We start from the raw sequence: 60,948 nt of genomic DNA, 5'->3' as shown, positions 1-60,948 counted from the left end.
TTCTTGAAACTCTGCAAAACTGGCATCAGAAATACCAGAGGATGAGTCTGAATGGCACAGACTAGCAGTACTAGTACTAGCAGTAGACATGCTGGTCTGTCATGCTTTTTGCATAATAAGTGCCGAAAATCTGACGTTATCCAATGAAAAGTGTCGTTATCAACTGAATGTGAACTGTGTTTGTCGCTCATTATTCTCAGAGTGAGCGTCACTCTCGTTCACATTCATTAATTCAAAACTGATCTGTTCAGTTTGTCATTCACTAAAATGAATATGAATGTATTCAGTGAACGCTGTTAATTGAGTGCTTTCATGCACAACACTGCTGGTCAACCCGTACATTATGTGATACCATTGAGCAAAACATATGGATGTCACCGCACCAGTCGCATTTGATCTAACAAGCCAAAACAACTCAAAAAACATGGTGCAGCACTGGTAAGAGGGATTTGGAGGGACAAAAAAACAAAATAAAACACTATGTGTGCCCTGGCTACCTTCCATTTTGCTCTCCATTGTTTACCTCCCTGATTTCTGTCTTACTGGTGGCATCAATCCAATTCAATTCAGTTTATTTCTATAGCGCCAATTCACAACACATGTCATCTCAAGGCACTTTACAGTTCACCAGATCATACCGTCAGTTGATTGCATCGACTCATTGACTCAAAGGCAATCCCTCACACTAAGCATGCTTGTAGCGAGAGTGAAGAGCAAAAACTCCCTTTTAACAGGAAGAAACCTCCAGCAGAACCAGGCTCAGTGTGAGCGGCCATCTGCTGAGGCCAACTGGGGTTCAAGGAGACAGAAGCAGAGATACAAGGAGCAGCTGTAAAAGGCGTCCCATCCAGGAAACACACAGCCAGGAAGACGAGCTCCGAGCCAGCTCCCATGTCAGAGGATGAAGAGAGCACATCAGCATCAACAACACTAACCCAGGGAAATGGCGTCACCAGACATGCAGCCGTGGGGGGACAGATGCCACGCAGCTTGCCAGTGGGGGGTTCGACACACCTTTTTTTTGTCAACGGGAAGGGAGTTAAACGTGAATTGTCAGCGGGTCGACCCGTGTTTAAAAAAACTGTATTGTTAACTCGCTAATTTCAGTAGGAAAGAGCATTCTTAGTCATTCAACCTAACATGCTCTATGACTGACTGTCGACCTGCCTGGTGTTAAATAATAGGGACGGAGCTACAGGGAGGGCCATTGTCACCCAAGGTAATCATTGGCCACCCCTGTGGCCGCCCTAGTCAGTGGATGTGTTGTTCCCAACCCCTCTGGAACAAGCAGATCCCTTTTAAACCAGAAGGTGACAGCAATGATACTACCATGTGGAATTTCCTATTTTGACATTAGTATGCTTCTTTTGCATATTACCCAAAAATTGCTAACAAATAAATTATTCACAATTATTTCTTTTATAGCGGTATGGATGTTGTACGAGCTACTTTTAATGTTGTTTTTTTTTCTGATTAATATATCTTGACCCTGAACTAGTTTCTGTGTCTATAACAAACCATGCATCTGCAAGGCTTAGGCAGGCAAAATTAGATGTCGCTTGACTTTAAATCCTGTTATGTTTTTGTTTTTCTAATAGCAGTCACAAATGCCATATGGAGCAGCCAAGATTTTACTAGTTTTACTATTAAGGAAGTTTCATACTCCCTCGATGCTCTTAATGCCAAATTAATGAGGGGGAACTCTTTTGGCACAGTAAGTTCTTGCCTTATTGCTGGAACTTAGGGGGTACCACCAATTGTAATAAAAATCTAGAGTTGTGGTGGCTGCATACAAATGGAACCCCAGTGTTTAGCTCCCTCCATCTGCCCCTGTTTACCCCAGACTGTGAACCTGTATGTTAGGGGACACCGAAGATCCACACAGGCAGAAGGCAAAGTGCAAGCTATCGGGTTGGAACCTTTTGCACCTGCCAAGAGAAGTAAGTCTTCCTTTTATGAGCCTATTGAAATTCAGCTCACAGCCCATTCATTCTGTCAATGACAAGAGGAGCCAGAACAACCTTGCAACCCCCACCACCACCACCAACACTAATAGCACTGTAATGGTCAGAGATAGATCAAGCTGAGAACCGATGGTTAGAGTAGCTCTTCTGTCTTTCATAAGTGTTTATTGCAGGCAATTTTTGGATTCATTTGTTTTGAGCAGATGCATGCCCGGGTACACCTGCAGTCGATTGTAATAGTTTTCATTCTGGCAAGCGGACTGACAAATTACCTGCCGTTTTCTGCTGTTTCTTCAAGGAGCAACCACCTGCACTTAATGCCTGCCGCTGCTTATGCAATAAACCCAATATGTAGGAAAGAAAATGATTTTTTTCTTTTTTTTGCAGCTTTGTATGTCCAGGGCAGCACTAACCTCTGACCCCGTGTGCCTCACCGACCAAGAGAGCAGGTTCATTATATGTGCCTGAGTGGAAGAAATCAATCCTTGAAATACTTCCTCTAGTTATTCTTCTCTCAAAGCGTTTCACTCAGAGGTAAGCATTTTTTAATCAATACAGTGAGAGAAGAGGAAAATGGATAAGGTTAAGAAAAAAGCTGCCTCTGCTCAAGAAACCTGCAGTTGCATCCTTTATTTGTCATGCTCACTGAAGGCCACTAAGGGGCAGTAGCGAGCCTCAATCAAAAGTGCTACAGTCTATTTGTAGCCTGTTATCTGGAGTTAAATTCACTAATTAATGATATGTTTGTCATCCTCTGACTTTATGCATCTCACACCTCTTCAATATTATGGGAAAAGTTCAACAGCAACACATACAGTTCATTGAATATGAAAATTGACCATTAATACCATGAAAAAAAAAAATGGTTACAGTTATTGCTACTAATTGCTAGACATCAAAATGATCAAATACCGAATAAAATTCTTTATGTTTGATGTATATTACTAATGTGTTTTATGAAGCTTTTTATAAAGAAAATATATTCAAAGTGTCACATAAAGGGGAAAAAGAATGAATAAACCTTTATTCTTATCTTTAAAAGCAAATTCTCATAGTCAATAAAGCATATAAATTATCTTAAATTATAATGATGTAGGACTGATTGGTCAACTTTATTAATTTTTTGTCCTTCTCTTTCAGCCTGTTTATGCTGCACTGTATTAAATTCATACTTTGAATATTGTGAATAAGAAGGGAAACATCTGAGAAGTAGCAAAAATTATTTGTTTACTTTTTGTAATTTTTAAGGGTCCTTTAAAACCTCAGCAACTTTAATATCTATCATGAACTCAGATAAGAGAGGTCTGCAACATTTCTCATCACCTCTATATGTCACGGTTTGGTTGTGGTAGAGGACCCAAATGCAGAGGCAGAGAGGCTGAGGAGATTTCTGGGAGTTTTAATGGGGCAAAACAGTAAACAAAGGCAGGAATCCAAAAATCCAACTAATAATGAAAGGCAAACCAGAACTGAGAAGACATCTGGGGAAAACCAAACACGAGGAGCCAGGGAGAGACAAGGAACGTGGACAACAGCATGGGAGGACAGCAAAGACAAGGAACCAACCAAGAGTGAGAGCAGAGGGAGAGCATATATAGGAGAGAGAGACAAAGGGAGGGCTAACGAGCAGACAAGGAACAGGTGTGAGAGGAGACAACGAGGGAGCCAAGGGGAAAGGAACATACACACACACAAGAGGGCAAAAGAGGACAACAGAAAAACTTGAGAATATAAATCTAGAAACACAACAAAACTGGAATTAGGCTAATAAATCTAGAAAACAAGGAGCAAAGAAAACAGCAGAACCAAGACCATGACACTATACAGATACACAACTTCTTATATAAGCATATAAGTTATACCAGCTGCTGAATGGGACTTTTTCCTATCTTCTTTAATGTTTCTGTGAAGAATTTGAAATTACCTCTATGTTTATCTGTTGTGTTACACATATAATTTTCCCTGGCCAATCTTAGTTGGGTTATAATTGGGCCACCTCTTCAAAACTATCTGGAGGCGCCTCTGTTGGCTACTGCTAAAGGGTGAAATATTGCAAAATGTTAAAGTATTTGTTTATTTCTAAATCAAATAGGAAAATGATATGTATGGAGTGAAGTTTGTTTAATTTTTTTTTTTGCAAGCAAAGAATATGTTTTTGTAAACTCAAATTTGAGAAAAATGCAATCAAGAAATGACATTTAGAAAGATAAATAATGAAAAAGAGTAAGTTTCATCAGATAGATTTTTTTAAAGAACACAAATCACATTTATTTTTCATATTTTATTATATATATATATATATATATATATATATATATATATTTATTTATTTTTTTTTATCAAAGTTAACATTTTTTTCCACATTGAGTTTTAACAATTCGATTACATGCTCACTCTTGATGTGCACATATACCAAAACAATGTTGCTTCAACAGAATCTAAAGTTTAAATAAGAGTTTTTCAAACATGGTCCAAGTAGACCAATGGAAATGTGTCTTTGCTCCTCCCTCCAAAAGAAAGCTCAGTCCAAAAAGTAAAGAGAATGTGATCTGAAAACTGCTCTTTCAAAAGAATGCAATTCGTAAAACTCAACCTAAAAATGATAGATTTAAAAAAAGTGGGAAAAAATTTTTTGTAAGAAAAAGACAATTTAATTGAGAAAAAAAAATCCAAAAATTAAATTGGACAATTGAACAATGTAAAAAAAAAAAAAAATCCAAAATGATTATACAACATCCAAAAAACAGCAAAATTATTATTTTTTCAAATTAAACATTTCTGGATGTAATTTTTATGTTATTTTTTATATCAGTTTACAAAATGTGTTCTTTGCTTGCAACTATAACGGAACAAAATTCACTCCAGTCACACCACTCTTCTTCTTCTTCTTATGAGATTTTATGGCGGTTGGCAAACTTGGAGTCACACCACTCCTCGAAGTTCAGCTACTTTATATTCCAGCGGACAAACGGTAGGCGGGGCCAAACATGATAGCCACGCCCATCTTAGCTCACTTCCGTCCGTCGGAGCTCCATCCCCTCCCCTGGCTGCTTTTGTTCTCTCATTCCCAGCCAGTCCGCGCTGCCTTCAGGAGGAGCGGAGCAGTCCGACGGTAAAGCCACATGCGAAGCCCCGTCCAACATTGGGATACTCGGCACTACATAGAAACATAAAAGGACTACTTTATTGTTTTTTTTATTGGAGTTGTGTACCTTCTTCTACCGTAATACCGACTGTAAACTGAACAAGATGGAGAACGACGATAAATATCTCCCCGAACTGCAGGCGGAGAAGGACAGCCTGGACTCGTCTTTCACTCACGCCATGAAACTTTTAAGCGCAGGTAGAGAACTGTTAAAATATTTGTTGTTTCATTGTTGTTGTTATCTCTTTGTTTTTTATTTCTTTTTTTAAATTTTACATAGTTGTTTCCTTGTAGAGCGCCGTGATTGTTGTACATCTAAAAACCCGAATAACCGCAGTTCCAATGCGGGGTTTCCTGTTCCAATAAAGAAATATATCATTTAAATCAACTGTCCCACTGTGGGTTAGCTGAATGGTCGCAGCTGCTGCTGGGTCTCGTTAGTAATGTGAGTCACACACATCCCAGGCTCATGCCGCCTTTCTACTCGCCAACTTTAACGGCTCCCAGACCAGCAGTTGGTGTTCCGGTTTCTGCTGGTTTTCACGGAGCTTCTGCAGGCCTGGTTGAGCTGCAGATGTTAGGAACGTCTAAACTCCGGGACACGGCCCCCTATTTACGCTGTGAAGGAGCTGGAGGTTCATGGTGTTTCTACCACGGAGGATCTGGGACTGCTGTGGTGGGAAACCCCACGGAGGACCCTCAATCCGGCTCAATAATCTCTCTTAAATTCTTCCCTTGTTTAAAAAAACAAGCTATAAACTTTGATGTTTAGGGCCACTGGGAAAAAAAGTTAACTGATTTATTTTTTTTATTTTTTTTACATATTTCAGTTTAATATGGGGAAAAAGGTCAGAGTTCTGACCTTAAACTCAGAAGAATTCTGACTTTAATCTCAGAGTAATTCTGATTTTAATCTCAGAGTAATTCCGACTTTAATCTCAGAAGAATTATGACTTTAATCGCAGAAGAATTCTGACTTTAATCTCAGAAGAATTCTGACTTTAATCCCAGAAGAATTCTGACTTTAATCCCAGAAGAATTGTGGATCTTAATGTAGATGGGCAACATGAAGGAAGAGATTTGGGAGCACTCAGCTTCGCTGACAAAGTTATGGCTTGTTTGAGAGGAACAGTAACACATTGGTGGAAAATTACGGAATTAGGTGGCTTTTTATGTACCAGAGGGGTCCCCAGTGATGCTATTTCATTAATAGAGGAGCATAAGGTGATTCAAACAAGAGAGCTAGTTTAGTCTCTAAAATGGAAATGGTTACGGCTTGATGCTAACATGTTATGAGCTGTTTGAATTCAGTCAGAATTCTGAGATTAAAGTCAGAATTCAGACGTTTTTTTCTCATATTATACTGAAACAAAGTTTAAAATTTTAATTAAGTTTATTTATATAGCGCCAATTCACAACACATGTCAACTCAATGAACTTTACAGTTCAACAGATCATACAGTCAAATGGTTTCTATCTAAGCAAAAATCAGTTAACCTTTTTTATTTCTTCAGTGGCCCTAATCCTCTTCGTAATTGGGCAGCGGATTTTAGAAAATCCGGGACCCGGGCCCCTCTTCACGGTGTGAACGAGCTGGAGGTTCATGGTATTTCTTCCGTGGAGGATCTGGGACTGCTGTGGTGGGAAACCTCACGGTAGTCCCTCACTCTGATATTGTTACCTTTGAAAAAAAAAAAAAAAACTCCCGATAATGCCATTAAAAGTATATTCAAGCTATGTACTATGATGTCTTCTATGTTTTGATAAAAGATTCAATTCTTACCAAGTGAGCCACTTTCCATCTTTATAGAATATACAACTTTGATTTTGAAATTCAAAAGGTAGACAGAGGCAATAATTGTTAATCTCGTTCCTTTGTCCTTAATGGACCTTTAGTGCACAATTAAGACATTTTGTAAATAGAAATTTTTAGAAAAAAAAGTAGTCTAGAAATCAAACTTTTTTGGGGGCGTGCAGGTGGTGCAGGGGCTAGTGCGCACGACCCATGCTGCGTTCAGACTGCAAGCAGCAGGAGCAGCAAAAACACGCGTGCTGCTTTATTTTGATGCTTGTACAAGTTTAGTTCTGACACGTGTCTGAAGCATCTTTGCTGCTCTAGCTGCGAGGTGGAAAAGTAGGTCTGATGTGCGTTGGTTGGAGCTACCCTATCCATTCTTTTCCTGGAACAATAGCAGCTATATTTGCTGTGATTGGTGGGTAAAAAGTAGTTTTAATATCTTTTTAAATGAGAAAGTCCACTTGGAAAAACCAATCTGTGCAGTCAGTTCATCCAGATTACCATCCTGCCTTCAAATATTATTTCTGTCCGAGCCGTTCAAACCCCCTGATACCGGTGGAGAGTTGTCATTAGGATTCCCGTTTAACAGCAGTCTCTGGCCCGGTTGCCTCTTCTCGCTTTTCCTGTAGTGTTAGCAGCAGCTGGAAGGCGTTTATCACGTGTAATCTAAACTGCAGGCACTAGAATAATAAAATCAAACATATTTTACTGGCAGGTTTCTACATTTTAAGTTGATTTGACTGTTTCAGAGGAGTGATCTGCATCAGTGGTGCTGCCTGCCAGCATCAGATCAGCTCCCCTGATTGGCTGATGTGGCGCCTCAAGCAGCAAAAGTAAAAAATTTCCAGCTCCAGCAACTTCTGCTTCTGAAGCTCACGACGCGCTGCTTCAGCTGCTCAAAATACGCTGCTGGATGTTTTGCCGCGGCAAAATGCGCATCAACCGTTGACTTTGCATGTAAACTAGCTGCTTCTGCTGCTAGTACTCGACGCCGACCGCCCCGGTTCGAATCCTCCTCTCTCCCCTTTCCCCTTTCCTGTCAGCCCACTGTTGAAAAAAAAAAAAAGGTGCCAGTACAGCCGTAAAAACCCAGAAAGAACTTTTTTGAGAGTAAGGGAACAGAATTCTCTCCATAGTAATTTAGTTTAAAATGAATTCCCACAAAGCTAAAACTGAGAAATTAGAAATGTAAAATTTGAAGAGTATAAAATAGCAAATAATTTGTATTAAAGTCTGAGAACAGCAAAGTTATTTTTGAAAACTTTGTTTCATGAAGGTTTTTAAACTTTACTTTCTGATTGGATTTTTTCCCCTCCAAACTTACATTTATAAAGCTTCTTTCATTGCAACAATAATGAAACACAATTTACTCCATAGATGGCAGATAACATATTGGGCATCAACTGAAAACATCCTGACATATGACAATGCTTTGAGCTTTAAACTCTGAAAATGAGGAATAATGCCCTCTTTCGGTATAAATCTGGTCTTTTAACTTTGAGTAGACCATTGTTTCAGTTCAATGGGACACGTATGTTCTATGAGATCTAAGAAAATCCAGTGTACTTGTCTGTACTTAGTGTCAGAGTGATATAGATGCTTTCCTGGCCTCATCCCCAGTAGCTTTCCCTGGATTTGCAGCTGTTAGACTGATGTGTTTGCACATTACATGTGCCCAAGTTGTCACGGCTGGATGTGAACTGGTGGTTTGAGGTGCTGTTGCTGTTGCAATTGTTGCACACTGCTGGGCCACATGGAGGCGGGGACAAAAATAACAAGTGGTTAGATTCCTTTGGTTTACCTGGAAGGTTGGCTTTCATTTCAAACTGAAAGGATTTCTTCTCGAGAACACCTTTTTAGCCAGAAATATGTTGTTTGAGATTATTATTCCATCCAAATCAGCAGATCAAACATATTATTTTTTTTTCACATTAAATAATCTTTAATATATATATATATATATATATATATATATATATATAATTTTTTTTATTTTTTTTTTATTGATATTTGACTGACACAAATTCAAAAGGAAGATGGCGGCAGTAATTGTGAATCTTGTTCCTTGTCCTTAATGTACATGCAGTGTACATTAAGGACAAGTATGGTGTAGTATGGAGTGAAGTTTATTCCACTATTGTTGCAAATAAAAAAACACATACTGTAATAGAAATTTTGGAGAGAAAAAATGTCATCCAGAATTCTCGCAAATTCAGGCAAAAATCTGTTGTTTGAAATCATCAAAAAATCAGCAGATCAAACAATTTTTTTTCGTATTAAAGAATCTGTAATTTTTTTTATTAATTATTTAAATTTTGTAACTTTGGTGTTTCATCAGATTTATTATTATTTTTAAAAGAACACTAATGACATTTATTTTTTATATTTTATTTTTCATTTTTCACAATATTTGACTTTTCATTTTCCAATGTATCGATTATTTGAAATTCCTTTATTTTTATTTATATATATTTTTTATTTTATTATTAATTTTTATTTATTTTTTTTTTAAACAAATTTTACATTTTCACTTTTTTTACATCGAGTTTGAGCAATTCCATTCCATGCTCACTCTAGAAGTGCACATATACTGAAACAATATTGCTTCAGACACGGATGTTATTTTAAAGCGTACAAATCAGCTAAATGGCTGAGAATGGGAGAAAGCTTGTAATACCATGGCTGTTGACCCTGGTATCTAAATCAGATCAGAGGTGATCTGTTAAAACATGATTTAAAGGAGGAGACAGAATCTGTGCTCCCAATGCAGGGGAAACGTCTTCTAATGGGGACGCCTGCTTTAGAGAAACACCCAGACGAGGCTCTCTGCATTTGCTGACACAGATGTCGGTGTTGCACTCAGTCGACTGGTTGTTTCTTAATCTAAAGCTGTGCTGCACTTAAAACGCTGCTGCTCACCCACTTCCTGTAGACTCTTCTTCGTTGGTACTTAGTTGCTGCTTCTTCTGATTTGTGAAAGAATGTAAACTAAAAGATTTGAGGTACTCCAGGATGGTCGGAGCGTCTGTACCGGTTCTGATCAGTTCTACAGATCATTCAGAGCAGCTTTGGTGTTTCTGCATATTTAGGTCATTACAGTCTATCTAAATGCATCAATGGTTTTCCTCTGCTTTGTAGAAATCGACAGAGTGCAGAAAGGAGATTCTAAGAAGGAGACGGAGACCTACCTGGACCTCTTCACAGTAAAGAACATCAAACTGAAGGAGCGAGTGCTCATCCCTGTCAAACAGTACCCTAAGGTCAGTTCGTTTCCCTGCTACTGAACCTTTGAACAGTGAACCCTGTAGGACTGGTGTTTTTCTACACATTTAGCTTACTCTGAGCCAAGCTTCCATTGTAACCTCAAATTTTAGTGCTGAACTGGTCAGCAAACTTTCCCCTTGAGGAGTTCTGCATAGAGCCCATTGACAGATGAATTTTTTATTTATTTTTTATCTCGAATGTAATATGTTGATATATTATATTTAACATTTTGGTATAAGTGCTGCTCTAAGTGTACCAGTCTGTCAGCTAGAGGCTTGTTTTAGAGTCTCTATACAACAGTTAACGATTAATCGATTACTAAATTAGTCGATGATTATTTCAATAATCAATTAATCCGATTCATTGTTTCAGCTCTACAACTATCAGTGAATCAAATGTTTTTATTTTGTTCCCTCAATTATTGGGACTCTTTAGGCACTTGGGAATAACAAAAAAAAAAAAATATATATATATATATATATATATGTGAGAGAGAGAGAGATATCAATCACTAGTATTTTTTGGGAGTGTCATCCGTTAGATCCACGGCTTCACTTTCGCTGTATAACGTAGCAGCGCTGAGGTTGATGGAGCTCATTTTTGTTTCATGCTGATGAAGATTCAGTCATCCAGGTCATAGTCATTCTGTAAAAGTAAAAAAAAAAATCAAAAAACAATCCACTAGACTTGGTTTCCAAGGTTTGAAGACGTTTCACTTCCCCTCCAGGAAGCTTTCTCAATTCAAATTCAGACATTTGAATTGAGAAAGCTTCCTGGATGGAAAGCGAAACGTCTTCAAACCTTGGAAACCAAGTCTAGTGGATTGTTTTTTTTTTTACTTTTACAGAATAACATTTGTTTCAGTGTAAAAAAAATTGTTGCTTCTCTTTCCTCAAAGCCTGGTTGGCAGTGGCAGATAATTGTAATACACGCTGCAGACTTTGTTCAGGGATGGAGGAGACAAAGATTGCAGGGTCTGGCTCAGTGCAGGGATGATGGCAGCTGACAGCGCTGCCGCCCTCAGGGGCTCGTATCGACTGTCTGGTAAATGTTAAGGCTCTGCAGTGTGTGTTAGCAGAGAACCTCTGACAGTGATTGCTCCCTCAATCTCTTGGTATTTAACTTTGATTGTCAGGCTAATTTTGCTCTGCTTTGTTGCTCTGTTAGTTTAATTTCGTGGGGAAGATTCTGGGACCTCAGGGCAACACGATCAAACGTCTGCAGGAGGAGACTGGAGCCAAGATCTCTGTGCTGGGCAAAGGATCCATGAGGGACAAAGCCAAGGTACGTGTAGAGAGGCAGGGAATGGACCAGATGTTAGCAACCTGCAGGAAATCTGCACGTAATGCTAAGGCCATTTGAGTGCCACACATCGGTTTCCCTTTCTGTCTGATTATTGGGCTTCATTGAGGCTCCCCCCACCCTCTGAGGTGGATAAAATGTTATAACAGTTTGCATAGTTCATATAACTGCCTCCCCATGCTCTCTCACAATTACCTAATGTTGCTCCGTCTCAGGAGGAGAACCTGAGGAAAGGCGGCGAGCCGAAATACGCCCACCTTTCCATGGAGCTGCACGTGTTTATCGAAGTGTATGCCCCCGTGCCAGATGCCTACCTGCGCATGGGGCACGCCATGGAGGAGGTCAAAAAGTTCCTGTTCCCTGTAAGTTTGCTGCTCTGCTGTCGGCTTTCCATGAAATCTATTAGTTGGACAGGGCTAACATCAGCATTTGTTTTAATACTTTAAAATTTTATTTCATTTAGTAAAAAAAAAAAATTATAATTTTTGGGGGAAAAAATGTGAAAAAATAACAGTCTAGACGGTGGAAGGATTCTGTATCTGATCAGAATAAAAAGGGTGATTATATTGGGCAATGACTATACTATCAAAGACTAATATGTAGTTGGACTGCTGTGATTAACCCATATTTCCTCCTTTTTGGTAGTTTAAAGTAGATGAAATGTTCCTAAAGTACCAATCTTGACAAGTTTCAGCATCTGAACTTTTAAACTCTAGAGAAGGTTTGGCTGAACGAATGGAGAGCAAATATCTCAAAGAATTTTAATCACTTAGTAAATCGGAGGTCTTCAACAGGGGGTCCGTGACCCCTAGGGGGTCCATGGGGGTGGCAAAAGTTTTGGATGATTAGGCTTTTTTTATATTCCCACCTGCATTTTTTCCACTAATTGTAATGTCTTTAAATCCACATTAACATGAATTCAACAGACTGTAGTAAACAGATAAATGGAGGCAGAAGATGTCTTTAAGTCATCAATGCACACATTCAACGACACACAGGAGCTCTTTCAAGCTGGGCACCGTTTCATTCACAACACCTGTCCCATCAACCAGGAATCAGAATCAGAAATCCTTTAATAATCCCAGGGAGAAATTACTTTCGTTACATGACACAATCTTTACTAGAGTGACTATAGAACCAGTTTGATAGAACACAATTTTATATATATAATATATATAATTAGGGGATCCCTGCTCAAATCTCGCCATCCGTTTGGGGGTCCTTGGCCTGCAAAACGTTGAAGACCTCTAAAGCAAATGATCCTTAGCTGTTTTGCTTTTGGATGTATTGATATTTCAAATAGTTAAATTTGGATTTAATACAGTTTCTAAGGTTTATTTTAAAAGTAAGATAGAAAAGTCTGGAGTGATGAGTGCTGCCCCTCCCCCAGCTGCTGCTAAAGGGGCAAGCAGTGAGTCCACAGTTCTCTTCTGTTGAGTTATAAAGACATTGGAGGCTAACAGAACCCAGACTAAAGTGGAACTAAGGCTGGGAGATATGGCTTAATTCTCTTTCTTTTTTCCCACTGAATTGATTTGATTTCCCTGCTTAAGTTTCATTATAAAAATGTTTTACTTAAAAAAAACAAAAAAACAAACAAACAAAAAAAATAGCTTTTATTGCAGTCTGAGAGGAGACAAGAACTTGGAGGGCAACGAAAATGAATCCGTGAAACAAGCTTGTAAAACAATCATGTTTCATAACCAGCGACCAAAAAGAAAAAAAAACAGAACATTTGTAGAGTCAAACGGAGAGGAGCAAACACTTTACTATTTATTTATTTTGTCTTTTTTTGCCAGATGGGGGAAACATTTTATACAAGTTATTATATTTCTAAGGAGAGCTGAATGTTTCTATGCTTCTAGGTTCTGCTCTGAAATTAAAGAAATTAAACATTTATTTTAACATATTAATTTTTTCTTATTGTTCTTCCCAAGAAGGAGCCCCCCCCCCCTCAGCGGCTTGGGTTATGGAACATCACTTTCATGATAGACGGCTGATTAATCACTTAGCAGCCTTATTGTTTTTATACATCTTTTTATCTGACTCAATATAAGGCTTTAGAAATGTAAAATATTAATGTATAATTGTTTTTAATAAAGTCCATATGACAAACACATTAGTTAATAGTTTATTAAAGTTTGTTCCATCAGATAAATCAACATCCACTTCATAGGATTTTCTTTTCATTGTTGTAATGTTACCACCATCCACTAGAGGGATCCAGTTTTAGGAGGAGCCTTATCAGTATTTTCAAGAGAAGCAATGCCAAAGTGGAGGCTTTCTAGAGCAGAAACATGAATCAATCCAGAGTCCAGTACAGATTGTTTCCATTGTTCAATGGCTACCAGGATGAAGGATGAACTTTATGGGGTTCTGTTTGTTATTAACACCGAGTAAACTCGAATTAATTTCCCAAATGGCGCCCATTCAACCACCTGTTTGTAAAGGTGCCGCTAGCAGCACAAAGTCTCTAAGTACTGAAGGTTGGCTTAGGCTAAAATCGTAGAGAAAAGGAGATTAATCTTTACAGGATGATTTAAAGAAGAGCTTGTAAATTCAATTCCGTTTATGTATACAGCGCCAATTCACAACACATATTATCTCAAGGCACTTTAAAGTTCACCGGATCATACAGTCAAATTGATTTAAAGTTTTCTACTTAAGGAAAACCAGTTGATTGCATTGACTCGAAGACAATCCCTCACACTAAGCATGTGATCCGATCAGTCGGGAGAAAAATCAAACGTGTTTGATTTTCAGTCGGCCGTCATGTGCAAATTGCTCGGTGCGCAAACAAGGATTCTTCTTCTTCCTCTCAGATGAAAACACTGAAGCATGGCGGAGGTGCGAGTGAAATGGAGTTCTTTCTGTAAAGCCACGTCTTTGTCCAAATGCGTCGTCGCCTTTTCTTTTTAGGGCTTTCAGCACAAAATTGCACAAATTGCCAAGGCAGCGCGTTTCTCTCTAGGGAGTTTCATTTTCCTCTTCTACTTGTTTGGCTTCCGGATAGATGAGTCAGAGTAGCGCCATCTCACTGCGGAGCTGAGTCCCACATGGTTTTTAGATGTACAGTGTGAGCAGGTAGATCGCATCAGAGTGTCGGGTCGCACAGTGTGAGAACGGCTTTACCTTGAGCAAACAGTCTGTAGCACAGAAGGAAGCAGGGCTGCGTTCACCATCGTTCGGCCTTCCTGGGTCCATCACTGCTCCTTTAACGAGGTCTGAGCCCAGAGATGTACCGCTCCACCGCTAAGGATTTACTGCTCCAACAGAGAGTCGGGCTAACAGGCCCCTCAGCAGCTACTGAATGACTGAGCTGCATTAGTATTGCTGTCATGGAGAGCGCTGTCCACCTGTCCCAACAATTAAAGCTTGTAATCTGCAGGCCTGTCATTTGGAACAGAGCTGCAGTTTGTTCCTAGAAAATAAGAGGCTGTGTTGGGGACATTTCTCTACACTTGAAGTATCGGTGCTCAGGTATTCAGAGGATTTGTTCTCCCACATACTTTTTGTGTTTACAGCTGTGAATGCCAAAGCGGATCACAGCCGTCCTGTGAAACATATCCACAGATCTAATTTCTAACGGCGGCCACGGATTCAGTCAGCGGAAAGTTTTCCCTCCGTTCTGCTGCAGCAGAATCAGAGGCTATTATCTACAGGATGGACGAGCCAGAACTGATTGGGCCACAGTGCAGCTTCAAACGGCAGATCTCGTCTGCTCAGACATGTCGCTCGACTGATCCAGCCTGACTCGTTGTTTTGTAGATAAAATAAGGTTACTGCTGATGCAGTCACACCAGGCGTGTCAGGGCATATCTAGAGATGAGATGAATGTTTTCTGCATGATGGGAAAGAACAGAGTGGATGAAGGTGTTGAAGCCTCCCAGTCCTTAACAGCCCGACTCACTCACACTGAGGCTTTTCCCCTACTTCCCGAGCTTTAGATGGAGGATACTCTCCCCCACCCCTTCATATTTTTGCACAGTCACTCTCCAGTCTATTAAACCATTTCTCCCTGTTTCTGCTCTGCTTCTGTTCCTGCAGGACATGATGGACGACATCTGCCAGGAGCAGTTCATGGAGATGGGCTACCTGAACGGAGGCCAGGAGCATGGAGTCAGAGGCCGAGGGGGCATGCCTATCAGGGGCCGGGGTGGCCCCCCTGCAGGAGCACAAAGGTAAAGAGACAGGGGCATGAAGAGAGCGGGGAACTAAGGATTATCTGTTTTTCTTTTCTCTCTTTCCTTTAGCCATTCAGACCGTTTTATTCCCACCCTGCTGTGTAAAGCCGGGCATACAATGTACAATTTTTTTCTTTTTATTCAATCGTTGCACGTCTTTACAGCTACAGAAACCGCAGGGTTTCCTCGTACAGTGTGAGTTCACAGCTCACAATGCATGTTCTTACTCTGTGCGACCTGATGCGATCTACCTGCTCAAACTGTACGTCTAAAAACCACGTCGGACTCAGCTCCGCAGTAAGATGGCGCTACTCTGACTCGTCTATCCAGAAGCCAAACCAGTAGAAGAGGAAAATGAAGCTAACTAGAGTGAAACACTGCCTTGACAATTTGTGCAATTTTGTGCTGAAAGCCCTAAAAAGAAAAGGCAACGATGTATTTGGACAAAGACATGGCTGAGCAAACATGGCTGCTACAGTCTGTCAATGTTACAGACAGAACTCCATTTCGCTGGCACCCCCGCCATGCTTTTGTTTTTTTATCTGAGAGAAAGAAGAGTCCTTGTTTGCACACTGAACAATTTGCCCACAACGGCCGACTGAAAAAATCAAACATGTTTGATTTTCTCCCGACCTCACGATTTCTGATCAGGAGATGGTCGTGAGAAGCTGATCGCCCCTCGTTACCCCCGAACAATACACGACGCACAATCAGGCTGAAAGTCGGCCCAATTGAAAAATTCTCTCACCACTGGAAAGTTGGCCCGAAAAGGGCAAAAAATCGTACCGCGTAAGCCCAGCATAACACTTCTACAGATTTTCTAAGCCAAAACAAGGCTTTGCTTTTGGTCTACCCTATAAAACCTCGAACTCAACACCATTCCTGATATTTTAAGTTCGAAAACTTTCCTGGACGGGAAGCAAAACGTCTTTAAGCTTGGAAACAAAGACCAGTGGATTGTTTTTTGGAACTTCTACCTTTTGAAACCTGTAAAATGTTGCCATTTAATTTTGTTTCTAACTAGTTATTTTCTACAAAAATGTATTTTTACAGGTTCTAAAGATCCTATAAACAGTATTCTCTAAATGTCAAACTTTTTTTTAAATCTTAAAATGGTTTTAGACGCCTGTGGAACTCAAATTATCATTTTTTTAATCACTTTTGAATTAATACTTCTGGTTTTGCAGGCTGACATGAATGTTAGGCTTTATTTTTATTTACTAACCAAACCCCAATAGAAGCAAAGAGTTGATCATAAAAGGTCACCTGTGCTTAACTGTAGAGGCAAGAGTAAAGGCTGCTCCCTTTACTAATAGCCCAGGGCTTAATGTGGCCTCCAGGGGGCTGTGAACACCATGGAGGAGTATTTTTAGTGAACAGGAATCAGAATATTAGATGCTTCTCTCCTTTAACTTCATTCTGTCCTCCAGGGGGCGGGGGATGCCTCCTCACGCTGCTGCAGCCAGAGGAGGGGTGAGCAGAGGAGGCCCAGCCAGAGGTGGAGCTGTGAGGGGTGCCCCCGCTGGCAGAGGGGGACCTCCTGCTGCCCCAGCCAGAGGGGCGGTGGCACCGCGCGCCAGACCCCCAGCGGGCGGACCGCCTCAGAGGATGGCACCACCCCCTGCTCACCAGCACACCACTGGGACAGCAGCAGAGAGCTACGACGAATACGTATGTTTGTGTTCAGGATGTTCGTTGTTTTCTAAAACCTTTAAAACAGATTCAGACGTTTTGACGCTCTTGATTCCTGAACATCCGCCCCTTTACCGTCTACTCTCCAGGGCTACGATGAGAGCTACACAGACGCCGCCTACGAGTCGTACGACAGCTATTACAATCAGCCGCAGGCGTAAGTGAATCATAAATCTCTGAACCCACATCGTCTATTTTCACTTCAAATCACTGGAAAATACCCCAAGTGTGGCTCAGTTTCTGTACTTTGAGCTTGGATCTTATCTGTAAAAGCCAAATTACCTCGGACGTTAAACTCTGCTGCTTTGGACATTAAATATAAATATTTAAACCTGTTTATGTCTTCTAGGGAACCAGAATATTATGACTACGGACACGGAGAAACAACGGAGTCATATGAGTCGTATGGTAAGAGTTAACTTTATTGATTTATTTTTTTCACCCAGAACATCTGTGCTATCAAAGCAGGCATTTTTTTCTTTTGGTTTAATGATTTTTTTAAGAAGTCTTTAAAGTTTGGGTAAAAAAATTAGTTTACATTTTCAATGGTTTTGTGTCTCTTTCTTGCTGTACTTCCCTCCTCCCCTTTTCTTCCATCCTTTAGCTATCATATTGAAAGTCTCTCCATTATTTATCTTCCAGAATTTCCTTCAGGCTGCAAAAAAATGTTCTTTGAATCTGCCCTCGGCATTGCTTATTTTTAAATCGGTGGTTTTTAACCTCATAGTTTCTCCGTGTCTTGTCCAGCCCAAGACGACTGGAACGGCACCCAGCGAACAACTCCAGGGAAAGCCCCTCCCCCCTCCAGAGGTGGCAGCACGGCGTTCCGGGAGCACCCGTACCGACAGTACTGAAGCAGACCCTCCACCCTTAGTGTTGCCCCGACAACCGCCTGTCTGCCACGGCAGCTCTCGCTTTAAGAAGCCTGACAAAAGTAATTGTCCGTTTTGTCTTTGGTTCGGTCTTTTCCCCTCACTGGACTTCTACCCGACAGAGCAAATTGGGAACTGGAAATTGGACCAGTTTTTTTTTTTTTCTCCTTTTTTTTTTAAATGTTTGATTTGATCACAAAGCCCCTCACCCCCCCAATCATACCCCCTGTCCAGCAGACCAAAATGGATCCGTGGGCACCCCTACAAGATTTCATTTAAATTTTTTTTTTCTTTTATCCTGCTGTATATTCTCCTCCCCCCTCCCTCCCGTCTTGGCTTTTTTGCATTGTTCACTTTTGTAATGTTCGAGAAATAGTCTTTTAAGTAGAATTAGAGGCTCGAGAATTAATTGTCTAAAGAATCAATTTTAATTGTTTTTAAATATAAAGAAACCTGTTAAGGGTCAGTTGCAGATTCCCATTTAGGCTACATTTCAAAATTCTGTTAATATAGCTTATTAAAATACCCTTTTTGTTATTAACCTTTTAATCATGTAACATCTAAAACCAAAAAAACAAAAAAAATGCTAAATTAAGAAAAGGCTAAAGCAAAGTTAATGGAATCAGTGCAATTCAATCTCTAATGGTTTGTTTTTAAATAGTTCTAAATTAGCATCAGGCAGCGATTATCATTTGTTTTTATTATTATTGTGCGTAGAGTTTTGAAATATAGCCCTAATAGACACTGTTGAGATGGATTGTCCTTATATCCTCCATTTTTTTATTTTAAAGCTAAAGCTAAAAATGAATCCAAATAATGAATAAATCTGGCCACTAAACGGCTTCTTTAAATCCGGTTCAGGTCTTGATTTGATGCTATATAAACTGCATGCAAAAAAGTCCAGAAAAAAAAGAAGGATTGGGACAAAAATCTCCACATGGGTCTTCTCTTGCTGTAGAGAAGGGATCCTGCAGCTCAATCCAAAACTCTTGTACATATTTTAAAATATCCTAATTGTACTTACTCTGCCACTAGTGTCTGTACCCTCTCCATTAAAATGCATTATACTCCTTGTGTAAGCTTGGCTAAATAGGTTACTAAATCTGTCCAAAAGATGTTTTGCAGCAATTTGTCAATAAAGCTTAGTCTGTTTTTTATGAAATCTAACTGGCTTTATTTGTTTCCTGTCCTGTTAAAATTCTTTTTTTTTTCCAGTCAGATGTAGGTGTTTTTTATTTATTTTTTTTATTTTTTCCTCCTTTCTTTGTTTCTTATTTAAAAGCGCTTTTTAAATCTAAATGAATGTATTGCCGTCTGGAGACTTCAGCCGTACTAAATGATGTCTTGAATGATTATCAAAAGAGCACAACTTATTCTCTCTCTCTCTTTCTATACTTTTTAAAAAGGAGCCAGAGGTAAGACCTCTAAAATAACCTGGATAGCTTCCTAATGTGTATAGAGTTCTAAAGCATTGAATGCCTGGGTATGTATAAGACTTTTTCAATCCTTATACCTGTGGTCGTAATCGTCGGTGAGAATTTGCTTTCATAGCAGCTGAAAATTAACCCCCATTCAGGTCTAGGCCTCATTGTCACGAATGAAGCTGGCGCAATGGCTACTTTAGTACAGAGTAATGGCAGTGCAATGGAGAGGATGCTTATAACCTAGACAACTCCACTGTAAAAGGTAACCTTAACCCTAAATGTTTAATTGCTTTAATGTTTAACCTGCTGGTAAATCCAAACCCTTTCTTTTAAAATATATTCTTACAATCATGAGAACAAAAAAGGTTCGGTTTAAAAGTAAAAGGAAGGGGAAGGGGAGAAAAAAAAGCAACATAATATTATAGTGGATTTTATGTGCAAAAATAATAAGTTGTTTGGTATTAAAATATGTTAGGGTAGTGTTAATGTAACGCCTGCTAAAATGAACAGAGCCAAATGTGTGTCCATATCTTCTGCCGTTACGTTTTGATTTGCTGTCTAAAGGATTTCAAATGTTCCACCTGTAAAGTTAGATTAAAGTTGCATGATTTATTTTGGTTTATCTGGTAGACATTGCATGTGGTGTTTCAAGTGTCTCCCAGTGTTTTCTTGACACGGTGCTGATTAGTGCTTTGTCCCTCCTGCAGGCACAGCTACTGGTCACCAAACGTCAGGAGCGTGAAGGAGTCGGAGACTAAAGAGTGCTCAGGTTGGTCTGCTGCCAAGAAACCCACTGCTTTTATGTTGGGGTTCAAATCCCTTAAGCTTTATTTTTTTTTCACATTACAGCCCAATCTATAAGGAATATGTAACGGCGCCGCCATTAGAATGTCCTTGAAATGCCACATTGTAACCATACCTCATGAAATGATAAACAATTTTTTTAACCTTGCCTGAATCAAGTGATTCAAACTGTGTGGAAGTCGGTTAGTTCTCATTTTAGTGAAACGAAGATGAACAGACTAGTTAAAAAAAACAAAACAGTTTGAGAATTATATTCTATGCTTGTGTCCTGCTTTTTAGTCCAGGGCTTTAGCTTTAGCTGACTTCATGGACGCGGCAGCTGCCTGTGAGACAGCACTGAGGGACGTAGAGAAAAATCATTAGATTTATCTAAAAAAAAAAAAATAAGTAGGCAAACTGGACCATTGTTGTTTTTTTAACCAGTTGGTGCCATATGCTGACCAGCTTCACAGAAAGACTTAAAGGTGCAGCAGGAGATCTTTTCTGATTCATTTTTTACCATGTAGCTTAAAGATCTCCCCATAGCCTCTTAGAAAGCGGTGAAATAGAAGGTCTGGAAGTGAAATTAAACTAAATGGTCCCCGCTACAGTGAGAAATTCAATTCAATTCAGTTTATTTCTATAGCACAACACAAGTCATCTCAAGGCACTTTACAGTTCACTAGATCATACAGTCAAATTGATTCAAAGTTTTCTATCTAAGGAAAACCAGCTGATTGGATTGACTCATTGACTAGAAGGCAATCCCTCACACTAAGCATGCTTGTAGCGACAGTGAAGAGGAAAAACTCCCTTTGAACAGGAAGAAACCTCCAGCAGAACCAGGCTCAGTGTGAGCGGCCATCTGCTGAGGCCGACTGGGGTTCAAGGAGACAGAAGCAGAGATACAAAAAGCAGCTGTAGAAGGAAACACACAGCCAGGCAGACGAGCTCCGAGCCAGCTCCCATGTCAGAGGATGAAGTGATGTTCCCACAGCGTGCTGATCAGAGCTGAGGGGATTTAAACGCTTGCCGAGTCGTTTGACCCGGGTAGACGCGTGTCAGTGAGCCGTTCCCACTATCGCTAAAAGCTGATTGTTGCCGGGTTTAAACGGGTTTTTTGGGTATTTGTGATCACGGGTCAGGTTGCACTTTATTACTTACAGCTCCGTGCGGTCCCAGCGGGTTTTGAAATGGGGATCATTGCGGGTGACTTTGTCGGATCTCGGTGCTGAACTCTACGGTTGTTGGTGGATATAGTTTTGAAAAATCCGACCCCTGCAGGTCTCTGTAGTATGCGATCCTATATGTTTGACATTGTGTTGACAGTTTTTTTTTTTTTTTTTTATTCTGAAGGCAGAGCAGCTTTTCTTTAGTTGTAGCAGTGCATCATGATCAGTTGCATTTAGCTGAAACTCTGCAATATAACTGTCAGCTTTAGTTTTTATGGGGAATAAAACTTTAAGGAGACAAATTTTCAGAGTTTGAAAAACAGAGGGTTTTACAGGCTATGCGTTCACAGCAAATGCATTTTAAGTGTCAACAAACCTAATGTTCCAAGATGATGCTGTTAATTTTAAAGTCAGACTCTCTGGATGCTTTATTTGTTGAGCAGTTCTGTTCCTCGTTTTGCTGTCGAGGGCATCCTGGCTTTATTTGCTTTGAGTTGGAGGGGAAAAAAAGTTCTTTTAACATGTTTTTAAGCAAGAAAGTCAACCTTAAAATATCCCCTGTGCAGTCAGTTCACAAAAATCCATTCTGTCTGTAACTCTTTGTGTTCAATCCTGAGGTTTTTTTTTGTGTGAAATCAAATTGTTTTGTGCTGTAGTTCACATTTCCAAATGTATGTGATCTACATTCAGGCATCTCAAGCGTCCCCAATAGAGGATGCCATGATGTCAAAGTAGTGAGCTTGATGTTTGCTGACGTAAATGTGAGATCACAGCTTGAATCTAGTGTCAGCTTCCAAGGCAGCTCCTGGATCTGCTTCTGATTGGTTATTAGTCAGAGTCCATCTCCAAAGTTGTAGCCTGATGAACCAGACTAAATGTGAGATTAAATGTGTAATTTAATCTGGCCCCAATGAATGAGACATCGGAAGATCGTTGATGAAAACAACACGTTGTTTTTTTTAAACCATGTCTGTGCCTATTGGCCAACGCTCTGATCAATGAGCGCGACTGACTGTGATGTAATAAGCATGACAGAAAGCTGTTAGTGTAAACAAACAGCCTGTCTGTAAAACGGCGAATACGCCCTTCTTAAAAATGAATGAGCGTAGAGCCTCTTCCTGTTCAGATTTCAATGAAAACCCGAAGTCTAATCCTTCCAAAACTGATTCCAAAGCTGAGTCAAACGAGAACTGATCAATAGTTGTTGCCATCTTCCTTGTTGTGTTTTCTCCAGCGTTGCGCAGCTTTGTCATGATGCCCTCAAAACCCCACCCGCTTTGCATCCAAAAATTCAAAACGCATCTCTGCGTTGTGATTGGCCCGCCAGTTCTAGGGCCTGGGGCATTGATCGAGGCTAGACCACTCGCAGGAAAAAATTATTTTGGCTTCTGGTGGGTGGGGCTAGTTTACTAGGCTAGCTAAGGTTCAGATTTCCCAAACCCAATGTTAGCCGCTATGAATGCTTAAACGTCACTCAAGACGCTGATGAAGGTTCTCAGTCATCCAGGTCATAGTCATTCCGTAAAAATTCAAAAAATATCCACTGGACTTGGTTTTCAAGATTTGAAGACGTTTCGCCACCTCTCCAGGAAGCTTTCTCAATTCAAATGTCTGGATCCGCAGTGAGTTTGAGTCTTATATAGACACGCCTTGTATCGCTTGGAAACATGCAATGGTAACCGATGAATGGGTCGTTAGTTCCATCGTTAGCCTGTAATATCTGAACCTGTCTATGATTCTAGGGGTCGGTCGTTAAAGGGGGGATTGCCATTAACGGGGGGGATTGTCTCCTGTAATACCTGAAACCTGTCTATGATTGTTAAGGGTTGGTCGTTAAGGAGGTATTGTTCACCCACAATACCTAACAATACCTGAACAATACCTCCTTAACGACCAACCCTTAACAATCATAGACAGGTTTCAGGTATTACAGGAGACAATCCCCCCCGTTAATGGCAATCCCCCCTTTAACGACCGACCCCTAGAATCATAGACAGGTTCAGATATTACAGGCTAACGATGGAACTAACGACCCATTCATCGGTTACCATTGCATGTTTCCAAGCGATACAAGGCGTGTCTATATAAGACTCAAACTCACTGCGGATCCAGACATTTGAATTGAGAAAGCTTCCTGGAGAGGTGGCGAAACGTCTTCAAATCTTGAAAACCAAGTCCAGTGGATATTTTTTGAATTTTTACGGAGTCACTCAAGACTATGGAAACCCTACAAGACGCTCGAAATGCGTCTGTTATGAACGCACCTTAAACAGGGTGACTGCTTTGGAAGTTTTGCTTCCAGGTGCGATAAGAAAATGGGTCAAAGTTAAGATGGATTTTGCACCAAGTACAAACATGTCAATGTTTTACTCCCAGGTTAAATTGTTTTTATAACCTTTATATAATCTTGCTTGAAGCAGGACTTTACAGTTTGTGTCAAAGTGCTTCCTTCTACTTGGATTGCATGGATTAGACTCCAACTCTGTTCACTTCTGTGGTGACAAACCCACATTGATTGAATTACTGCCCCATAGAGGGCTGGAGGTAGGAATGTCGTTGTCCTACTTAGGTGGACTAAAATTGGGTGCCTGTGCTGTTTTTGAAAATGTGTTTTGTTAAATTGAGATTTGCAAATGCAACTAACTGCCCAGCTCTAATCTGGAAACTAGATGCATAAATTCAGGCCAATTCTGGAAGAAAACCTGTTAGAGGCTTCATATGTGGGAGATTTTAATCTTTTTATGACTGTTGAGATTTAGAGTTAGAATATCATTCTAAATCCGGACTCTTTAAGCCATGCGTTTAAACTATTTTACAAAGAATGGTGTGAAACATGCATCCAGAATGATATTTTCTCTTAAAAGGATTGAAAAAGAGATGCATACTTTTCCTTTCTACTTAACGATTTAGCTTATTTTATTGATGCTGATTTATCAGACTTGTTAATGTGACTAAATGTGAAAAAGTCATCCTTTTATATAGGTTTATATGAGTTATATAAAAAGATTTGTCCAGATCAGCATTTATTCTATTTATTGTAATTGTTGACCTGAATTTTATAGTGATTTGTTTTAACAGGGGATCCCAAAGCCAGGGTTTTAATGTTAAAATATTTGCAATTTGGGAGTTTTAATTATAAAAGACTTCTAGAAGAGTCATTTTATTCCATCTTCTCTTAATACTTATGAAGAAGAGTGTGTTCCCAACGCCTGGGGGCCTTTCAGCCACCCAAACATTATTCCACATCTCTGATATTCACAGCATTTCAAAGGTTGGCTGATTCTCATGATTGCCCAGATTTCTGGAAATGGCCTTCCTTTTGACAGTGCCTTTGAGTCTGAGGGAGGGGGGGGCAAGGTGCCAGCACTGCTGTGGTTTGAGGGGATGTGACTAATGAGGGGAAGGGGAGCTGGAGGGAAAACTGAAAGAAAGGGGGCTCTGAATCCAAAAATGGACTAATAGGGGAGGGATTTATTCCTCATCAACCTTGTGGGAAGCTGCTTTGAGAATAAATGCCTACTTTTAGGGTTACTGGCCCTCCTTTTTAACAGAGTTTATTGTTGCCTGCGTTTGTGTCAGAAATAGTAAATTGTAATAATTATTGAACTTTATAGATCTAACATTGGAGAAATTTACCTCTGCATTTAACCTATTCGCTTGCAGAGCAGTGGGGCGCCTGGGGAGCAATTGGGGGTTAAGGGTCTTGCTCAGAGCCAGAGTGGCAGTCTGTGGGAGTGGGTGTCGAACTTACAACCTCAGGATTCGGTTAAGCTGCCACTCCCACCTTTATAACCAGCTAAAGGCTGATTTATACTCAGAAACCAGGTCGTCTGCGTGTGTCGCAGTGAATGCAGATATGCCCCCGCCCCTTCTGCAGACACTCTGCTGCACCTTTCCATAATTCTAGAGAGGAGGCCTCTGATTGGTCAAAACTACATCTGCTCTACACTATGCGTATTTCCTGTCTGTACAGGGGCTGGGGCTGCGATCATCCCGCAGACCTTCCCGCTATCATCACAGCCCCTGTACAGGAGAGCAGAAGACTTCGTCTTTCAGCCAGGCCAATAATTCCCTTTCAGAGACTTAGACAGGTATGCAGTATTGCAGGCTAACAAAAGAAGCCAAAGGACCCCCATTCCAAAGGGGTGGACCCCTTCGTCCGTTTCAATTTGCATGTTTTCAAAACAAAAACAAGTCTTTGTTGGGCTACTGTTTAAACCTCAAACTCAACCCTATTCCTGACATTTTGAATTGAAAAAGCTCCCTGGATGGGAAGCAAATTAGCCTGACGTAGTCCTACTCAATTCTAGTCAGAATATGAGTCTGATACTGCTCCATAGAGCTGTGATTATGGGGCATGTTTTGAACGAACCAGGAAAAAAATGCCTCTGCACTCAGTTGGATAGACCTACAACCAATAAGAGCAGGTGACGTATGTTAAGCCAGGCACAGTTGTTGTCAACAAAAATCAAAGCGTGCAGTTGCACGCCTAGAATAAGAAGATGAGCCTTGATCGCGTTTCTCTGTTCCTCTTTTAAAATTAATTTGCTGTCGATATCTTCTAGAACAGACCTAATAGCAGAATCTACTCACCTAAACTCTCCAGCGGCAGCCATTGTTGTTGTCACCCAAGCGCGCATTGGTGACGTAGTTGATTACGTTACTGTTGATCATCTGTCCTTTATCGTATAAAGCCCGCCCTGACAATTTGATTGGCTCGCCAGATATTGTGCGAGCATACTCGCGCTACTACTGAGCAATGCCAGACCGAACTTCCCGACCTCAAACGTTGTGGGCGGGACTAAGTTCAGAATGGCACCCAGGCTAAAGCGAAACGTCTTCAAACTTGGAATCGAAGTCCGGTGGATTGTTTTTAATTTCCTTGTTACAGAAACTAACTTCTATGCCCTAAATACCTTCACATTTACAGTGTTTCTGTGATTTCTATCTATCAAGAGGAAACTCCTCTTTCCTGTTATTGAATCACATCAGGCGTCTCCTGCTCCGTATATCCAGACTTGGTTGACCTTGGTTAATAAAAGATGTCTGGCGGTTTCCTCTCACTCATCCTCCTGCTGCTTAGAAGCCAGAAATAATGAACACCTCCGATAGTAATTGAAATTGTGATGAAGTTATTCAGATTAACCAAAGCTGCCTGTAATCACAGAAAATGTTGCTTAGCTACTGTTGAAAAGCTCTGCAGCTTGGCAGGAGAAAGACCTTTTAATCAAAGCAGCTTATAAAGAAGTTTTTATTCCCTCTTCTTCTCGTTGGCAGCTTTTACCTTCTATCTCTAAATCTCTGGTGTTTATTTTTTTTCCGTCTGCAGAGAAACTGGAGCAGCTCGCCTGGAAGAAGGTGGTCAGATGAAGCTCTCAGGGGCATCCCAATGGACGGGGGGGAGAAACAAAAAAAGAATGGAGTTACTGGTTCTGTTGTTTTTAAAGCTGAGGGAGTTTGTCCTCGCCATGCGCAGACGGCAGCCGATTCAGGCTCAAACAGGACTTGAAGCTGTTTGGGAGAGAGATGACGACTCCTCACCTTATGAAATCTAATGCTGGCCGATCACCATGGATTAATGTTTTGTAATTACTGTAACTTTTGAACACGTTTTCCCTCCACCTCCTCTACCAGCAGCTAGAAAGCTAGCGGGCTAATCTACCGGAAAATGAGCGCTCCTTTTTATAGAACGCTGTGAAATTGTTTTTTAATTTTCCTCCACCCCTCAATCCGACCTAAGTAATTTTTTCTTCTTAAAATACGTGACGACGGATTTTTAAGAGGTTTGCAGTGTTTTCAAATTCACGCCTGATTGCAGGGGATTACAGTCGGCGGTTAAAAGGGGCGAGGATCAGAATGGTCGGGTTCATCGACGCTGCAGTCCAGCGCTAATTCAAAAGCATTTGCCCGCCTGCAAACATTAAAGGCTTTATGTTCTCAGCAGCTTCACATCCAAGTATAATTCAGCAGGAGGGAAAAGGACAGAGGGTGAAGACAGACATTACTGACACCCCTTCCTTTCATTCATCCGTTCATCCATCCATCATGCTTCTGTTGATTCGATTCCCCCCCTCTGCCACTTTCAGCCATTATCACTGATGACATTACAGCAGCCTGTGGTGCCGAGTTACATCCAGAGGTCAAAATCCTACTTTCCTGTATTAAAAACAAATTTCGCGGTGCCGATCCAGTGGTCAGAAGCAGCATTAGCTCCGTTTGCCTTATTGGAAAAGCCTGCTTCTTATGGGATGGAGCATTAGATACCAGGACTGAAACCATCAGCGGAGATGAAATGTCAACGACCATATCCAAAACAGACCATTTTTCAGTATTTATGCGCTATTATGTCTGAAGTAATGATTCCTGCGTCTCCTATAATCTAATGGTGGATAAGTGATGGTGTGGAAGCAGTCTGGTTGTGAATCGATGAACTGTCAGGAAGCATAAGGGTGGAGAGGAAAGTAAACGTTGCTGCGCTGTGATCAATAAAGGTAGACTAGAGTCTGAGAGAGACTGGAATCCGTCACCGCCGGTGTTTCTGCCCACGTCTACAGGAGCCTGCCGCCGCGCGTTCATCTAATGCTGGGGGGGGGGGGGGGGGGGGGGGGGGTGTTAAAACGCAGAGTGTTGAAGCAGTGGACAGCTGGATTGCTTCCTTCGGCCTTGACGGATTCACACCATCAGAGGAACATCTCATGCTGCTGCTGCTGGTTTTAAAAAAAAAAAAAGAAAAAAGGTGATTTTTGAACCTTTTTTTTTTTACAGACTTAATGTAAGCTCGCCTCATGCCTGGTGTCCTTGACGATCCAGGGGGAAATGCTCTGAAGATTTATCTTTCTATGGCTTCTATTAATACTGTGTGTAACAGTTCATGTAAAACAAAACAAGCTCCTAACTTGTATCAAAGGTCGGATTTTAATACAATAAAAATGGCAAAGAATGAGGCTGCTTTGTTTCTTTTGTATTGATGCTTTACACATATCTGAACCTACAGTATGTTCAGCATCTTATCACTGCAAATGTTTTTTATTTAAAAATAGTTGATACAGTGTATAACCAAGGAGGAAAATAAATTTTATCAGTTTTATTAAAGTTCTCATTGGTGTTGGTAATCTGATTAGACACGCTACTCTGACCTAAAGTGCTCTAAGTACCTTTCTGAAGTAGGAGTGATTTATGTTTCATTATTGTTGCAATTAACCTTTTAGAGGCACTCAGTGAAATCCTTTGAAAACCTTAATTTCAAGCCGATAGTGTTAGTGGAATCCAGGACAAGACCTGATTAACTATGTAACATTGAAAAAATATGGATATTTTTATGGCAAAACTTTGTCAATGCAACAAGAAACACCAACTTGCCCGAATACAGGTGCTGGTCATAAAATTAGAATATCATGAAAAAGTAGATTGATTTCAGTAATTCCATTTAAAAAGTGAAACTTGTATATTATATTCATACATTACATACAAACTCATATATTTCAGATGTTTATTTTGTTTAATTTTGATGATTACAAATGACAACAAATGAAAATCTCAAATTCATCATATCAGAAAATTAGAATATTACTGAAGACCAATAAAAACAAAGGATTTATAGAAATGTTGGCCAACTGAAAAGTATGAACATGAAAAGTATGAGCATGTACAGCACTCAGTATTTAGTTGGGCCTCCTTTGGCCTGTATTACTGCAGCAATGCGGCGTGGCATGGAGTCGATCAGTCTGTGGCACTGCTCAGGTGTTATGATAGCCCAGGTTGCTCTAATAGTGGCTTTTAGCTCTTCTGAATTGTTGGGTCTGGTGTATTGCATCTTCTTCTTCACAATACCCCATAGATTTTCTATGGGGTTAAGGTCAGGAGAGTTTGCTGGCCAATTAAGAACAGGGATACCATGGTCCTTCAACCAGGTACTGGTAGCTTTGGCACTGTGTGCAGGTGCCAAGTCCTGTTGGAAAATGAAATCTGCATCTCCAAAAAGTTGGTCAGCTGCAGGAAGCATGAAGTGCTCTAAAACTTCCTGGTATGTGGCTGCGTTGACCCTGGACCTCAGAAAACACAATGGACCAACACCAGCAGATGACATGGCACCCCAAACCATCACTGACTGTGGAAACTTTACACTGGACTTCAAGCAACGTGGATGAAGTGCCTCTCTTATTTTCCTCCAGACTCTGGGACCTTGATTTCCAAAGGAAATGCAAAATTTACTTTCATCAGAGAACATGACTTTGGACCACTCACCAGCAGTCCAGTCCTGTTTCTCTTTAGCCCAGGCAAGACGCTTCTGACGCTGTCTGTGGTTCAAGAGTGGCTTGACACAAGGAATGCGACAGCAGAAACCCATGTCTTTCATACGTCTGTGTGTGGTGGTTCTTGAAGCACTCACTCCAGCTGCAGTCCACTCTTTGTGAATCTCCCCCACATTTTTGAATGGGTTTTGTTTCACAATCCTCTCCAGGGTGCGGTTATCTCTCTTGCTTGTACACTTTTTTCGACCACATCTTTTCCTTCCCTTCGCCTCTCTATTAATGTGCTTGGACACTGAGCTCTGTGAACAGCCAGCCTCTTTAGCGATGACCTTTTGTGTCTTACCCTCCTTCTCAAGGTGTCGATGGTCGTCTTTTGGACAACTGTCAAGTCAGCAGTCTTCCCCATGATTGTGTAGCCTATAGAACTAGACTGAAAGACCATTTAAAGGCTTTTGCAGGTGGTTTGAGTTAATTAGCTGATTAGAGTGTGGCACCAGGGGCCATCAATTTTGAACCTTTTCACAATATTCTAATTTTCTGATATGATGAATTTGAGATTTTCATTTGTTGTCATTTGTAATCATCAAAATTAAACAAAATAAACATCTGAAATATATGAGTTTGTATGTAATGTATGAATATAATATACAAGTTTCACTTTTTAAATGGAATTACTGAAATCAATCTACTTTTTCATGATATTCTAATTTTATGACCAGCACCTGTATATTAGGAAAAAGAACCAAAGTGCTTCTATAAGACACTTGGAACATCACCTTAGAGGCATTAATGCTGATACTGGCACTGGTATTTTTTAGTTTATAAAGCTAAATATAATTAAATAGGTTTAACTTTTAAATTACCATTTTTTCTTGACTTCATTTTTTTCCCCAACTCAATTTAAAGTAGGTAATTTATCATTCAAGGGCTCATATAATTGGTCAAATGCCATAAGATGCGCCCCACGATGGAGCCCACTGCTCCCCAAGGGGTTTGGTTAAATGCAGAGGTAGATTTCTCCCATTGATAAATAAACTTCAATTATTAATTTAGTTTATATTCAATTCAGTTTATAAAGCACCAATTCACAGCACATGTCCTCTCATGGCACTTTACAGAGACAGATTGGTTAAAATTTTCTACCAGGGAAAAACAGTTAATTGCGTCAAGTCATTGAATTATAAGAAACTCTTCCTCGATGAGCTTGCAGAGATCATTTTTGCTTGAATTTGTCGTTTTTACAGCAATCCCTCACACCAAGCATGCATGCAGCGACAATAGAGAGAAAACAAAACTCCCTATTAACAGGATGAAACCTCCAGAAGAACCTGGCTCTGTGTCAGTGGCCTTCTACTGAGGAGATAGAGGAAGACACGCTAAAAGCAACAAATATACAAAAGGTTAACTGCTAACTAGCTCTACAGGTGGAGCGGTCCAGGAAGGACAGTCAGGCAGACGAGCTCCGAGCCGGTTCTCATTTCAGAGGATGAAAGAGAGCACATATAATAATAAAAGAAACAGGACCACTGAAAAAGCAGGCCAAGCTCCAACCAGATAAAGATGTTGATTCAATCCAATAAAAAAATTCTTTATGAATCCCAAAAGGATATTAAACAATGATGATGTTGATGGCAGCAGCCAGGCTGATATGTCAATCCAAGGTGGTGTCACAGTCAATCAGGAAGAGACCAGATGAAGCTACTATTATGAGAAAAAAGATAGAGGGCATAATGTTAGAGGTTGAACTGGCAAATATTGCGGAATGGAATAATATAGCTAGAATAAGCAGAATGATGAAAAGTGGCCCCTATGTCATCCAGCAGCCTAAAGTTATAGTAGCATGATATATAGAAAATAGCTCAGGAAAACCGTACTATTTTGGATGAGGTACGAGAAAATTAGAGCCACGGACTTAAGTCTGGACTGACCGATTTTTCCCCCCTGCTGGATCGGGTTTTCACTCTACCTCCTCCTACTTCTCTCTTTACCCAGGTACTAAGCAACAACTTTAAAGAAATGTTTTTAAATCTTGATATAAATGAATTGAGGGTTACAGAATTTTTAGTTTTCTGGGAGTTTCACGTTAAAGCTGCTTCCCTATGTTTGGTTCTGGGAATGCAAAGTAGACTAGATCCAGCAGACCTGGGAGGTCTGAGTGGTTGATCCACTGGCAGCAAGTCTAATTTATTTTGGAGGTAAGCCATTCAGTGATTTATAGACTAACCTGTTTTTTAAAGTCTATTCTCTGAGATAGGGGATCCAGGGCAAAGACTTTAGAACTGGGCTGATGTTCGCTACTTTCTTATAGTGAGGACACAGGTAGCAGCCTTTTGTATCGGCTGCAGCTGTTTTCTTCCACTTTTTAGGCAAACATGTGAAGACACTGATGCAATAATCAATTCTACTAAAGATGACCACATTATTATGTTTTTCAGGATCCTGCTGAGACATTAGTCCGTTAATCCTGGAGACATTCTTTAGGTGATAAACAACTAACTTTGTTGCTGTCTTTATGAGCCTCTGAAGGTTCAGGTCTCAGTGTCAAGTGCAGGTTTTGACAGGACTCAAATGCAGACACAAAAGCTGAAGTGGTTTCTTGCAGATTTAATAACAAAGAAGGTTAACGGAAACAAAAACCCCAAAATACTGAAAACCAGGAATACCGAAAACAAGGGGGCAAAGAAATGACGACAAACAAGCAAAGATTGACTGAACAGGAGGAGAATATATGGGACAGAGAAACAAAGACCAGGCTAATTAGCAGATTGGGAGCAGGTGTGAACAGAGGAGGCAAGAAGGGAGCTAGGGAAAGGAGACTGACACAAAAGGGCAAACAAGAAATATATAAGTACTCATATACAATCAAAAATAACTAGATCACAAAAATGTAAATAAGACCAATGAAAACTCAAGAGATAAAACCATGACACTGACTCCGTCACTACACCCAGTTTAGGAGCCTGATTTGTGGTTTCTTGGTGAACCCATGTTCTAACTTTAATGAGCCCTTTTTTTGGTCCAAAAACTATTTTTTCAATTTTGTTTTTATTCAGCTGAAGAAAGTTTTGCTCCATCCATGCATAGAGTACTCTGCATTTACCCAAAGCTGGAATGGGTTCATAGTCATCTGGTGACTTCATAATGTACAGCTGTGTGTCATCTGCATAGTTATGGAAATGTATGTAGTTTATGAAGATCTGAATTTGGGAAAGCATGTAGACATTGAATATGAGGGGCCCTATGATGGAGCTTTGGGGAACACCACATCTCTCTGATGTTAAGTTACGCTCTGACACTAAAAAGGTCATGTCCCTTAAGAAGGATTTAAAACAGCCATTGTGGTATGAGAAAGACTGACCCAGTTTTCCAGACCCTTGAGTAAAATTAAGTGATTTACAGTGTCTAAAGCCGCACAAAGTTATAATACCAGCACCTTGGTTCTTCGGTAGTCTGTCAATGAAAACTCTAACAACAGCAGTCTCCAGGCTCGGACTGGTTATCTGTGATACCAGTCCTAATTTCAGCGTGTAACACTTACTCTCCGGCCAAAGCACCTAGCCGTGACAGTAAATAACTCAAGGAGCTCAAGAAGTAATACAATGTTAACTACCTAAATGATGCATGCAGTATATATAGCCCTTTCATGTCATGTTCATCCTTGTGACAGTCGGTATATGGTGTCATTTTCTATTTCTTCAAACTGTAAAATTCTTGCAACAAACTAAATTATGATTAAACTAAATGCTTTCTTTAAATCAAACTATGATGTTCCTCCTATATTTGCTGCATTTATGTTAGAATATTTAGCAAAAAGATGTTCCGGTGCATGATGGGGTTTTGCATCTATTACATTACTCTATCTATCTACAGGTGCTGGTCATAAAATTAGAATATCATGAAAAAGTAGATTGATTTCAGTAATTCCATTTAAAAAGTGAAACTTGTATATTATATTCATACATTACATACAAACTCATATATTTCAGATGTTTATTTTGTTTAATTTTGATGATTACAAATGACAACAAATGAAAATCTCAAATTCATCATATCAGAAAATTAGAATATTACTGAAGACCAATAAAAACAAAGGATTTATAGAAATGTTGGCCAACTGAAAAGTATGAACATGAAAAGTATGAGCATGTACAGCACTCAGTATTTAGTTGGGCCTCCTTTGGCCTGTATCACTGCAGCAATGCGGCGTGGCATGGAGTCGATCAGTCTGTGGCACTGCTCAGGTGTTATGATAGCCCAGGTTGCTCTAATAGTGGCTTTTAGCTCTTCTGAATTGTTGGGTCTGGTGTATTGCATCTTCTTCTTCACAATACCCCATAGATTTTCTATGGGGTTAAGGTCAGGAGAGTTTGCTGGCCAATTAAGAACAGGGATACCATGGTCCTTCAACCAGGTACTGGTAGCTTTGGCACTGTGTGCAGGTGCCAAGTCCTGTTGGAAAATGAAATCTGCATCTCCAAAAAGTTGGTCAGCTGCAGGAAGCATGAAGTGCTCTAAAACTTCCTGGTATGTGGCTGCGTTGACCCTGGACCTCAGAAAACACAATGGACCAACACCAGCAGATGACATGGCACCCCAAACCATCACTGAATGTGGAAACTTTACACTGGACTTCAAGCAACGTGGATGAAGTGCCTCTCTTCTTTTCCTCCAGACTCTGGGACCTTGATTTCCAAAGGAAATGCAAAATTTACTTTCATCAGAGAACATGACTTTGGACCACTCACCAGCAGTCCAGTCCTGTTTCTCTTTAGACGCTTCTGACGCTGTCTGTGGTTCAAGAGTGGCTTGACACAAGGAATGCGACAGCAGAAACCCATGTCTTTCATACGTCTGTGTGTGGTGGTTCTTGAAGCACTCACTCCAGCTGCAGTCCACTCTTTGTGAATCTCCCCCACATTTTTGAATGGGTTTTGTTTCACAATCCTCTCCAGGGTGCGGTTATCTCTCTTGCTTGTACACTTTTTTCGACCACATCTTTTCCTTCCCTTCGCCTCTCTATTAATGTGCTTGGACACTGAGCTCTGTGAACAGCCAGCCTCTTTAGCGATGACCTTTTGTGTCTTGCCCTCCTTGTGCAAGGTGTCGATGGTCGTCTTTTGGACAACTGTCAAGTCAGCAGTCTTCCCCATGATTGTGTAGCCTATAGAACTAGACTGAAAGACCATTTAAAGGCTTTTGCAGGTGGTTTGAGTTAATTAGCTGATTAGAGTGTGGCACCAGGGGCCATCAATTTTGAACCTTTTCACAATATTCTAATTTTCTGATATGATGAATTTGAGATTTTCATTTGTTGTCATTTGTAATCATCAAAATTAAACAAAATAAACATCTGAAATATATGAGTTTGTATGTAATGTATGAATATAATATACAAGTTTCACTTTTTAAATGGAATTACTGAAATCAATCTACTTTTTCATGATATTCTAATTTTATGACCAGCACCTGTATCTATCTATCTATCTATCTATCTATCTATCTATCTATCTATCTATCTATCTATCTATCTATCTATCTATCTATCTATCTATCTATCTATCTATCTATCTATCTATCTGTCTGTCTGTCTGTCTGTCTGTCTGTCTGTCTGTCTGTCTGTCTGTCTGTCTGTCTGTCTGTCTGTCTGTCTGTCTGTCTGTCTGTCTGTCTGTCTGTCTGTATATGTTTTCCCTTATTAGGTTTTTCCAAACTCAGTTTTTATTTTCTTTACACATTTAAAATTTTGTTATTTTTTAAAATTTATATATGAATTGCCTTTTTTTCAAATTGCATTTTACATATCACGTTCTTCTAATAAAAATAAATACTCTGCACCAATAAAACATTCATGAAAACCAATAGAAAAGCATTGTCCCCCCTAACTTCTCCTTACAGAGAAAAGCCCGCCCCCCCAAAGTGAATAAAATATAAAAAATAGCATTTCACAAAAGACAATATGTATAAAAAATTGTTGTGTTTTTATTTTAAATATCCATTTACAAGTGTGTAAATAATAATAACGTTCCAAGCACACTGGAACGTTCAAACAGTAACGTTCACTCCATTACTATCCTTAGTCTGAACAACATTTCTTCACCAGAAGGTGAGAAGCAGCAGGCTGCTGAGGCGCTACCAGGATCTAAAGCTTGGCTGTAATCAAACAGAAGATTTTACAGCGGCCTAGTCAAAGTCCAGACTTGAATGATTTACACCCTTCTTTCACAGCAAAGTTTTAGGGCTGGTTATCTTCCCGCAGCAGTGTGTCGCATAGTGCTTGGCGCAGATATTTTTGATTTATACCCAATTTTGAAGCGTGGTCTGTGCTATGTTATTCTACGCCACAACGCAAGAGGGACAATCATGAAGTAGCTGTGGGTCTAGATCCAGCCGAGGCGGTTAGCAAATGGGGGCAAGTTTGTGTGACAACGGAGGGACACCGTGCACCTGGCTCTTCTAGCTGGTCCAACTTTACGAGTAATTTTCCACATTAGCGTTCATACGAACAAAACAAGCCAGTAAGGTACCAAACAGGAAATACGCATAGTGTAGAGCGGATGTAGATTTGACCAATCAGAGGCCTCCTGTCTGTGATCACCTACAAATTTGGGAGTGGAGCAGCAGAGTGTCTGCTGAAGGGGCGGGTGCACATCTGCGTTCACTGCGACACAAACGCAGACGAACTGTTTTTTGAGTATAAATCAGCCTTTACCATTTAGTCACGGCTAAAGTCACCCAGAATTTCAGGTTTATTTACATTTCTATGTAACGATAAAGGTGTTTCTTACAAAAAATCTCCCTAAAGAGCGGAGGAAATCTATAGGTATTTAATTCTGTACCGAAGGCCTGCTGGTTTACATTAGACTCCTTTCATATGAATAAAGCATTGTTTCAGTCATGTTTATCCCACATCTTTTCCTGCCGTTTCGCTGGAGTAATTTAGCACCTTGTTGCACTGTTGCAGTCGCTGCAGCTCCTGCTACAGCAAAAAAAAAAAAAAAAGATGCTTTTAATGTGGGTCTCTTGGATGTTTTTTTTAAAGTAAAATACATAACTTTGGCATTTGCATCCCTACCCCCCTCCCCAACACAATCTCTGCTATGTAGTTAGCAAAGGGCCCAGTCATCATCCTGGATGGCAGTGCTCAGCGGGGGCTGCAGTACACTAACTAGGCCAGCTATATAAAGTAGATGAATCTTACTTTTGAAATGGTTGCCATGGAGTACGTACAAGACGCTGCAGTGGAAGACTGGAAATGTGTATGTCTGTGACCATCTTGGGTGAGTTACAAGTGAAGGATGCAGCCAAAGAACGATCCGAATGTGAGAACATTTCAAGTTCTGCTTAAAGATGCAGAGTGAATGAGGAGAGGCTTTCTGTTCATGAAGAAATCTAACCCCAAAATGCCATACCTGTCGTGTTTTCCTAAGTAACATTTATCAAAATGTGAGATTACTTCTAAAGAGCAACACGGCCGTCTTTAGCGCAGGTTCCAGCCTGAACGCTCCTGACAGCCAGACCTTTCACTAATCCTGTTGATATTCAAAAACACATCTTTCACGCACGTACAGAGGAGGAGAGTTTGGCATGTCGGATTCTCACGTCCTTCAGTGGAAAGCAGGAGTCAGTATAACGCATGCTTTCCTATAGTCCACCTGCTCTTTAATGTACAGGCAGAGTGAAGGGGAAGGAAAGGTTCTCCAATCCGGCCCCCGCTCGTCCTCGGGCCCCTGCAGTATCTCGGCTGTCAAACAACACTGACAGCACTGACTCTTCTGTCAGCTCTGGCTGTGCTGTGTGTGCAAATAAATTGGTTTAAAAAAAAAAAAGAAGGAAAGAGTTAGGATGCTTCGAACCACAGGATAGTTTTGTATTTATATTCACCTCAGCTTTTACCTTCTCTAAACTGCTCTATTCTCACAGCTATTTCAGATCCTTCTACTAACTAAAGAGGTAAATTAAACCTTTTTAGTATCGTTGGTGGTTTTTTTTTAGTGATTGTAATTTAGCCACAATAATTAAGAGTAAACGGATAAGATAATTGAACTTTCACTCCCACTCGCCACATAAACAGATGCTTTAAAACCAGAAAAAAAAATGATTCAATGGTACGATCGAGTATTAGGGCCAGGCTAGAGACTTTTTATTTTGAGAATAAAGTCTTAACATTACAAGAAAAAAGTTGCAGTATTATGAGAATGAAGTCATCAAACAACAACCCGTTTTAGAAAGAAAGCTTCGAGCTCCTACCAGCAGATGATGGCTGACCAGCTCCACCAATCAGCAACCTGATTCCACTTTGACATTCTGCCCAATTTGATGCTGCTGCTAAAAGATTTCCTTATTTGTCAAACCAGAGCCAAAGAATAACTTCACACGATGCTCAACATTCCTCATTTTAGGGAAGAAAGTGCTTCTTGTAAGAATTGTCATGAAATACAACTTGTTTCTCGTAATTTTAGGACTTTATTCTCCTAATATCTTATAATTTCACTACTTTATTCTCGTAATTTTACAACTTTATTAATTGTATGACTTTTTTCTGTAATTTCATGGCTTGATTTTCGTAATTTTATTACTTTATTTTCATACTGTTTTGACTTTATTCTCCAAATAGAAGTAAAATAAAATCTCTAGCCTGGCCCTAATACTCCGTCATACAATGGAGCTTTTAAAGGTGATATAAAATTTATACCGGTATTTACATAATTTATGTATAAATTTAAGTATTCGTAGCTCTTGATATTTTTTTCATGTTAGAACTACAAACCAACATGTATTTATTTTAATGAGTCTCAGTGGCACTTAATTAAAGTCATTTTACATCTATTTTTTATTTACACACCAGTGCCTCACTCTGGTTGTATAGGTCAGTTTTCTAAAAGATTACTGCATCCTGTTGGAGAATTATTTGTTATTTTTGTTTTATTTTTTTATTTTTACTTTTTTTTTTTAAGTATTAATTTATGTGTATGTTATAATATTTTTGTCTGTTTTACTCTTCCTTTATATTTTTCTTACCCTATTTATTTCTTCCATGCTATTTATTTTTGCCTGTCTTATTTACATTTCTGTCTGCATTTCTGCCTCATCATGTAAATGAGGAAGGGCTGTGTCTTAGAGGGTCAACTTCTGTCCATTGGTTGGTTAGCATTTACTGCATCGGTCAAATCTACAGCAGGAGAGGAGAGTCTGAAGTCGGGTTTGAAGTGGCAATTTCTCAATTCATAAGAACGCAACTACGGACTGTGTCCTCGCCAAGTATGTTCTTGAGAAGAACATAGGAAAATCTGGACTCGGGGAGAACGGAGCATGCAGCATAAATATGGGTCAATTAGAACAGAAGCGTACTTGTGACATCACCACGTGCTCAGCTCGTCTAGAGCTGCATTTCACCTCCTGTTATTAATAGTCTCTAGATAATAATAAATTCAGATTTTTTCATTTAGTGGGGGAATAATAATGAACACAGTCAGATAAACACAAATCAAACGAACATTTTGCCAAACACGGCTATGCAGAGAGGGCTGCTGCAGATGGGCTAGGATTAGACCTGGCTGCCATTAGCCTCGGAGGTCGCCTGGTTGCTGCGGTCCTCTCAGCTATAGAAAAAATAAACAACTTACGCATTAAATTGTTAGATGGGCCATATAGTGACGCTTACATGTATAATGCTCTCGCCTCAAATGATCTTAAAACGTACTTTTGTAGAACAACATCAACAGAAAAGAAAACTTTTCTGTTGATGTTCTAAGTTCTGAGTGTTAAGAAGATGGGAAACTTCCTCCAGATTCTGAAAAACTACATTGTCGACATTTGTGTCCATGTGTGCCGCTAACTAGCATCCAAACAAAACATAATAAAGTCAATACTTATAATGTTAGCATTGTTTTCGGAACAGTTGCTAAATGCCACAGCTCATTGACAACTTCATTGTGGGTAGCCATCTTAAAAAGTAAAAAGTCTGCCTTTTTCAATTAATAAATACATTTGTGCAATGTATTTTTTTTCTTTTCTGAAAGGAAACATGTTTTTCTTCCAGCATTTTCCTGTGTTTAGCTCCCTCTATCAGTTCGCTAATTCTGAACAGCCCCTCTCCTGAGTCTCCAAGAAACAAACGTCTTCCCACAGCATGATGCTGCTACTGCCGTGTTTCACAGCGGGGATGATTCTACCTCATACAGGGTTCTAGGAGCGATCCAGTGGAACATTTTGAGCTCCTCATCGAATGTTTCTATCGTTTCCTCAGATGGCTGATGGCAAATGCTTTCTTTCAAAAATGATTTCCTTTTTCCCACATAGTGTACAACTGCTATTTCTTATATTTGCGGGTACAAATCCCAGTATATGTTTAACAAAGGTCCTAGTACACTGAAGGGTAAAGGCTGATTTATACTTAGAAACCAGGTCGTCTGCGTAGGTGTCACGGTGAACGCAGAGACTTCCCCGCCCCTTCCATAGACACTCTGCTGCACCTCTCCAAAATTACAGCTGACCGCAGACAGTGCCGCAGATAGGAGGCCTCTGATTGGTCAAATCTACATCCACTCTACTCTATGCATATTTCCTGTTTGGTACTTTACCGGCTTGTTTTGTTTGTATGACCGCCATTGTGGAAAACGACTCGTGAAGATGGACCAGCTAGAAGAGCTTGCTCTTTTTCGCCCTCATGTCCCTCCATTGTCGCACAAACTTACCCCGACTTCCTCACCGCCTCGGCCGTTTCTAGACCCTTAGCTAGCTCCTGATTGTCCCTCTTGCGTTGTGGCGTGGAATAACATAGCGCAGACCACGCTTCAATATTGGGTATAAATCAAAAATGTCTGCGACAAGCTCACTGCGACACACTGCTGAGGGAGGATAACCAGCCCTTTAGTGGTGATACTGCAAACCGTTGCCTACTGGCCCACAACCACTGGATTGAAACAGTTCACAACAAAAGTCAGTTAGTGAAAAAAAATTGGATGTGAACCATTACAGGTTCATTATACTTGCAGGATAATTTCTTAATGTAAGGTGAAGAAGGGGTGTGAGCTTTAAACACGTGTCTCTGATTATGCAGATGGTCCCCAGCCTGAGGGGCTCTTAATGCAACATCTGAGTGAAACTTTGTGATCATCTTGTCAGATATTAGAGGAAGCCTCTCCTCAGACTGACCCACAGGCTGCGGCGCCACACCTACACAGACTCACAGCACTCTCATTTTATTGCCACCTTAATTATTTATTTATTTATTCCTCCTCTTGCAGCCCTACTTCTGCCCTAAACTCCTGCTGCCCCGTCTCATTGTTCCCTCCTCTGTTCGTTTTAGCTCTGCTCAGTTCGCTCACCTCTCATTAGCTTCTCCTCTGTTGACTGGAAGCACCTGTCCTCAGGTCCCACTGTGGCTATCTCTCCCTCTGTTTAAATCAATTTCCATGTTAAATAGCTGCTGGAGGGACGGGGGGAGAGTTGCTTTGGTTGGGAGGCTGAGGCGCTACACCAAACCACAAATCTTTCACACCTCTGACCCTCCGGGGTGATCCACGACTCCTGTCGGCTTTTCTCCGGCTGCCACCCCTCCCCTATTCCCCTCTGCTGGTTCAGCCTTTTATCACTCTGCGTTCTCCCCTTTGGCTTTTCTCTTTCATTTCATTCCCCTTTCCATCTTTCCCCGCTTTTCTTTTTTTTTGTATTTTGACTTCCATTCCCCCAGTGTGACCCAGGGCATGTTCTCATTTCAGATTAGAGCTCTAAAAAGGTTTGTGACAAGGTAGTGTGTGTGCATGTATTTGTGTGCATACATGCATTTGGCCCTTTAGCTAGAAGCTGATGTGTTGCTTCAAATGCAGTACAAGTCTCTAACTTATAAGAACCTGGTTTTGCAAAAACTTTGTGTTCTTAAGAGAGGCCTTTTGTTCAAGAAAAACATTAACAAGATATATGCACAGTATAAAAATCTGCTGTCGTCAGAAAACCTTAAGGCATCATGTTTGTAGAATTAGGTCTAAACAAGGCAAGGCAAGGCAAGGCAAGGCAAATTTATTTGTATAGCACAATTCAGTACAAAGACAATGCAAAGTGCTTTACATGATTAAAATGTATGAAAATAAAACAGAATCAAAGCAAGTAGGAACAAATATATTTAAAAAAAAATGCAGAAACAAAAAAGAACATTAAGAACAGTTGGACTAAAGATAATAAAAAAGTTAGAGCATAAATGTAAACAATATTTTATTGTCCTGTTGACAAGAAGGGAGTTGGAAATCATTAGAATCAACCTTCAGTATATAATCCGGTTAAGGTGTCTCAGGGGTTTTAATGAAGTTTAATATTTCTTGTTTAGCAGTAGCTCAGCCATTCATAAGGACTGGTTATACTCAGCAGTGTGTCGCAGTGAGCTTGTCGCAAATATTTTTGATTTATGCCCAATATTGAAGCGTGGTCTGAGCTATGTTATTCCACGCTACAACACAAGAGGGACAATCAGGAACTAGCTGTGAGTGTAAATACGGCGAGGTGGTGAGGAAATGGGGGCAAGTTTGTGCGACAACGGAGGGACGTGAGGGCGAAAAAGAGCGGAGATCTAGGTTGGAAAAGGGTCCCAGTGTTCTCATGCACGTCACTCTTCTAGCTTGTCCATCTTCACAAGTCGTTTTTCACAGTGGAGGTCATAGAAAAAAACAAGCCAGTAAAGTACCAAACAGGAAATACGTATAGTGTAGAGCGGATGTAGATTTGACCAATCAGAGGCCTTCTGTCTGCGGTCACCTACGATTTTGGCGAGGTGCAGCAGAGTGTCTGTGGAAGGGGTGGGGCCACATTTGCGTTTACTGCAAAACACATGCAGACTAGAGACTGACATTTTTTCGGGAATCCCGCGGGTCACGGGATTCCCGTGGGATTCCCGTGGGATGGGAGTCAGTATTAGTAACGATCACGGGATTGGGACGGTACAGGATTAAACAATAACGGGAGCAGACGGGAGCGGGAGCAAACCAATAGTAACTTCCGCTCTGAGTTTTTCACCCGCGCTCAAAAACAACAAGAATGGGAGTGGTGCGGGAGCGGGAGTCATTCTGAATGGGAGCGGGATGGGAGTGGGAGTAATTTCACCAGGAGTGGGACGGGACAGGATTTAGATTTCTACTCTGGCCCGGGATCGGGACGGGACACAATTTTTTTCTGTGGGAGTGAGACAGGACAGGAGTGAAAATCCACTGCCGTGTCAGTCTCTAATGCAGACGACCTGGTTTCTGAGTATAAATCAGCCTTTAGCTTTAATATTCAATTCCCATCCAGGTTGGATGCCACATTTATGTTGTGAATAACGTTTATATTCAACTCCCAGCCAACTTCTGTTCAAAATTTCAGAGTTTATTAACAAAAATCATTCAGGTCCGAGTCAAACATATTTCAGTTTAAAACTCTTCACTAAAACTAGTGAAACTCACCTAGTTAATCTGGAAGAATTTGGGATATGATTAAATTAGCTTTTCACTAATTTAGAGTATTGGAATATTTTCAGATCAATCAGGTGAATAAAAACATTATTTGGCCAAATAATGTTTTATTAAATGATGAATCAGGAACCAATAACCTTTAGTCAAATTATTCTTTACCCTCTTTGAAATAACTAGCAGTGAATAGAAACTCAGTATTCCAGTAAATTACTCTTGGTCATACTTGGTCAGAGATGGGAAGTAACGAAGTACAAATACTTCGTTACTGTACTCAAGTAGATTTTTCTGATATTTTTACTTTACTTTACTACTTATTTTTATGGTGACGTTTTACTTCTACTCCTTACATTTTTACACAAATATCTGTACTTTCTACTCCTTACATTTTAAAAAATTGGCTCGTTACTTTAATTTTGAATCATTTCAATGGAGTTACCGTTATTATTTTTCACGTCATCAATACCAAATTCAATCTAATTGGATGGGAATCTACGTTGCATTTGACGCACCACTACAAGATGAATCGACAGATTCGGCGGTATTCATTCGCTGCAAATCATTGCAGCTTGGTGGCAGTGGCGTTAGCATAGTAGACGACGAGATGATTGAAAATGAACACAACGGAGATCTAGTCCTATTGGCAGACATCCATTTAAAATGTAGGCAACAGCATGAAAAAAGTGGTTTCTACTTTTACTTTTATACTTTAAGTAAATTTACAAGCCTGTACTTTGTTACTTTTACTTGAGTAAAGAAGTTTAATCAGTACTTCCACTTTTACCAGAGTATTTTTTAACACAAGTATCTGTACTTTTACTCAAGTACGGAAAGTGAGTACTTTTGCCATCTCTGTACTTGGTAATGGAAATGTCATGAGCATCTGAGGAACACTAATGTTATTTCAGTGTTTAAACCCTTAGTGAAGTAAGGCTTAGGAGGAGGAGGTGGTTTCAGTGTTTTGAGCGGTGGCATGGTGTTGTAGTGAGAGAGGTCAGCAGTTCCTTCAGGTATTGGGGGGTGGGGTGGGGGTGGGGGGGAGTCATTTCCATAGATGCACTGGTGGGTGAGAATTGCGACCTTGTATTCAATCCTTGCAGAAACAGGAAGCCAGTGAAGGTAGTGGAGAATGGGTGCGATGTGGCTTTACTTTCAGACTCTCATCAGGATCCTTGCAGCAGAAATAGTGTTGAGTTTGAGGTTTTATACAGTAGTCCAACAAAGCCTTGTTTTTGATTTAAAACCATGCAAACTAAAACAGATGAAGGGGTCCACCCCTTTGGAATGAGGGTCATTTGGCTGCTTTTGTTAGCCTGCAATGCCCCAATCCCATCTAAGTGTCTGATTTGGTAGAAAGGGATCCTTTTAAATGAATAATAACAACCTTTACTCAAAGTTCCTGGTTCTAATTAGTAGACAGGAATAAAATAAGCAGCTATAACTCACATATTGCTATAGAAACTTCTGGGCCAATAGGAGACCTCCCTCAACCTTATTGAAATTTTAAGTTTGCGATTAAATTTATAAAAAATGAGCAAACCCTTTAAATCACTTTAATAATTTATAAACATGGATATACAATTGTTTATTTACAGTTTATGGAATTTCATAGATAAACTGGATTTTTTTCTCCATTTGATTACAGTATAGAGGAAATAGATGTAGTGGTAGAAAGATAATATTCATAGTTTAACATGGTAAAACACTCATATTTGCTCCTTTTTTGTGTTGCAGTCATATTTAATTCATGCAATCTAAAAATGAACCCCCCCCCACCTCTGTTAAGTTTGTATAAAAAATCTGAATGCCAGATATTTCCAGAAATAGAGAGGCGCTAATTTATTTACAGCTACTTACTAAAGCACTAATGTGAATCAAATAATTTGAGAGTAAAGCAAACCACATTCTTTGATTAACCAACTTTAATTGATGGCTTAGCAGTAAAGCATTACATTTGTGGTGCTAAGTGCACAACACAGTCAAAATTGGAGGATTTAAAAGACTTGTTATTGATGTTGCTGTGTTTGTTGTGTAATAGGCTTAAAGAAAAGCAGCTTTCCAAGTCAAAACTCTGTTCATGGGGTCCTATACAATCTTGGGTTGGTTTTAGGCTGAAAATATCAAAGCCTTTTAAAAACGCTAAAGAAATCTATAATTTTCTTTTTCTTAGAGACATCGACAGCCACTCAGACTGTTTCTTGTAATTACTAGTCTAACAACTGCGCCGATCCATTGCAACTTGATGTAATTATAGCCTTGTTGCAAATTAGCACATTCACAATGCAAATGACTCATTAATCGGCCAACTATACGTATGTGTGTCAGTGTCCGTGTGCATGCATGGTATTGTGGATTATGACTGCATCTTCAGTATGGTGTTAGATTCCCGTAGGAGCGTCCACAGCTGATAAGATAAGAGATTAATCACTTTGCCTTAATCTCCATATAAAGGAAATGAGCCTGCTTGCAGATAAGACCATCGCCTAAAGATTAATGAAACGGTGAGTAAACGCTGCTATAAAACACACACATAATACAGTATGGTGCCAAAACTTGATGTATGATGACGGTAGATCTCCTCACTTGATCATTTAGCATTTACATGTACATTGTGTTTATTGGCCGTCATGCCTGGAGGGGGGTGAATTCATTATAAACCACTGTAGCTCAGCTAAACCCGTGCCCTCACACTGCGTCTTCCTCAGGGTTCGAATTGAACTGAATTTGAATGACAAGGAGCTGCTAAATATTCACAAGCTGAGCAGGCACAAACAGCTGCTTCTTCAATTTAAACTAAGGTGTCTTTATATGCTGGTGTCATCACGGGTGAAAGAAATGCGAGAGTTGCATGTATTGTCAGCGTAGAGTGTGATCCCCAATCAGTGATGCTGTAAATGAGTGGTGAGGGGAAGACGAGGGATCATGAAACTTTACAGCATATTCTTCTCCTCAGTACGTTTTGTTAAAATGTAATAAAACGGATCAGTCAAATAATAAACTGAGAGTCCTGAAAGCTGCTGCACATTCCCCTACAGTTCTGGTGGTTTTATAGCTTAAATGAATGCCAACATCGGTATAACGCACAATTAAAATGAATTAATATTCAGATTATCCAAAGATCAGGTGTATTTACATATCTATATAAACATTATCTTTAACTTCATTGATCCAGAAATTATAACTTTATCTTATATCATATATAGAGCGTGCAACAATTGTAGATTAAAAACACAGTTTTAATTTAATTGAATTCCGTTTATTTCTGTGGCACCAATTCACAGCACGTCATCTCAAGGCAATTTACAGTTCACCAGATCATACAGTCAAATTGATTCAGTCTAAGGAAAAGCAGTTGATTGCATCGACTCATTGACTCGAAGCTAATCCCTCACACTAAGCATGCTTGTAGTGACAGTGGAGAGGAAAAACTCCCTTTTGATGAGAAGAAACCTCCAGCAGAACCAGACTCGGTGTGAGCGGCCATCTGCCGAGGCCCACTGGGATTGAAGGAGACGGAAGCAGAGATACAAAAAGCAGCCGTAAAAAGTTTCCCCGTCCAGGAATTACTATTTTCTTAGGCAAGGCAAGGCACATTTATTTGTATAGCACAATTCAGTACAAAGACATTGCAAAGTGCTTTACATGATTAAAGCTACAGTGTGTAATTTTCAGCGACATCTAACGTCCAGACTGCAGACCGCAGCAACATGAACGTCTCCCCCCCACCGCTTCACCCCCCCAACAGTACGGCGAGCGTTACGGGACAAAATGTCTTCCACGACGTCCGCATCACCTACCTTCTCAAGTGATGAGGTTTGTTTACTTAGATAATTTCACAGATAGTATTTCATTAGTCTGTGTAGGGTATAGATTTCATGTAGACTTAAGATAATAAATATCGAGCGTAATGGGCGATCTCGCAATCGCTAGTTTGTTGGCTCTGCGCTGCCGTAGCGCAAAGATGTCTGCCTCCATGGCTGCGAGACCCGCTCCTATGTAATTATAAATAACGAATTCTAAGGCAACGCAAATATTAAGGTTAAGAGGCTGAGCTCGTAGATGATGATAAATAACATAGTTATGTATAAAATATTACATTTCTGACTGTATATCCCTGTAATTATTACACACTGTAGCTTTAAAATATAGGAAAATAAAACAGAATCAAAGCAAGTAGGAAAAAAAAATTAAATTAAAAATGCATAAACAAAAAAGAATATTAAAAACAGTTGGACTAAAGAAAATAAAAAAAGTTGAACTAATGATGTTTTAGTTTAACTGTTTAACTAGAACAGTTGAAGGCAATCCTAAACATATGTGTTTTTTTTTTAATAGTCTTGATTTAAAGGAACTCAGGCTTTCCGCACTTTTACAGTTTTCTGGAAGTTTGTTCCAGATAAGTGGAGCATAGGAACTATTATTATCTCGATAGTTATCAAATAATTAATAGTTTTCTCAAGATAACAAGATAATTATCTCGTTATCACGAGAAAACAGTTATTGATTTCTCGAGATAACGAGATGATTAATGAATGAGGCTGGCCAACAGCCCTGGATTCCCAGTCCATCCATGCCTGTGGGGCCCGTAGTTGTGCAGTTGGGGTACCGCGTGCGCGCATATAATCATTTTTTTAGTTTCCTATTTCTTTTCACTCATTGTCAGGTCACGGTGGATCATTGAATAGCATGGAATACAGGAGAAAGACATCTAAATGTCTTTCAATGGAAATCTTTAATCTGGACTCTGTATTGAAGATTGTAATCAGTTTTAACACACACCAATAATTTTGTTATAACGATAAAACAGCTTTCCTTATAGATAATGAGAAATTTTACTTGTTTTCGGAGGGCTGACGGCTTAGAGGTTTGTTAAATTAAAATGAGGAAAAAAAAATCTATCTCAGAAAAGAAAGTTGAATAATAAGAATGCTGTTGTTGTTTTTTTAAGCAAACTAAATTTCTGAGAATAACTTTATTCTGTTTTCTCAGAAATACTTTTTCCAATGATTATTTTAAAGTTGTTCTCCATTTTCTTTTCAAAAACTTCTCAATCCAAAAAGATTGTAGACAAACTGATTTTTCAGATTTGCTTTTTTTTATATTTCTTTTTTGCTTTTTTAAAAATATTTTTTTTTCACTTATAAAAAAATCACATTTTACAGATTCTCTTCTCTTTCTTCTGGAATGAGGAGCAATAACACATTTTTATTGCTTTCCATGGACCTTAGCAACTCTTCTTTTGGTCAGTGTGTCCGTCAAGCATGGGTGGTTTTATGGCCCCTGTACTGAGGACATAATACTCAAAGAAATTCTAATGATGATATGCGGTTGGAACAGACATGGTTACTGATGATTTTTTCAAACAAAAAAAAAACCCTCTAATTTTTACAGCTGAATTTATCAGTTTTTTTTGTTGTTCTAATTCAGATTTTATAGAAAATGGTAATTTTAATGAAGTCAAAAATATTAGTGTTGCACCAATGCCATTTTTTGGCCCTGATACCGATACCTGGCTGTGCAGTATCGGCCGATACTGATACCATCTGTTTGAAATTTATGTGTTTGTGTTTATATATATGTAGAACTGCATACTACTTGGATGTACCGTAAAATAATTGCCATCATGGCTTTGTCAAGCTGCTGCCTACCTTTGTGAAGCAGGAAAAAATCTAATACAAAGTGAATCCAGTAGAACTTTTTATTGCCTACCTGGAAGGGGTGAAAATAGTTGAATAAACCTTTGGCTCTAAAAATGGTATCGCTGCCCTATTTGTTGACACTCGCCGATACCAATACCACCATTGTAGTGCTGGATCAGGGCCCCGCCTGATACTGGTATCGGCATTGGTGTTACATTAAAAAATGTATATACCTCCTAAATTCTGAATGTATATTGACCTAATAAGGCATAGAAGTTTAATAAAACCTAATTGAATAGAAATTTCACTTCATGCAGCTATCCTAATATATTTAAATCCCTTGCCCTGTTTTTTTTATTTTTCTGCTTTTCTGTGCCCCCGTGAAATCACGCTGACCCCCTCCTGGAACCCTGCAACATTTGGTCTAGAACCGCCAGTGGCGTCAAGGGAGCATATAGGCTTGAACTGAAGAAAACGTGATCTATGAGTCACAAAAAAAATAATAAAAAAGCTATTTATATATGTGGCAGTATGCCCTGCGGGCTTTGAACGCACCACACAAGTGCAGAATCCAATTGGTTGTGGCGCTGTCTGTATATACAAATACCTGTAATAAAATCATTGAATCTGGTGAGATTGTCTCAAGCCTCCATTTTAGCAGGCCTGTGTGCCTTCAAGGTAACTTTCCAGGGAAATTTTTGCAACCTTACATTAAATTTGCAGTTTTAAAGTGCAGTTACCAATTTGGATCACTCGTAACCACTACATATAATTCAGGCTGAAAAAAACAGAAATTTGAGAAAAATCTCAACATCTCAAAAAATGCTTCTGAAACAATTTACTCTAATATATATTAAAATGATCTGCTGAAAATGTCATAAACCTTCTTGAAAAAAAAGATATGACAAAACAGAAATCTGAAAAATAAATTTGAAAAAAAAAAAAACTGAAAATATAAAATTTATTAGAAAAAGGTCAAAAACATTTGAATATTTTTAAAATGGTGAAAATAAATCTAAGAAAATACTTTCAAAACATTTTCTTCATTTAAACCCTTTTCTGTTTAATTTCTGAATTACATTTTTGTTCAAATTTAATTTTAAAAATGTGTTCTTTGCTTTGAAACAGAAATAACTCCTCATTTTTTGACAGTTTTACAAGAGGGATGGAGGCACCATCCCATAAATATGTATAAAGACCCTGAATGAGATTTTATTGGGGACAATCTTCTATGAGAAAATGGTTTTAAATATTGCGCCTAATATTGAGGCTCAGAGGGGCAGGGAAAAAAATGACCATTCATAACCAGCTATAATTTTTTTCCCTCCATAATGCATCATTCTATGATGTCATATCACAAGTTAAAGGGGCAAAAATACTCCCTCAAAGGGTATTCCAACGCCCCTCCCTAAAAGCTTCTGTGAGGGAGATAAGAAATCAGCTTACCATGATTCCCCCAGTGGCTTGATGCCATCAACACACCTTCAGAGAAGACAGGAGGAAGCAGAGAGGGGATTGGAGAAGCATTGTTGGGGTAATGGAATGCATCCTGCTCAGTGCACTCCAAAAACTGTGACCGTGGCCATGCCAGGTCAAAAATAAATCAGTGTGATCCCCTGTAGAAAAAGACTGGAGACAGGCATTTGTTTTGCCACTTCTACCTTTTCCTAAACCTTCAACAGCCTGCTGGCTTTTGTTTTCTTCTTCCAGGCCTGTCAGGCAGAATAGTCACATCTGCTCCCCCTATCTCCTTCAAGTCAGGGGAACACAGTTGGCAAAGCTGCCAGCTGCTGGTCAGAAATATAAGTGTGTACAGTCTGCATGCAGCAGTCGTCTTGACATGTGTCTGTGTGCCTGTGAGTGTTGATAGCCACTGGTTTGCCACTGGTTAGCCACATGGGACATCGTTAGGCAGAAACCGAGAGGAAGACTGAACCTGGATGAGACAGAGACGGAAATTTGAGCAATTCTGAGTAGAAGCTTGAGCTTTCAGTATCTAGGGTTGATTATGAGAGTAAGAGTTTTGGTAGTTTAGTTTTCCTTCCTTCGCTCTGCTCTGCTCTCACGCCCACACAGCACACCATCGCTCCAGCAACAGATTGTGAGCTCCTAACCATGTTCCACTGCTGACATTTTATACTGTTATTACAGCAAAAAGACAGTTTTGGCTGCACCTAATGAAGACTGGAAATTAAGACAAGATTCATTATATATGTGTTTGATAAAATAAAATAAAAGGGAAGGGAAATAACCAACTCCAGATATTAAACATGTCTACAACTATAACAGAGATTACAATAAATCTATGCCAGAGGAGTGAAAGGGGAGATAAGGTCAGTACATAATTATATTGAGTAAGGATAAAGTGAGTAAAGGTCCTTGATTATTTGAACCGTTTATCATCAGCAGATCTTTTAATAATAACTACATTTAGTAAATGTTTAAAACCTTTAAGGCTTTTTAGAATTCACTATGTCTCCCTTAAAAAGATAAAAATGCAGAATAAACCAAAATATGTTGTTGGAAAAACATCATAGTTGATAGAAAAATAATTCAGTGTTTTAATAATCTATCAGCGGCTGGCTGACAAATTCAAATACTATGAATTTATAGTATACTAAGTTATCACACGAGTATATTTATATGAATGCCAACAACAAAAAACATTATAAAAACACTTTATAAAAACATAACATCATTTCATGTACAAGTTTACTGTTTGTATATACACTCACCGGCCACTTTATTTGGTACACCTGTCCAACTGCTCGTTAACACTTAATTTCTAAGCAGTCAGTCACATGGTGGGAGCTCAGTGCATTTAGGCATGTAGACATGGTCAAGACAATCTCCTGCAGTTCAAACCGAGCATCAGTATGGGGAAGAAAGGTGATTTGAGTGACTTTGAACGTGGCATGATTGTTGGTGCCAGAAGGGCTGGTCTGAGTATTTCAGAAACTGCTGATCTACTGGGATTTTCACGCACAACCATCTCTAGGGTTTACAGAGAATGGTCCGAAAAAGAAAAAACATCCAGTGAGCGGCAGTTCTGTGGCCGGAAATGCCTTGTTGATGCCAGAGGTCAGAGGAAAATGGCCAGACTGGTTCGAGCTGATAGAAGGGCAACAGTGACTCAAATAACCACCCGTTACAACCAAGGTGGGCAGAAGAGCATCTCTGAAAACACAGTACGCCGAACTTTGAGGCAGATGGGCTACAGCAGCAGAAGACCACACCGGGTGCCACTCCTTTCAGCTAAGAACAGGAAACTGAGGCTACAATTTGCACAAGCTCATCGAAATTGGACAATAGAAGATTGGAAAAACGTTGCCTGGTCTGATGAGTCTCGATTTCTGGTGCGACATTCGGATGGTAGGGTCAGAATTTGGCGTCTACAACATGAAAGCATGGATCCACCCTGCCTTGTATCAATGGTTCAGGCTGGTGGTGGTGGTGTCATGGTGTGGGAAATATTTTCTTGGCACTCTTTGGGCGCCTTGGTACCAATTGAGCATCGTTACAACGCCACAGCCTACCTGAGTATTGTTGCTGACCATGTCCATCCCTTTATGACCATAATGTACCCAACTTCTGATGGCTACTTTCAGCAGGATAATGCGCCATGTCATAAAGCTGGAATCATCTCAGACTGGTTTCTTGAACATGACAATGAGTTCACTGTACTCAAATGGCCTCCACAGTCACCAGATCTCAATCCAATAGAGCATCTTTGGGATGTGGTGGAACGGGAGATTCGCATCATGGATGTGCAGCCGACAAATCTGCGGCAACTGTGTGATGCCATCATGTCAATATGGACCAAACTCCCTGAGGAATGCTTCCAGCACCTTGTTGAATCTATGCCATGAAGAATTGAGGCAGTTCTGATGGCAAAAGGGGGTCCAACCCGTTACTAGCATGGGGTACCTAATAAAGTGGCCGGTGAGTGTAAATCTTTCCCTTCTGAGGCTTTGTGAAGGCAAATCTGTGTTTTGCATGGTCCAATATGGCGTCACAAACCTAAAAAAAATTATGTACCAGTTTAAAAATGGAGAAGATATTAGTCAGCTTGCACACCCAAAATGAAACAGCTTTACTCGTCATTAAATATAAAATATTTATCTCGCACATCTAAAAAATATATATTAATATTATAATTTTGTAATATTTTAATTTCAAAATTCAATTTTAATTTGTTTGTTTTTTCATGTCTCAATCAAGGTCATTGGGTGGGTGGGGCCGCACCCTAGCGACCACTATTTGCCAACCGCCACTGATATAATGTGTCTTTAGTTATACTGGTCAACCATTCAACCATTACAGGAGGCAGGACTTTACGATGCGGCAGAATTACCCATCATGCAGCAGTGCTTTTCTGCTAGCCGTCTTCCCGTATTCGTAGACCCCCATACATTTCCTGTAGTACTGTATTATGAAATTATCTAAAACAAACAATCTACCTTCTAAAACAGAACTGCTGTTTGCATCACAAGTCAAAATCTGATCACCCTATTGCCGTTTGCAATTGGTTTGTGTTTGTTTTAGATTTTGAGTGCACATGTCTTAAAATATAGTGAATACTGGAACTAGACCGGGGTAGTTGGACGGCTAATAGCGGATAGCGCAAACTTTTACTGAATTTTCAAATCCAAAACTTGACAATGAAAAGAAAGATGTGGTTAGTTTCTTTGATGGCTTGACATGTTTGATTACCAGAGTTACAAAAACAGAGCGCATCGCTTGGAGTTTTTGTGCCATATCTGTAGTTATCTGATTGGTTCCAACCTGATGACACTGACTTTGTTTTCCCACATTTGAAATCCAGCTGTACCAGCTCTTTACTGGACTCATTGGCCATGTTTTTGTCGTATTAGTCTGGCTTGTAATTACTTTCAACGAAACAAAAGAAAACAACTTACAGCGATTCTAATCTATTGAATATGAATTGACTTCAGCTCAAACCAACAGCTACAAAACTGAAAGCTAGACACAATAAGGTGTTTCAACAGGATAATAATCACTAAAATGTAAATTGAAACGGGCTGTTTAGCTCTCTAAAGCCCTGACCTTGACCTCTTTGAAAATCGTCGTATTTATCAAGTTTTGTGCATTAAAGCCTTTAAGCGCTTCTACCAACTCTGCCAAGAGGAGTTGTCAAATATCCAGGAGAACTGGGCCACAAACCTGTTGATGAACAGAAAGCTTATGGTCAAGTTGCAACTGCGGAACATTAAACCAAATATCACTGTAGCATTTACAGTAACAGCCAGTCTAAATTGGCCTTCTCATTGAAATTTCAGCCAAATGGCAGCCCACTTCCCTCCAACTCCCAGTGAAATCCCCTCCAACTTCCAGCCACTAGATTGACCCCCCTTTTGCATATTTTTTTACTTTACTTTTTAATCACCCTTTTTTAATGACCCTTTCACCGACTTTCAGGGTCAAAATGGTAAATGACATGTACTTATATAGCACCTTTATTCAAGTCAGGTAACTTGACTTTACACTACATTCATTCACCCATTCACACACACACTCACAGTGGCAAGCTACATTGTAGCCACAGCTGCCCTGGGGCTCACTGACAGAAGTGGTGCTGCCATACACTGGCGCCACCGGGCCCTCTGACCACCATCAGTAGACAATGCAGGTGAAGTGTCTTGCCAAAGGACACAACGACACTGAAAGTCAGAGTCAGGGCTTGAACCGTCAACCCTTCGACTTCAGGGCAAACCCCTACATCCAGCGCCACTGTCACCCTAACCAGGCGATGGTGCTTCTCTTTAGGTCTTAATGTCTGCAAATCATGACAAAAATATTATTTTAGTAAAAATATTGATGTTTAAAAAGGAATTGAAGGGGGACCAGTCTAGGACCAGCTAATGGCCAGCCAAGGGCCCATCAAGGAAAGTAGGGACATTTTGAATGTCTACTACTGTATGTTTGTTTAGCTTTTACCTTTATAATTCCACTCTGAACAACCAACAGCTCTTTCTAGCTTTAAAATCCAGGCATTTTTAATCCCCTTTCAGCTTACAGTGCTGCCAAGAGGCTGCAGCCTCCGTCTGTCTGAGGCAGAGTGAAGCCTGGACAGTTCAAAGGACAAACACAGACGAGACAAACCTAAATGTTCCTCCTCTCAGTACACCAAAAAATCTCCAGCTTATCTAACGAGGATGTCTTTATTGAAGTACATTTGAGTAGCAAACATTATTGCTATTACCACAGTACTCAAAATCATTATCTGCTTCTGTTATTTTTCAGTTTGTTGAAATATGCTGCTGTTAATTGTCTCATTGTCTTATTATTTACTTAGTCAATGGATATACTGATTCCTCCATATAGATTTTAGTTTCTTCTTTAGACTTTTTCTATACCCGACTCATCAGAGATCAATGACTGTTGTTTAGCAGTACATCACAAAAATTGGTGTCTTCTTCGGTCGTCCAAGCAGTTGATGGGGAGGAGATAGTTGACAGAAGCTTGATGAAAAATGTCCTAACTGTCAAATTAGGGAATGATTGAGTAAGTGGTCAGACCTCGTCAGTGTTGTCAGGTCTACAGACCAATAATGAAAGAACTGTATGAAGGGTAAAATATTACTTATATCCTCGCTGTCAAACACTGCCTTTCAGAAGTACTGTATTCATACCCTTTCAATATATTTTTCATCTTTTTTGTCTGGTTACTGAACACTTTTGTTGTTATTTATTGCATTTGATAGAACAGCACAGGATGTGTTTGCATCCATTTTTTTTTTGGGACTTGATTAAAACAGCAAAATTAGAAGTACACTTATACAATGTTGCAAAAACAGTTTTAAGCTCAGTTCAGGTGTTTTTTTGGGCTTTAAAAAAGCATCAATGTGCTAAAGAGGAGATGAAAACACATTTTTTGATAATAAGTTGTAATGTAGCAAATATTTACCCCACATGACTGACCAGCCGTTTCTGCCTCTGCTGGCGTCCTGAATGCAGCATCAGAAGCCCCATTTACATTACCCTTTTGAAACGGTACTAAAAACGGTCCGAACACAGTAACCGAGATAGCAGTAGAGAATAAATTGATGTAACTGAACTGGACCGTGTCAAACACAAACAAACCGTGCTAAATCTAGTACCAGTTCAACCGTAGGGCTTGGCATTGTTCAGTGGTGCCCCCGGTTCTCTGATAACAAAGAGTGCATGAGCAGGAGCATTATCTCCTATTTACAAAAAGTGTGTGGCTCAAGGATGTAGGTGGTGAGCAAGGATCCCAGAGTTGTTTTAGGCAGTTGTTTTAAGCAGAAGAGATCTCAGAACCCAGGTAGGTTTGAGCTGTAGCCTATAGTGAAGCTGAACAAGGGGAGGGCTTAGGCTCAATCGTGACAACAACTAAGTTAAACAGTTTTGGCAGAATAAAACAGCTTTGAAAGAATGAAAGCATTCAAGCTTAAATAGGAAGACTAATAAATACAAATAGGAGTTGAACTGAGGCACAAAAAGCGACAAACCACAAGGAAATGTTTACTGTGAACCAGTGGTGGCTGGCCTGTAGGAGGTGTCAGGCGCCTAGATGTGGAGGGGAAAAGTCATAATATATAGAGAGATTTTTTAAAGTATTATCAATGTCAGTCTTACTTAATTGTATGTGACTACATGTAATATGAATTATTAAAACTATCCAATACCAATTGACTGTCATTCAACAGTGCATTTCCACCAACAGTAGGTTTCATTTCTCTTCTTGGGTGCTCATTCAAAGCGCCCCTGAATTGTAGCGAAATAACCAATTGTATAAAATCAATAAATATTTGGCCAACCAGCATCACCGAAATTAAAAGCTTTTGGGCAGCTGGAGTATTGGCCCCTACTACAGTGATATAGGTGATGTAGCTAGTAGTCAGTCAGGCAGTAAGGTAGAGATTATGGCGACGACCACAGTTGAAATTGAAGAGCAGCTTTCACACAATTCAGTGAGATCTTTACTACGTTGGCCTTTCACAAGAAGGACGATGTTGGAAGAAATCCATGTAAAGGAGCTGGGAGCTGACAACCTGAAATAAATTTAATGCAGCAAACCGTGAAAAAAGCTAACTGCTACAACCGGACTTTTAGCAGGAGTTGGTTCCAGTGTAAGTCAGCTAATGCATTTTTTTGTGATTTGACGAGGACACAGTCTGGATAGACAAACTTAAAACAACCTCTCCGACAGGTAGGACTGTATGGAAGAAATACAGTCTAATTGGAATCTACCTTTTTTGTACACTGAATTTTAAACACTGAATTTTTTTACACACTGCATTCCTTACACTGAATTTATACCTGGTAAAAATGTGCCTGCAAAAAAAAAAATCAGCTGGAAAAATTTCTGCAGTAAAGACATTCAGCTGCAAAAAATTCAACTGCAAATTTGTTGACATTTTGGTGAAATCAAGCCAAAGCAATCAGCACTTGATGCAGCTTCTAGCTTGACGTTTTCAAATAAGCTGAAAATTATTCACTTCCGGTAGTTTAAGGTGAAAACCTATTTATTGTTCACTCATTATTAACGAAAAAGCTGCTTCTTTAGTAAACTATAATAATCAGATCCATTCTTTTTTATTTTTACAAAATATTGTTTTATACTGCATATTAAATTATTTATGTTGAAACTACAGTTTCACTTGTGTGAGCTCATAAAAGGCGTCTCCGAACCGAGCTTCAGGGATGAATGTCAACCCAAACCTTCTGGGAAAATCCGTTGTATAGAATAACTTATTCCTGCTTTGCCAGTTTTCCAGCAGCAAACCCTGTAATGCAGAACTGGGCTACAGAAAGAATGGGGGCAAATAAGCAGATATGAGGACAAGAACATCCATATAAAAAGAAGCCATGTATGTAAAAGAGACTTTGTTCTCTTTGTAGTTTGTAATAAAGAACACTGAGCTGCAGAAAGCCCCTCTGCTCTCCCCCTCACTCTTTTCTCGGTTTGGATTTGTCAGTATTTAGATTTGGGGACCATAGCAGGATCCACGGGCCGTCTTTCATCCCTTGCATATGAGAAGGAATGAGGTTTTGTATTTTAGCGGCACAGCTTAGAAGAATATTACTTAAACCCACGCTACACACAATGCCTGACCATAAATAAATAACACTCGTCTCACCATGCAGTGCAGCGTTAACAAGCGCAGGAGGAAAACACTGAGATATGAGGAAGGGTCTGGCAATAAAAGCAGGAGTTAGGCTGCAAAAGACAGATGTATGCAAGGAGGAAGAGGCAGAGGGAGGAAATTAAAAGCTGAGACCAAAGACAATTTAATGACATTCTGTCTTCCTCACTTTTTCCTGCATCCAATCTTCTCCCATTCCCCCTAAATCCACCACCTTGCTTTGGACTTTATGTTTTCCTCATTTAGCTGCATATTTGTCTAAACCTCTCCACCGCTGAAATGGAGCAAACATCATATTATGTTTTGTCATCATTATTGTGAGTTGTTTTGGATGCTTGCACTAATTAAATGTTTAATAATTAATGATCCCTTAAAGTTTGCTGCCCTGCTCAGTTCCCCATTTAAAGATTCCTACCGTGGTGGAAAAAAGCCAGTGGAAAATCAATTGTTTACATCTCATGTAAAAGCCTGAAGAAGCAATGTCAACTTAGCCATCTGGAGTTGGAAATCAGCAGGGAACTACAAGGAAAATAGAATATGCTGTTGATCTTTCAGGAAAACATTCTGGATTTCTTTTCTCTCTAAATTTCCTCATGTAATCTCATCCAACATAGGTCTATGATCTCACAAATGCCCTTCTAGAAGAAGGGTCACATATTCCCTTGAAAAGCACTAGCTAACTTTATGGACAGCCTTCCCAGAGGAGTTGAAACTGCTAAGGATGAACCGGCGCCATGATGAACCCTATGGATCAAGAACAAGATGCTGCTTAAGTACATATAGATGTCAAGGCAGATGAGCGGACCCATTGCAACACAGTCTATCATTAATGGTCTACTCACTCCTAATGGAAAATGGAAATCTTCACATTGATTTTGAATATATACACATACATATATGTATATATTAATAAATGAAGCAAGCCTGATGGAGCTCCTGAACTAAATTTGTGTTGATCAGCATTTTAAGGCAATCACTGAAATTAGGCCCAGTGGTTAGGCCATAAAGCTTAGAGTCCTGAGGTTCATCATCCAGTCAAGTTGATTCAAAGTTTTCTCTCTAAAGAAAACCAGTTGATTGCATCGACTCATTGACTCGAAGGCAATCCCTCAGACTAAGCATGCTTGTAGCGACAGTGCAGAGGAAACACTGCTTTTTAACAGGAAGAAACCTCCAGTAGAACCAGACTCAGTGTGCGCGGCCATCTGCTGAGGCCGACTGGGGTTCAAGGAGACAGAAGCAGAGATACAAAAGGCAACTGTCAACCAGCTCCACAGGCGGCCCCATCCAGGAAACACACAGCCAGGCAGACGAGCTCCGAGCCATGTCCCATGTCAGAGGATGAAGAGAGCACATCCAGCCAGTCATAGTCAGAGAAACAGGACTACACTGAAAAACAGGCTGATCTCCAACATCTATAAAGAAAAAGGTGTTGATGGCAGCAGCACAGCTGATATTTCTCTCAAGAATGTTTTCTTGAATGGCAAAGATTTTTACACCCCAGGTCGGAAATACGTCACCAATCCGACAAATGCTTAAATGACTCTTTACTTGTCATTAAACTTTAAATACATCTTGCACGTCTAAAAAATATATATCAATATATTTTAAAATATAAAATATAAATTTTATAATTTAATTTTAATTAAATTGGGCTGGTGGGGCCAGCGCCCTTGCACCATCTATTGGCCAGCAGCCACTGGGTTAGCAGCTCCACCCTGGGCAGCCGCCTTCTGCTGACTCTATTCCTACAGATGATGGTTGCCTTTAGAAACTGTTCAATACATTAAATTGTTTTTGTAAAGAAAATTTAATGAAATCATGCTTTTCCTCTTTTTTTAAATGATAAATGCATTAAATATGGATAAAAAGAAATCTGCGTCATCTTTCCTGTCTTGTATAATTATTTGAAATTAGTTTTGTGTCAGTCAGTCACATGATCTCACCTGAAAAAACTGCTTTATTTTTTAAGAAAAAGATAAAAGAAAAGTAATTGTTCTGATAAAAGGACCATGGCTCATCTTATTATTATAAATAACAAATTGGCATTCATTTTGCATCAATGGGTCACAAGAAATTAAAGTTATTCATTTTTGTTTAGTAAGAATTTTAAGTTTAGCTTTTTATTGATGATCCCCATAAGAGCCACTTTATGGGTGGGGGTATCTGTGTTAACTGTGACACACAGGCAGACCACCTGGTTTCTGAGATTTAATCTGCCTTAAGACATAAATGCACCGTATGATTTTTGCCCTTTTAGCTTCATTGTGCATCCTGCTCCCTGTAGTGTACAGCATGTACAGGGGGACAAATAGCTTCTCACAACCTCCTTCCAAGGGAATCCTACGTCAGATGGAAACCAAATACTTGTGTGGTAATAGTCAATGTGGCCTGTTGTTTAGGCAGAACTTCAAGCCGAATTACCTAGGTAACAAACCTGATCGAGCTGCTGGCAGAGGTGGTGATAATACTAAATGATGAGAACAGTAGAAGACAAATCAAACAGCAAAGCCAGAGAACGACAGAAGTTCTTTAAAAATGGGCTGAATTTTATGTGATCTGGGAGCAGCAAGGCTTCATTTGCAAGGTGGAGACACCTGGGCTCAGTCTTCCAGTATAATTAAACCTGTTTGCTCCAGATGTTCTCCCTGCTCTTCTATGCAAACAGGAAACTTAATATTAGAGCTCTGGTTTTCCTTCCAATTTAGTCTAATTTAAGTTTCCCCTTTTTTTCTTTGCCTCATGAATATCCACCTTCTTGAGCTCAGATTCAAACCTAATCCTACAGAGATACATTGTTGTAAATCACGTTCTGCCTTTTATGACCTAGTCTTGACCTATGGAGCTCAAATCATCTCTAACCGGTTGAACATGGAGTTCAGTTTGGTCTA

At 39.8% G+C, this 60,948-nt stretch overlaps 1 protein-coding gene across 2 annotated transcripts; it reads left to right on the top strand.

Annotated features, from left to right (window-relative positions):
• Positions 1 to 5,019: 5,019 nt before the first annotated feature.
• Positions 5,020 to 28,544, top strand: khdrbs1b (KH domain containing, RNA binding, signal transduction associated 1b). Of its 2 annotated transcripts, XR_005281270.1 has the most exons (11): positions 5,020 to 5,307; positions 10,046 to 10,167; positions 11,339 to 11,455; positions 11,689 to 11,835; positions 15,521 to 15,654; positions 17,088 to 17,328; positions 17,439 to 17,506; positions 17,699 to 17,757; positions 18,097 to 18,283; positions 20,353 to 20,414; positions 26,930 to 28,544. XR_005281270.1 is itself a non-coding variant. In XM_038290590.1 (9 exons), the coding sequence occupies exons 1-9, from the start codon at positions 5,214 to 5,216 to the stop codon at positions 18,201 to 18,203; spliced, it is 1,089 nt and encodes a 362-aa protein (XP_038146518.1). In that variant the 5' UTR covers positions 5,020 to 5,213; the 3' UTR covers positions 18,204 to 19,388. The 2 variants fall into 2 exon arrangements, 1 of the variants encoding a protein (XP_038146518.1); XM_038290590.1 differs by lacking the exons at positions 20,353 to 20,414; positions 26,930 to 28,544 and having other exon boundaries at positions 18,097 to 19,388.
• Positions 28,545 to 60,948: the final 32,404 nt, after the last annotated feature.

This window comes from Cyprinodon tularosa, unplaced genomic scaffold, assembly GCF_016077235.1.
Source record: "Cyprinodon tularosa strain WSP-4 unplaced genomic scaffold, ASM1607723v1 ctg284, whole genome shotgun sequence".
Lineage (NCBI taxonomy): Eukaryota > Metazoa > Chordata > Actinopteri > Cyprinodontiformes > Cyprinodontidae > Cyprinodon > Cyprinodon tularosa.
Note: the sequence above shows the minus strand (reverse complement) of the source record. Positions and strands in the feature narration are given on the sequence as shown.

What these genes read in the sequence shown, in the direction of transcription:
- khdrbs1b (XM_038290590.1), top strand. Translation starts at nt 5,214, where the DNA reads ATGGAGAACGACGATAAATATCTCCCCGAACTGCAGGCGGAGAAGGAC. An exon ending in CCATGAGGGACAAAGCCAAG is followed by an intron (nt 11,456 to 11,688) that starts GTACGTGTAGAG and finishes GCTCCGTCTCAG; the next exon opens with GAGGAGAACCTGAGGAAAGG. An exon ending in GGAGTCATATGAGTCGTATG is followed by an intron (nt 17,758 to 18,096) that starts GTAAGAGTTAAC and finishes TGTCTTGTCCAG; the next exon opens with CCCAAGACGACTGGAACGGC.